Source organism: Podarcis melisellensis (assembly GCF_964234715.1).
Source record: "Podarcis melisellensis genome assembly, chromosome: Z".
NCBI classification, from domain to species: Eukaryota; Metazoa; Chordata; class Lepidosauria; order Squamata; family Lacertidae; genus Podarcis; species Podarcis melisellensis.
Window position 1 is genome coordinate 28331122 of NC_138547.1, and position 66468 is coordinate 28397589.

Here is a 66468-nt window from a genome sequence, read left to right on the forward strand (position 1 = left end):
CTACACCCTTACCTGGGAGTAGAGTCCACTGAACTCAGTGTGTCTTTCTTCTGATTAGACACTTAGTTGTTTGCTAGATGCAAGTCAGCAGCACCAGATGACCCCACTCGATTTCACCCCACGCCTTGCAGAGCCGGGGCCAGGCTGCCACCAGGTCCAGCACTGGTGGCAACAACAAGCAGCTCTGACTCGCCCAGCCGTACTCATTGCCACCCCACCTCCACACTTACCTGAGCTGGGGGCTCTCAATCATGGGCTTTACTGGTCAAAAAACAAACTAGGACAGCTTGAATAAAATGCATGTGGCAAAAAGGCGTGATAGGCCCTGGTGGTTCCCTTACCCGCTTGTGATTGGCCAAGCAGCTAGCGAGGCAATCAGGATTTTTTCTTTTTTAAAAATATGATTTTTCTTCTTCACTTCTCACTTTGTGGCCCCCTAGCCTTGTGCTGTGCCCCCCCCCATTTATGTGATTTTCACCCGTGGCCCCCTTGAAATATCCAGGGATCCCCATAGGGCCATGTGGCCCCCGGTTGGGAAACACTGTTCTAAACTACCTTTTTATTGCTTCTGCTTTGTGTTTAATTGTACTATAATTATAATTCCATAGAATTCAAATCTAACATGTTTTTTCATAGAAATATAAGATAAGAAGAAATAAAATTCAAATTAAAAATCAGTATAAATACTTAATGCAGTGGATGTGCTGTCTCCTGTCTTCAACCACAATTGCATGCACACACACACACACACACACACACACACTGCAGATCACCTGAATGAAGCTCAGGGACCTCATAGATCACAGTTGGGACACCCATTTTTCCTGATAGTCAACTATGCTGGCTGGGGTTGATGGGAGTTGGAATCTAGCAGGACCTAGAGGGCCAAAGATTCCCCACGCCTTGCCTACACTGGCTGATTTCAGGGTTTCAGATGGGAGGCGGACTATGTTTAAGGCACCTTTTCTAGCTCCTCCCCCTTTTCAGGGTGAGCAGAGTGGATCCTAATAGGGCTGCTCAGTCATGGATACAGCTGCCAAGATGCTCAACTGCCTCATTCCTTGACTCAGAGCGACTGAATCTGTATCCACTGTCCATGTGCCAGTTCATGACTAGGGGCTTCCAGATTTCACGGTCCTGCCCCAATTACAATTTGCTGATCGCCATGGGACTTTTTTGGGTTTGGGTTTTTGGAAGATGCCTGTGCGTGAATTTGTTTTATGTGTTTAGATCAGTGTACGCTGACCAATGCACAGTCTTCACAGTAAGGCTCTCTTCTGATGGCATGAGTATCATAGCCATTGTAACATGCCACTTGTTATCTTCTGCCTTGTCTGCCATTGAGGACTTCTTGGATCATTCTTTGTCTAGGTCCTCTCCTTTGACCTTACCTCCGGTGACCCTGCTGGGAGTACGAGACTCCTGATGGCTTCGCTCACAAGGCTCATAAGAATATGCAAGTCCACTCACTAAGACAAGGTGATAGTCCAGCTTTTCTAACCCACAGCAGGCCACTGGCATAGTGTTACTCTGTTTACTTTTACTGAACTTGCTAGGAAGACAAGTTCTTAAGATGGGAATGTGAAATTGGTTGTGAGGGGGATTCCACAAAACAACATAAAATACAGCAGCATAAAATACAATTCAAAGAATACAGCTAGAAAACAGCATTTACAAATTAATAACTGAGGACAGGGAAATTACTTTGCATATGTATGTAACAACACTTTCACCTAGGGATGGTGATTTAGCAACATTTATAACGTTACAGATTTTGGGTACCAGAGTTTGGGGGTGCAAAAGTGCCCATAATTCTACGAGTGAATGTTAGAAATTAGCAAATGTTAGGAACTACTAAATACTTGGAGTCTTCACTTTGGAGAGAGCTTTGCAGTAGGGGGCGGGAATGTAGGTTAAGCTGGTCTGCCAGACCAGGGCATCACCTGGGATGGAAGAAGTTAAACATGACAAAGGTGTTGGTGACCCACCAAAGGAAGATGCTTGAGTCTGTGAAATGAGGTTTGCCAGAGTAATGTGGACATAATGCCACACAGGAAAAAATGATGTCCTTTAAACACACACACACAGAGGGGGGGAGAGAGAGAGAGTGAGTGAGAGAGAGCACGCTGGAGAAGGGGGGTCGTGAGCAGACAGAAGAAGGAGTGTTGCATTTTGCAATGTGTTTTGGGAACAAGAAAAAGGAAGTGGGGAGAACTCAGGGGGCAAGGACAGATGCCATGCGGAGTGGCTGGAGACATGCTGTGGCAGAGGCACAGAGATGGAATTTAGGATGCCTCGGAAGCTGCTGAACTGCTGTGAAAGACAAGCCCCTCTTCAGAGACAAACGATGTAAACCGCACTTCCTCCATCTGCACCCATGTTGTAAATACACGTTAAACCATATTTCTCCACCATGCCTTGTTCCCCAAGGGGAATACAAGCCTGGGTGAGTGCTTGGAGCCCCCTGGAATCCTGCAGAGAGTGATAGTGGACCACAATATTTCCAACAATGTGTTATATTTTTAGGTGTACACCTAAAGGAATTGTGAATGAAATATTTGCAATTTTGTGGGAGAGAGGGGAACCCAGTTGGCTCCAGTCTGAATCTGTTGCTGCTGATAGTGATGCAGTCCTAAACACAATAATTAGGAATATGAATGACTGAATTAGATATTCCAGCTCTTTGACCTGTTGTAAGTCAGCTTTTTATATACGTCTCAGTAAGCAAGCATAGGACTGCACTGTTGGAAGCTGTTACTCATTCTCTAGCTGCCCTATGCATTTGAAAAGTGTTGTCAAGTCTTCTCTGTGCGAAAGAAGCCCAGATCTTTCAACATGTGTTAACATTCTCCAGACCTGAAATCTGGAGCTGAGGACACATGATGCTGACTAATAGGCCATAGCCTGTAGGTTTCGCTACATTATGTCCCCAGGCTGGGAAACAAACTCAGCTCTCTACACAAAATATCACATCCCTTCGTATGATTCAGTAAGATGACATTCCTGTTCTCTGAACATGGCAGATGTGCCCCAGGTAATTTTGTATCCATACAGCTCTGTTTCAATTGAGTCTCTTGACAATGGATGTCTAAACACATTGGGCTGTTTTAGTATGGCGTAATAAGAGCAAGCTTTGAAATGAAGGTATGTAAGGTGCCCTGTGTTGTTCCTTAGTGGCATGGGTATTACTGAGTCTGATAAAACTATTTCCTCTTCTAATGGGGGTTTAATGAATTGCACAGTTTGCAATAAAAAGCTACAGCACTCCACAGCTATAGTTGCTCTATGGTCCAAATGACTGCCCTTTCCTTTGGTTTAAGCCCCACCTGTATGCTGCTCAGCAACTAGCACTCTTTGATAGGCAGGAACACTGTGCTTTGACCCCCATTGAGTTTCAATGTGAAAGTAAAAGACTAATAGTATTACTCAGCATAAGTTACAGAGAAACATGGCTTTTGTTTAACATAATGACTTGTTGTAACCGTAGCTTATTCATCATTGCCCAGCTGGTCCAAGGTAGTTGATTCATTCATGAGTAATATTTTGGACACAAGGCATCCTGAATCAAAAGGCAAGCATCTCTGTTATCAGACTGCTTGCTTAAAGATGGCCTGTTTTGGAACACTGGTTCTGATGGCTTGTGCACATTTATGGTGGTGGGCTTCTACAATGGCCAATGTTTACTGAACATTCATTCTTACTGGTTTGCTGGAAGGCTATGTGAAAAAACCAGACACTAGTTATTCCACACTTTTCTCTGCATTTTCTCATCACTTACAGCAAAAGGGCTGGTTCTGCGAGGAGAATAATAATAGTTGTACAGGAGTGCCAACTCCATGGGGACAAACTGCCTTATGCCAAGCCAGACCATATACAGTGAGGGGGGAAAGTATTTGATTCTCTGCTAAATTTGCCCGTTTGCCCTCTGACAAAGAAATGACCAGTCCATAATTTTAATGGTAGGTTTATTGTAGCTGTGAGAGACAGGAAAACCTCCAGAAACCCAGAAGACAAAAGTCAGAGATTGATGTGCATTATAATGAATGAAATAAGTATTTGATCACCTATCAACCAGCCAGATGTCAGGCTACCTGGTATCTTCACTGTATGTAATGAGCTGAGATTCGAAGCACCTTCTGTAAAGGAGAGGTCTTACCTGCAATCCCAGCTCATTACAGTGCCTGTACAAGACACCTGTCAACAGAAGCAATCAATCCCGCAGATTCCTTACTAGCTACCATGACCAAGACCAAAGAGCTGTCCAAGGATGTCAGGGACAAGCTTGTAGACCTGCACAAGGCTGGACTGGGCTACAAGACTATTGACAAGCAGCTTGGTAAGAAGGTGACAACAGTTGGTGCAATAATTCACAAATGGAAGAAACACAAAATAACTGTCAACCTCCCTCGGTCTAGGGCTCCATGCAAGATCTCATCTCATGGAGTTGCAATGATCAGGAGAACAGTGATGAAACAGCCCAGAACTACACGGGGGGAACTTGTCAATGATCTCAGGGCAGCTGGGACCATAGTCACCATGAAAACAGTTGGTAACACACTACGCCGTGAAGGACTGAGATCTTGCAGAGCCCGCAAAGTCCCCTTGCTCAAGGCAGCACATGTACAGGCCCATCTGCAGTTTGCCAGTGCATGTCTGAATGATCCAGAGAAGTAGGTGAAAGTGTTGTGGTCAGATGAGACCAAAATCGAGCTCTTTGGCATCAACTCAACTTGCCGTGTTTGGAGGAGGAGGAATGCTGCCTACGACCCCAAGAACACCATCCCCACTGTCAAACATGGAGGAGGACATGTTATGCTTTGGGGGTGTTTTTTTGCTAAGGGGACAGGACACCTTCACTGCATCTAAGGGATGATGGACGAGACCATGTATCGTCAAATCTTGGGTGAGCACCTCCTTCCCTCAGCCAGGGCATTGAAAATGGGTCAAGGATGGGTATTCCAGCATGACAGTGACCCAAAACACACGGCCAAGGCAACAAAGAGTGGCTCAAGAAGAAGCACATTAAGGTCCTGGAATGGCCTAGCCATCAAAAATCTGTGGAGGGATCTGAAGGTTCAAGTAGCTACACATCAGCCTCGAAATCTTACTGACTTGGAGAGGTTCTGCAAAGAGGAGTGGGACAAAATACCTCCTGAGATGTCTGCAAACCTGGTGGCCACCTACAAGAAACATCTGACCTCTGTAATTGCCAACAAGGGTTTGGCCACCAAGTACTAAGTCATCTTTTGCAAAGGGATCAAATACTTATTTCACTCATTATAATGCACATCAATCTCTGACTTTTGTCTTCTGGGTTTCTGGTTTTTTTCCCCCCTGTTGTTATTCTGTCTCTCACAGCTGCAATAAACCTACCATTACAATTATGGACTGGTCATTTCTTCGTCAGAGGGAAAATGGGAAAATTTAGCAGGGGATCAAATACTCCCCCCCCCCCCACTGTATGTATGTAGGAGAGGGTATATTAATTTCAATTTATCTTACAGGCCTCCATGTGTATGGATTGTAGAGAGTTTTAAAATCCCATCCTTGGCAGCACACTTAAAAGCATAGGAATTAGGCTGTGAACCTGCAGGTATAGGGCGGTATATAAATTCAATAAATAATAAATAATAAAACCTTGTTTTGAGCAAGTCCAGCTATGAAGTAAGCTGGATCCCTTTTCTTACACTGCTAAATAAAGAATCAGGCAACACTTGTAAAGTAAGTTTAAAAATAAGATTCACTTACTTGCATTGGTTCACAGCAACTATGCAGGCAAAATACTTTTATTTACAGTATAACCAGCTTCAGGCAGCTGGAGCAAACATCTGCATCCAACAGTGGTCAAAGGAAAAGAGAGAACAGAAAGAACTATATGCTCCTTCCTCTCCAGGAAAGGAAGGGGAAATGACATCACACAGAGCCCTTGCTACCAGTTGTATTCCTGTGGTCTGAGTATCTGCCCATCAGCAATACAGCTCTGTAGCAGGAGCCTCTTCCTTGTTAACTATAACAAGAATACACATTTGTTAAGTTTGGCTGCTAATCTCCCACAGGTCCTTCTAGCTCAGTATTGTCTACACTGACTGGCAGTGACTACTCAGGGTTTCAGTTCTCCTAGCCCTACCTGGAGATTCTGATTACACCTGAGACCTTCTATAGTACATTCAAGGCAGTTCTACTACTGAGCTACAGCTCTTCCACTTTAATTACGGTCTGAACTTGCCAGTATGCAGTGGGTCCCACCTGGAAAGTAGCAACAGTCTGGAATCATTATATTTAGTGTACTGATTATATTTAGTATACTATGTTACATTATATCTTTCTTTCTTGTGGTTTTTCTTTGCACTTTTCTCTCTCTTTTTCTTTTCCCTCTTCTCTTCTGTAACCTTTGATGCCTCCCTTTCCATGGAGGCACAGATTGCAGCCACAGAAAAGGTGGCATCTTTCCATCTCTGCTGTATTAAGCAGTTGGTCCCTTACCTTTCTCGTCCTGATCTGGCCACAGTGATCCATGCAACGGTCACCTCCAGGCTTGATTATTGTAACTCGCTCTACGCGGGGCTGCCCTTGAAGCTGACCCAGAAACTCCAGTGGGTGCAGAATGCCACGGCAAGGCTCCTTACAGGGTCGTCGCCACGGGATTACATTAATCCAGTGCTTTACTAGCTGTACTGGCTCCCGGTGGAGTACAGGGTCAGGTTTAAGGTGTTGGTTTTTACCTTTAAAGCCCTATGTGGCCTAGGACCCATGTACCTATAGGACCACCTCTCCTGGTATGCCCTGCAGAGGACCTTAAGGTCCACAAAAGACAACACTTTGGAGGTCCCAAGTCGCAAAGTGGTTAGATTGGTCTCAACTAGGACCAGGGCCTTTTTAGTACTGGCCCCGATTTGGTGGAACGCTCTGGCACAAGAGACTAGGGCCATGCGGAACTTGATATCTTTCCACAGGGCCTGCAAGACAGAACTGTTCCGCCTGGCCTTCAGTTTGGACTCAATCTGACCCATATGTTTCCCTCCCCTTATGGTTTTGATCTATGGGCTACTATTAAAATGAGGCTGCATTTTAAATTGTATTTTTAACCTGTATTTTAAATTGGTTTCCCCCATTATGTTTTTATTGTAATTTTACTGGTGTTAGCTGCCCTGAGCCTGGCTCTGGCCAGGGAGGGCAGGGTAGAACTGTGTGTGTGTGTGTGTGTGTGTGTGTGTAATTATTTTATCACTTTATCTTATATAACTGAAATTCTCTTAATAAAATATTATTAATAATGAAGTCTGGAAGCTGCCTAAAGCAGTGAGGATCACAGATGAATTGTATGCTAAATGCATTACAGCATGGTGGCTGGCAGTTTCTGGTATGCAGTGCTCTGAGGATGACCACATGCCAGCAGTGTGTGTAGCTACAGCAAAAGCAGGTATTGCCAACCCACAGTCTTGCATGTACACAGCACACAAGTGTTCTTACCACACATGACGTAGACACATATGCAGATCACACATGCAGGCCACTTGCTGGCCCGTCTGTGGTGTCAAAGCTGGCTAGGATTGGAAAGAGTATTGGTCTAAAAACATCTGGGGACCCAAGGTTCAAGAGCATTAGTCTGTGACACCAACAATGCCCATCATCCCTGACCATTAACTAAGTTGGCTTGGGACTGGGGGAGTTGTAGTCCTATCACATTGGAGACCTGAGGTTCAAGAACACTAATCTGCTGTGATTCTCCAGGATCTCAGACCGATGCCTTTCCTATCCACTGCTACCTGATCTGTTCAAGTGGTGAAGCTAGGGTCTGGACCTGGGACCACCTGCATGCAGGGTGTGTTATCTCTCCCTTAGCCTAAGCCCCATCTCCCTGCCCAATGTCTATTGGCCTATTAGAAGTGTTTGATAACATTGCAATAGTACAGTAGTATTAACCTGAGATATGAGCCGTCATCCCTCTTGCATCACAGTTCCTTCATTATTTCCTGTCACCATATAAGCAGAGAGAGAAGGCAGGATGCATTCTGCACCCCCGCCCATCAATTCTCAATCCATAACAAAAGAAGAAGTGGGCATGATACCTGATGTGCTTGCCAATATTTACAGAGTTTTCAATCTCAAAAGTCAGTAAGGTGGAGTGCCCATTTTGGCTGCAAGAAGTTCCTGCTGAGGTGGTTTTAAGTTACCCAAAGAAAGGCCTGGAAAGTACAAACCTGGAACTTGAGTGTGTGGTAAGAATTTACTTCTACCTCACTTTTTTTGTTACCCAGGTGAGAAACAACCTTTTAAATAAAACACAGAACCAAGGAAATTAATTCAAATCCAGCGAGGGAACCAGCGTTTATTGTAACTCTTGCAATAGGTCAAGGCTCAACTTAACGTGGTTGTTATAGCTAAACTGCCAGTTAAGAAGTCTGCCACAAGGAGAATTAGAACAAGGATTCACAGGGAGAGAAACCAACAGAGTCATAAAACACCAAATATCTTTCTACATACGTAAAGAAAGGTTACAGATCAAAGAATATAAAGTTGCATGACTTCACACTGGTATCAACTTCCTTGGTGTGTTTCAAAACATGTGGTCTCAGCCTGCAACTTATCTGGCAGGTGTCTAGACAACCAGGCTTTCCCGTATCTGTTCCTGGAACCTCTTGAGGCGATGCTGGTGCTAACTCACAACATAGGAAAACATCCTATCATTTGCGCCGCTTTCAGGGTCAGATAGGAGAGATGGAATGCAGTGAAGGGGGGAGGAATGAGTGCCACAAAATGCAGGCACACATGAATAATTTATGGATGCATTCTGGTCAAAGTTTAAATGCAATTAATATTGGAACATTTTAAAAATAAATTTAGAAATCTGCACCCCTGGTCTCTAATTCTTATACAGTAGTACCTCGGGTTACAGACGCTTCAGGTCACAGATGCCTCAGGTTACAGACTCTGCTAACCCAGAAATAGTACCTTGGGTTAAGAACTTTGCTTCAGGATGAGAACAGAAATCGCATGGTGGCGGCGCAGCAGCAGCAGGAGGCCCCATTAGCTAAAGTGGTGCTTCAGGTTAAGAACAGTTTCAGGTTAAGAACGGACCTCCGGAATGAATTAAGTTCTTAACCCGAGGTACCACTGTGTCAGGAGGGAGTTTTCTTACTTATAAAAATGTTCGAATGAATAGCTCTGTATTTCTAGAAGTTGCCACAGTGACTACAGCTTAGCTGGCCTTGGGATCCATTAATGGCTACAGACTATTGCTGAGGAACCTCAGGCTTTCAGGACCACGGGTAGGCAAACTAAGGCCCGGCGGCCGGATCCGGCCCAATCGCCTTCTAAATCCAGCCTGCGGACGGTCCAGGAATCAGCATGTTTTTACATGAGTAGAATGTGTCCTTTTATTTAAAATGCAGCTGTGGGTTATTTGTGGGACATAGGAATACATTCTTTTCTTTTTTTCAAAATATAGCCTGGTCCCCCACAAGGTCTGAGGGACAGAGGATCGGCCTCCTGCTGAAAAAGTTTGCTGACCCCTGACTCAGGACAAATGCAGCCCCCCAGTCCTCTCTGCGTGGCCCTCAGAACTTTCCCCAGGTCATACTCAAGCCACACCCTCTATTCAGGTTACAGCAGGGGTCGGCAACGTGCGGCCCATGGGCTGGATGCGGTCCACGAAGACCATTTTACCGGCCCATGAGCTGAACAGAGCTGCCTGCTCAGTGAGTCCCCTGCACGCAGCGCTGAACCGGCATAGCACAGGAACTCGCCGAGCAGCACCGGAAATTGCATCTGCACACATGCAGATACAGTGGATGCTCGGGTTGTGAACGTGATCCGTGCGGGATGCACATTCACAACCACAGCATTCGCAACCCACAGTGGTGCATCTGTGCACACGCGGGTTGTGATTCGGCGCTTCTGTGCATGCGCAAAGTACGATTTAGCACTTCTGCGCATGCGCAACCACCGAAACCCAGAAGTAACCCGTTCCAGTACTTCCGGGTTTTGGCGGTCCGTAACCTGAAAAAATGCAACCTGAAGTGTTTGTAACCCAAGGTATGACTGTGCTGGAAATCACATCTGTGCACGTCCAGATGCTGAAAATTGCTTCTGCGCAGGTGCAATTTTTGGCATCTGGGCACGCACAGAAGCAATTTCCGGTGCCGCAGACATGCGCAGATGTGAATTCTGGCATTGCACTGTGCCTGTGATGGCCTGGGAATCTGATTCAGAAGCTGAATTGGAGGAATCCCAGCCTGCACAGGAGTCCCCGCCTCCAGGGCCAGCTGAGCCAGGGCAGGGGTTTGAATCTGAAGGGCCCTCACCTGTGCTGGATCCTAGGAGCAGACACCAGCTGAATCCGCTCTGGCTCAGGAGGTGATCGAGGACCCATTGCCTGCAGGTGCTCCTCTCCCAGCCCTGTCAGGGGAAGGTGAGGTTGCCTCTGGGTCCAGTAACCCTCCAGCCTCTCCTGAGCTGCAGAGGTTCAAGGCAGAGAGGTGGAGGGAACTAAGTTCTCTCAGGAGGAGTGCTTGCCTTAAGGCCAGGGAAGGCAAGTCACCTGTGGGCCGGGACCGCCCTAGGCCTTAGAGGAGATAAAGGCCAGTCAGCCCAGGCCCAGGTTGCAGGAGCAACATCGTTGGAAACCTGTTCCTGTCAGCACCCTGACCTGCTTGGCTCCTTACCTTGGACCCTGCATCAGCCTCGGACCACGCCACACGGTAACCCCCCGGGACCAGCACAGTGCCAGTCCTTTCCACGGACAATCTCCGTGGGAGTGATCCAGTCCATGGCCGGTAATGGGCTTCAGACACAAAGTGCATCGATGAGGCAGTCTTGAAGTACCAGCTCTCCTCAATTTCTAGTACAGTGGTACCTCGGGTTAAGTACTTAATTCGTTCCGGAGGTCTGTTCTTAACCTGAAACTGTTCTTAACCTGAAGCACCACTTTAGCTAATGGGGCCTCCTGCTGCTGCCGCACCGCCAGAGCCCGATTTCTGTTCTTATCCTGAAGCAAAGTTCTTAACCTGAAGCATTATTTCTGGGTTAGTGGAGTGTGTAACCTGAAGCGTATGTAACCTGAAGCGTATGTAACCCGAGGTACCACTGTAATAGATCATGGATGGGGAACCTTTTTTGGGTTGGGGGGGCACTTGCCAGTGGTGGGCAGGACCAGAGGTAAAATAGGATGGTCAACTAAAGCAAATTTTACCTTTGCTGAGTAGTCTTGTTTCTAAACACGCACGCACTGCATCTCCAAGGCGGCATGAGATGATAAGAAGACATTCCAGATAGGCAACTATACTGGTAAAGGTAAAGAGACCCCTGACCGTTAGGTCCAGTCATGGACAACTCTGGGGTTGTGGCGCTCATCTCACTTTATTGGCCGAGGGAGCCTGCGTACAGCTTCTGGGTCATGTGGCCAGCGTGGCTAAGCCGCTTCTGGCGAACCAGAGCAGTGCACAGAAATACCATTTACCTTCCCGCCGGAGCGGTACCTATTTATCTACTTGCACTTTGACGTGCTTTCAAACTACTAGGTTGGCAGGAGCAGGGACCGAGCAACGGGAGCTCACCCCTTCGTGGGGATTCCACCTTTTGATCTGCAAGCCCTAGGCTCTGTAGTTTAACCCACAGCGCCACCCACAAATATATTGGAGGAGGATGCAAAATAAGGCTAGTCAGAGGCTGTGGCCCAGGGTTCGGCAAGGTTTCTCAGAATCTCAGTTTCGACGGGTTAGCTGGGTTTCCCATTGGTGAAAACATACACCACATATGACCTGAATCTCTCTCTCTCTCCTTTATTGTAACCCACAATAATTATGGCTTGAAAAGGTGCAGGTGCGTCAGGGTGTCCTGCTTCAAGCTGAGCCCTTTCTCGTAGAACTGGGAATCCTTTGAAAGAAAGAAAAACCACTGTCCCCCCCCCCGCTTTTTTTAAATGCCGGCAATTTTTTAAAAAAGAAGAAGAGAAGTGGGGTTCCTGTGAGATGGGAAACCTTAGACGGGAGTGAAATTAACCAGGCAGAAACTGACAGGCTAACTAACCAGGCGGATCGCTGGGCTTCCCCCTTCCCTGCGGTGGGGGGTCGGGTGTCCTAACGCCCACGGACTCTGTCTGCCGCCTCCCACGGGCACACAGCAAGGAGGAAGACCCATTAGGCAGCCCCACCTCAAACTGTGTGACGCGGAGTTGCCATGACCACTCTTTTACGCTACAACGGCTGAGCCAGGGGAGAGGCACGGGGCGCATTTCAGCACCGCCGTGGCCGCGGACAGCAGCCTCGGCGCCGAGTCTCCGCTCTTCTTTCCCCCCTCCCTCCCCTCCCGTTCCCTGATTTCGGGCTTCCCTCCCCCCCTTGGCTCCGAGGGGGACTGGCGGGAGGCGGAGCCCTTGTGGACTTATCTCTCCCCCTGGCGCCCTCACAAGCTCCAGCTGATCCATCCCCGAAGGGAAACGGAGGGAGGACAAGGGCTGTGAGGGGTGCGCCTTGCCATTCTCTCGCCTGCAGGCTTGAGGGACGCTGAGGGGGAGAGGGGGACCAGGATCTACCGCTTCCACGAGGCCAACTCGGTAAGTGTTTGACCGAGGCAAGGAAGCCGAGGCAAGGCAAAGGTCTACACGAAGGGGTTTCTTTTAAGGTAGCTCAGAGGCATATATTTCTGGAGTTGCCTCTGGCGCTCCAGGTTGTTCGTTGTGGTCGTTCGTTGTTGTCACCCGCATAAATGTGCGTGGCATTCAGAATAACACTAGAGCGTAAGGAACCTAGAAACTATACCATCACATAGGGTCTGTCTTTTGGACGTAGTTCTGCATAGTTCTATAGAGACGGAGGACAGCGCGTCCGTGCATTCGGTTGTTTTCGGGGCTTGGATGAACCTCCTTGAGGTTTAGCAGCCCAGCAATTGTTTGACTGAGCATATCTAACTTTTGCCGACTGCTGTAAGACCTTTGGCCGCAGCCCATCAAAGTGTCGGGAGATGCTCAAGTTCCAGTGAGTCGCATTGTTTTCTAGCCGAGTTCCATTGGTTTTCTGTTGGTTGCAAGGAAGCGTGTGTTGGAAGTGTCTAACTTCTGTTGCTTTGTCCTCATCCCCCGAAAATGGAAAACGGAGGGATGCTGTCTTTGAACATGGGAATTCCATCCGTAGCATATAACATGGAAAATGGAAGAGGAAAGGAGTTGAAGCCGTAGCTTGTGCAATTCTTTACTATGTGTAAAGAATCCCTGGGTTCTGTGTAGTGTCTGAGACCCCCGGTATCTTTCGGACTTTCTAGAGCGTCCTTAGAAACTACCCGGGGTTGACTTTTTGGATTAAAAAATAGGCGCTGGTATATACTAACTGGATGTTCTATGAAGTCTGCTTTTTTAAAAATGTTTTTATTGAAGTTTTTCTTGGGTAACGAAAGTACATACAGCGTCTCTGCTTTCAGTTGATAGAGTCCTTTCTGTGGATCGTTTACATTCAGTGTTAGACACTAATGTTATAGACAGTATGAGGTTCGGGGAGAAGAGAGGTTGGGGGGATAGAACGGGGAAGAGAAAAGGGGGTTAGTAAACTTTCGTTATTTTACATAATCTATGTGCAAGGTTTTTGTGTCAGCGTCATGTGGGTCGGTCCCCCCCCCCCATTCATTTAAAGTCTGCTTTTGAGTAAAAATGTTCATAACGATAGAAGGTCTCCAGACAGCAGGACTTCCTAAATACTATTATAGATCCTTTGCAAGATGTGCATGTGGGCTAAAGAATCCTTGAGTCATGTATAAGTGCTATAAAAGATCATCTGAGCTCCAGAGGTGTGAAAGACTAGGCATGCTGTATAATCTTTAAGTGGTATATATAAGCACTCTTTCTCCCTCTTGCTCGCGTGCTTTGGATACTATAGGAGTTTTACATTTTCTGTGGGAACTCTCGATGCTACAGAAGATCTGCCCTTTGCATATTGATTTCATGAATTATGTTCTGAGGTTTTCTACAAGGTTTTGGGAAAGCTATATTGTGTAGGTAAATGTCATTCCCTGGACATGGCTTTGCATAAAAGGTTTCTGTCCATGTAGAGTCCCTGAGCTTTATTTAAGACCCCAAATTAGGGTTGTCATGTGTCCTCTTTTTCCAGGACATGTCCTCTTTTTCAGGGGTACAATTTGAGACAAATTGCATTTATTTGCTTTGAATAGCTGTCATAGCATCCTCTTTTTTGATCTTCAAAATATGGCAACCCTACCAAACTAACAACCATTATATTCTCCAGTCTTTCTGGATGCTGTACACTTCTTGAGCCTCATATATAGTCCCTTGGCAAATATATGTTCCCTTTTGCTAAATGGCTTCTAAAGCACTATACGTTCTAAAAGCCCACCGACTACCTTTAGTTTAAAAGAAATCTGCATATTTGTAAGTATATAAAATGGTGAGTGCTATGACGCAGGTGGCGCTGTGGGTTAAAGCCTCAGCGCCTAGGACTTGCCGATCGAAAGGTCGGCGGTTCGAATCCCTGCGGCGGGGTGTGCTCCCGCTGCTCGGTCCCAGCGCCTGCCAACCTAGCAGTTCGAAAGCACCTCCGGGTGCAAGTAGATAAATAGGGACCGCTTACCAGCGGGAAGGTAAACGGCGTTTCCGTGTGCGGCTCTGGCTCGCCAGAGCAGCGATGTCACGCTGGCCATGTGACCCGGAAGTGTCTCCGGACAGCGCTGGCCCCTGGCCTCTTGAGTGAGATGGGCGCACAACCCCAGAGTCTGTCAAGACTGGCCCGTACGGGCAGGGGTACCTTTACCTTTACCTTATGACATTATTTGTCCCTGGGACTAACTAGGAACCTGTTGAGTTTTGGATTATGAGACTTCTCAAGATACATTTGGATTCATCAATGGACTGTAGACTCATTTTATTGAACCTGCAAAACCCCTTTATATATGCAAAGTCAGATCATTAGTCCATTTAGTCCATGGTCATTTACTATTAGAGTGTCAGTATGGTGTAGTGGTTAGACTGTTGGATAAAGCACTGGGAAATGGAGGTACAAATTCCTATTCAGCCACAAAGCTCACTGGGTGATGTTGAGCCTGTCACTGCCTCTCAGCCTAGCCCAACTCACAGGGTTCTTGTGTGGATGAAATGAGGAGGGGGAGAACCAGGTATGCCACCTTTAGCTCCTTGGACAAAAAGATAGGATGTAAATGCAATCAATCAATATACTCGGCAGAAGTTCTTCAATGTCTCTCAGGAAGATGTCTTTCCCAGCCCCTCTACTTCACTGAAATTGAGACTAGTAGCTTACAGATATTAAGCATGTGCATTTAGCACTGGTGCTTTTGGCCAAGTTAGGGTTTTAGAACCCCAAAATCTGCTAAGATCCCTGGGTCTCTTTAGAAAGGTATTTCCAAGCTCTGAATAGTTTCGGATGCTAGAGAGATCTGACCAACCCCTTTTCTGCCCTAGAATTTCACTTGTGTTACGTGATACTAGGAAGGCTACTGAATTCTTATATCACGGGGGTGGGGTGCATGGGTGCATGCAAGTGAAAAACAGGGGCATTTGCTTCTAGAGTTGACATAATTATTCAACCTTAGGTCTTCAGATGCTGTTGGACTTCAAGTCCCATCACCCCTGACCATCAATTAAGCTTGCTGGGGATGATAGGAGTTTTAGACCTCTGGGAATCCAAGGTTCAAGAGCACTTTCTATAACATCCATTGCCACTATTGTCCTTTAAAGTAGGTGGCCCACCCTTACATTTATTTTCTCTGTAGTGGATGTCTGTGGGGGTGTGGGGGTGTGAAATAAATGGTTTTATGAGCAGAAGTCAAGGCAGTACATTTGCCTTTCACTTATTCAACTTGCACTGTAAACTCAGATTTCTAGCACTAATTCTTCAATAACTTCCTATCCACAGGGTCAACTTTCTCCTGCCACCCTCTCCCCCATTTTTCTTATTTTAGCCATCCCAATGTGCTTCATTCAGTCCTTTCAAGTTTGTCATGCCAATTCTCCCCATGGTGCTTTGATGGCAATAAATTTTCATAAATGAATCATTGGTCAAAATGATTTGGTTCTCTGAGAAGCTGTTAGAAGCTGGAGAGAGATGTTGGAATAATTTCCCCTTACAGCCACAGGTGGGTTGAGGCTGTATAAACATTTGGCACTGAGGGGCAAACAAGCTAGAGTTTCCGCCTCTAAAATTATTCCATGTTCTTTATTTTTCCCTTCTTTTTATATGACTTGAATTGTCTTTATCTTGTCTCTGTGCCCCCAAAGCCTACGATGAATCAGCAAGCTGAAAAGAGCAGTCACTTTGATGAATTAATCTGCACTTCTGTTTCTTAACTGTTTATTATTTTACCAGGAGCTATGGTTCAAAACAGCAACATTGACTCTAAACAGCAGTATTTATTTTTGTTGCGTTTCCCAGCCATTTAGAAAGCAAACACAGTTTAAACTGAACTCAGATGCAGAATTTGCTCTGAAGCTTCAGAAGGGGGCTCTGCTTTATAACTTGTGTCATAATGCAAAAGCTAGAAAGTACTTCTGAGCACACAAACAGTGAGTGAATTGCCACATCCTAGCCAATGCAGACTGCAATTGCTTTTCCACCTGAAGCAACGATATTAAAATGAAGTCCACTAATTTTCACCTCCATCTGACTCCACGCTAGACCAGGGTAGAGAAATTCAGACCCAGGCCTCTCTGTATGACCCTTGATATATTTCTAGGTCCTATCTGCTTTCCACCCTCCCACCCAACCTCCTAACCTTGACTGAGTGTTTTCGTCTGGCTAGAATACGTCCTAAAACTCTGATAACGACTTCTGCTTGCCCTGACAGAGGAGACTAGTCTATTGTACAAAGCAAAGATGGACATTCATCCCACTGACCACTTTTGTCTTTCACCCTGCCAGTCACTGCAAGTGGACCCCAGAAGGTTGCCTTAGAAGGAATTGGAGTTCTTTAGTTGAAAAAGATTCCCCACTCTTGTTTTAGACTCTGAAATTCATGTTCTTGAACTTGAAGGTGGGCTATAAGTGAAAGTGGTGGGATTTGCAACAAAATGTTGTAATATGCCTGTGTTCCTGTTAGGGCTTCAGAGGTCCAGCAGCCATGCCTTTCCACCAAATACTGCCCACTCCACCAGTCAGCCAGCATCCCATGACCATGGTCACTGAGCTTTACTTCCTCCGCTTTGTCCCTGCTTCTGCACACTTTGGAGTTCACTGGCGTCTGCTGGTACCTCTCTGTTGTCTGTGGATGGTGCCTTTTTGACTATGTAAAAATATCCATATTCATTGAATGAGCTGGCTATTCATACATAGCAGGGGTAGGAAACCAAGTGTGGCTGGCTGGTGGGCTGGATCTTGACCTCCCTCAAACCCTGCAGGGCATTCTGGCAGGGAGATAAGGCCACCCACCTGTCAATCTGCTGAAATCACCAAGACATGAAGAGAATTATTTTCTTAGCCTGTGCAGAAAGCTTAGCCTCTATGAAAGCTATTTTTTAAAAATTTGAAGGGCTGTGCATAGGCCCCCAGCCCACCCTGTGGCCCAAAAATCTGCAGCCCCTAGATTTACCTTGTTCCTGCCCCAGGAGATACCCACCACAGATTCATACCTGAAGCAATGCAGAACTTTTAAGGGAGTCCACCAAAGCAGTTTGTCTCCCAGGTAGGGATGTTAAATAAAAGACAAGACCAGGGAGTATAAAATAAGGCACCCAGTAGTTCCCTAGTTTATTCTACTGCAGTAAGTCAGCACCCATAGAACAAGTTTGAATGGAACTGCCCCAAACAAGGAGACTTCATACATTGGCACAATATACATTTTCTATCACAGGGTTAAGTAAAGTTGCCATAAAGTTGTTGAGCTATTTTAAAGGAAATTCGGGGGGGGGGGGAGCCCATTTACAACACATGGGTTGACATATGTCCAGATTTAAGCGATTCTCACCCAGACACTGTTTCTGATGGCAAAATTTTGGCAATTTCCAGGAAATTCTGGATTTATGGCTTTCTTAGAAACTCATGCAAGGATCCTTCTCTTTGTACAGGCACTTGGTTTTCTGGAACATATATATTGGGGTGATTCTGCTTTGTGAAACAAATTTAACAGGTGTTGGGGGTGTCTTTTGATATCTTCTACCTAAGGGCGTGCAAATCCTGCCAGAGGAATTCTGCTTTGTAGTTTGATTACTGAATCTTAAGCCAGCTGCTTCTGCAGAAAGCCCTGATTCCATTGATTTCACATCCTTCGCCCAACATGATCAGCTTCTTCTTGCTGACAGTTAATGACCCTGGATAGATTGACACAAGAAAGTTTTACACCTGTTTGCACTGCTTTGTGTTTTCTGGTCTTATTACAGCCACATAAAGTTAGTTGTGCAAGCAATGTTGCCATCAGGGTAGGACTTCAGAACAGAATGAGCAGGGCAGCCCTTAAACACAGCAGGACCAGCTTTCTACATTTTCAAGTAACTGAAATAGAGCATATTGCCACCTAAAGGATACATCTCAATACAATTAAGTCTACAGTCCAAAGTCACCTAACTGCACCACTGTCTGCTGGTGTTGCTTCAAAGTCTGTTTCAGTTGCATTAGGAAAGAGGATAACTGCTAGAACCGAAAAATCACAATGCTGCTACTTTTTCCTATGGCTAGAATGGATTGAAATGTCACTGCTGACGTTATTACCATGCTGCTGAAAGACGAGGAGAGAATGATGGATGGGGCCAAAGTGAGGAGCTTTGCTTCAATATGCATTGCAAGCCTTTCCCACCTGTAGCATAAATAAGATTTGCTGAATGCCATTGCCAGTTGCTTCTGCGTGAAGGTGTGGCTCAGCTTTCTTAATGACCATGCTATATCACTACAAAGCTTAAATGTGAAACTCCCATATGCCAAGCAACAGTTAGGACTTATTCACAAGACCACGCCAGTAACAATGTGGCTGTTAATAATCACCATACACAGACATCCCCTTCAAGTGTTCCGATTGTTCCAGGACATCCCCAGAATTACAGAAGCCATCCCAGCTTCTGATTTGATCCCGGAATGTCCCATTTTGCTCCTCTAGTGTTGCCGCCACCAAGCTCAGGGAGGAGGATGAGCCGGCGCTAGCAGTTGACGCTGGCACTTGCAGTGCTGCTGCTCACTCACGCAGGTCAGCTGATTCATGTGAGAGCATGGCACCAAAAGACACGTGCTCTGATCTTCATCAGAGGAATGTTGGAAGGTGTGCCTGGAGGTTACAACAGAGGAAGCCATGACTGTTAGGATGGTATGATATGGCTTTAGATGTATAGTGCAGATGGGGCCAAGCTTAAGTCATTTCCCCACCATAACATTTAACACACATTTCAAGCGCATGGCTTCCCCCAAAGAATCCTGGGGACTGTAGTTTACCCCCAAACACTTGTGTTTGACAAATCACTGATCTCACCTATGTCTTTGAAGGGCAATGTCATGAATGCAAGGTTAGAAACTTGTCCATAACTTAGTACAGCAGGTTGACTACTCAGGTTTCAAAAAGCCATGTTACTGTTTGTTCTTATCCCACAGCATTTCATTGGGAGGTTCACGCTTTCATCGGTGACAAGATGTGCATTTCATATTTTTGCCAAAGGATCCAGTGATTCATCACATTGACTCTTCGGCAGTGCATACTTGGCAAAAATCCAGCTATCGTAAGTTTGAATCTGTTTATTTCTCAGTGGAGACTCTGCTAAGAAAGTTAACCTCTTGCAATAGGAGGTAGAAAATATATACGGAAGCCCAATTGTAAGTTAGATAATAGTGTGCAAGCTTTCTGGGTTTCATCAGGAAGAAATGTTCAGGTATATTATTTCTACCCCAAGCTAATCCCACCTTCTTTCTGTCTTTTGGGGCAGAGGACACATCTGAACAAAGCCCATCAACCAACAGGTGTCTCAATAGGAGCTTGATAAATTTGATTCCCCCCCACCAGCTAGCAAAACTGGAGGGGGCGTGTATGTCAGGCTGGAAATACTACCTCTTACTTTTCAGAGCATGATATGTGCATAGTTAAAGGCCACCACAGATTTGGAGTGGGGAGAGCTGGAAATGGTGTGTGTTTATGGGTGTGTGCATATGCATGTGTACATGTGTGTGAGAGGGGGGCATATGTAGTGGGTGTATGTGGTCTGAAAATATAGTATGTGTATGCATATGCTGGTTACTCCCACTGCTAGAATATGGCCCTCAGAGAGGTGGGTGCCTAGCAATATGCTCCCTGGGCTTAGAAACAATAGCCAGTCCTGTTCTACACAATGCACTCAAGCACAATAGGACTTTGTATTATATGAATGTCATTATTGGGTACTAGGAAGGTAGGTTGGGGAGAACATGGCCTCTGTTGTAGAGATCATTGAATGCTAAAAAATTGGCCTATTTTTATTTATTTAAAAAGAGCAGTTACCTAGTCCTCAAGAGCCCTTTTCTGATTATTGAAATATGGGAATACTCAACATAGAATCATAGAATCATAGAATTGAAGAGTTGGAAGGTACTCAAAGGATCACCTAGTACAACACCCCCACCCCCACTGTAATGCAGGAATCACAGCTGACATACGGCCGTCCAACTTCTGCTTAAAAATCTCCAAGGAAGGAGAGTCCATCACCTTCTGAAGAGGTCTGTTCCACTGTTGAACAGCTCTTACCACCAGAAAGTTCTTCCTCACATTTACCTGGAATTGCCTTTCTTGTATTTTGAATCCATTGGTTTGGGTCCTACCCTCTGGAACATCAGAATGCAGACTAATAACATAAAGAAAAACACATAGAACAGGAGTGAGGGCACACCTTTTGTCTCTACTCCTGATCTCTACGCATTGACCATTCCATTGTGCATAGAGCCTGAGGAAGTGGTAGGTGCAATTTGATGCTCTATAAGGTTCCCCATCATGGGGTGAACAGCTGCACTTATTTAATTTGCACATGTGTAGACTCCATTCAGAAATAAACAATATGTGGAAGTCAGGACAGGAGTCAGAATAGCAAGGGCATTTCTGCTCTCCCTCCATGTCTACTATGTATTTTGGAAAGTTGTTTGCATTTGGACACTTCTTAAAATATTATAGCCTGCCAACCTAGCAGTTCGAAAGCACCTCCGGGTGCAAGTAGATAAATAGGGACCGCTTACTAGCGGGAAGGTAAACGGCGTTTCCGTGTGCTGCGCTGGCTCACCAGATGCAGCTTTGTCACGCTGGCCACGTGACCCGGAAGTGTCTCCAGACAGCGCTGGCCCCTGGCCTCTTAAGTGAGATGGGCGCACAACCCCAGAGTCTGTCAAGACTGGCCCGTACGGGCAGGGGTACCTTTACCTTTACCTTTACCTAAAATATTATAGCTAAATTTTTCATGGTGGTTCCTGAGCTAAAGGAGTAAATTTATATTTGGATAGAACTGGATGCCATTTTAAATCAAGATGGTGGGCTGAGCCTATCAAAGCACTAGTGATTTGAATCACTGATTCTGAAACTGAAGTGCGCTTTTTATGTTGTTGTTCCTTATACTTCCCAAACAACAACAGATATGAGGCTGTTAGGAATAAATATTCCCAGATTTCAACTGTGTGAAAAAGGGTTCAGAATCAGATGGGAGGGGCCTCAGAAACAGTATGGACAGATTCTGTCCAGTGCTTAGCTATGTTTTTATGAGCAGTCACATTTTGTAGATATTGATGTTTTAGTTTGGTTGGGTCTGGCCATCACCATGTAACTTGATGGCTTGGTGCTATTTGCTTCACATTTCTTCTGAAGTGGGTGGGAAGTGCTAGTTTACCCAGAAGTAAGTACTGCTGAGTTCAATGCAACTCTTAAATAAGGCTGCTTAATATACTAAACAAAGCTTAGTATTAATGTTCCCCATTAGTATTGCTCAAAACCAGTTTGTGTGGAAGATGCTGCAATATTTAAGGCAACTTAAATGCATTTTTAAAGGCTACAAAAATACAGTTAAATAAAAAAAATGCACTGACTGGAGAAGTTATCTCATACCAGATCCATCCCACCAAGTACTGTCTATCCCGAGTAGCAGTGGCGATGCAAGTTCTCCAAGGACAGAAGTCTTTTCCATCACTCGCTGCATCATCAACTACCAAATCTACTAACCTGGAGAAGCCTGGGAACTCCTGCAGGTAAAATATGTGCTCTATCTAACACACAGGTATGGCCCTGGTTACAAATAGAATAGTATATAGTACAAATAGAATAGTATATAAAAGTCCAGAAGACAGGAGAGTTAAATACCATCAAAATATTTGCCAATGTAAACCAGCTTTAACCTGGTACCTAAACAATGCTAATGGCGGCGCCTGGTGAATGTATTTTGGGAGCAGCATTCCATAATCAAGGAACTGCAAGAGAGGGCCTTGCTCCTGGTAAATGTCCGTGTGATTCTAGCCACAGCTCAGGGGTACAGAATATATTTCAGCCAGAGGGCCACAGTCCCTTCTGGGCAACCTTCTGAGGGCCACATGCCAGTGGTGGGTGGGGAAAAGCAATTAATGTAATATTTTTCCCCTTATATGGTAGGCTAGCTTCTATACTTACTATCACACAACTCTCTCTATCTGCCACCAAGGAGCATTATCAGGGTTCAGGGACACATTCAAGCCAGGCAACAAACACTCAAGGAGGGCAGGGTGTGTGAAGGGTGTAGCCTGTGGAGAGGACCAGACAGAGAGCCCTAGAAGGCTGCATTTGGCTCTTGGGGCCCAAGGTTCTCCACCCCTGCCATAGATGAAGTTATAACCAGGACTTGGATAGCTACCTAGTGGCCTTCTGTTCAGGCTAACAACCTGGCTAATGCTTGTTTCAGATGGTAGAAAATCAATATTGCGTATTTCCCCAAGACCATTGGCTTCCAAGCAGCTGACTCTTTTTCTCTCTTCTTCCTGCCCCCCATCAGGTAGGTTAGGGGCATATGGTTTTTGGTTACCATGAGTCTTGTAAGAGATATAGGACGATAATGGCATGGAAAGCTTGCAGCAGCAGTCCATGTACTACCATGAGATAAGAGAGTAAACAAACAACCGCAGTACGTATGTTGAAATTAGCTTAATGGAGCATGTCTTCAAAGCCCATGATTAAAAGAGATTGGCTCTAGCCTGCTTCCATTTCTTACACCCTGGCTCATGTGATGTAGTGAGGGCCAAGGGTCTTTTTGTGTGAAGTTTGGCGCATGGCAATGTGTTCACATGCCCCACTTCTACAAGGTAAACTGCCAGGGAGCATTTGAGGCACCACATTAAGAGTGATGCAGGTAGAACCGATGGATGGTATCCCTGTGGCATTGTCAATACTTAAATTTGTTAGGTCCATTATAGGATCATGTGTCCTGGCATGAATTAGATGCAGTAAACTCTGGTCCATGGACAAATGTGGCCCTGCATCATGCAGAAAGTAGATTTGAATTCACCTCTCAACAGCTGATGGGTGGTGAGTTGAAATGTGCTAGATCAGCTGTGCATCTGAGTTCCCCAGGCAGAACTTGATTGCGCAACTGTATCCCTGCAGAAAGCAGTACTGCTCAGTACTTTGCATGGGATTGGCAAAGCCCTTGCACTGTCATTTCCAAGTGCTTGAAAACTGCTGCACAAAGTACTTTGGCAGGCGGGAAGGGCAACGCACCTGCCAGTCACTGCCCACCATCAAAGCTGGCCTATTGAGGTAGGATTGGAGATTCCCTGGCAAATCCTGAAATGTGTTTAATCATTTAGGAGCATTTGTATGCTACTTCAAGGCAGCTCACAATGCCCACTCTTCAGAAGCATCTCTTGATGCGATGCTTGAAGCTGCCTAGAATGACTCATACGAATCATAATGAGCCCAAATCTTTCTTGCAATCATAGACACAATTGCCTAAGAGTATTTGAGCACATCATGATTCATATGGTGCATTCCAGGTATCTTCAGTCACTACATCAAGAGGCATTTAACATATTCCAGAGGACTCTTCCAAATAGCAAAGTGGATGATTTTCTTAAATTTGTATTTATTTTATTTTTAATTGTTCAGACATATTGGAGATATTTTAGCTGGAGGATTCTGGAATTGTAATATTCTTAAATGACTAGGAAAGCTAGGGACAATGTGGTCCTAAATGTTCTTAAAAGGTAAAGGGACCCCTGACCATTAGGTCCAGTCATGGCCGACTCTGGGGTTGCGGCGCTCATCTCGCTTTATTGGCCAAGAGAGCCGGTGTACAGCTTCCGGGTAATGTGGCCAGCATGACTAAGCCGCTTCTGGCAAACCAGAGCAGCACACAGAACACCGTTTACCTTCCTGCCAGAGTGGTACCTATTTATCTACTTGCACTTTGACATGCTTTCGAACTGCCAGGTTGGCAGGAGCAGGGACCGAGCAACAGGAGCTCACCCCGTCATGGGGATCCGAACCACCGACCTTCTGACTGGCAAGTCCTAGGCTCTGTGGTTTAACCCGCAGCTTACTCAGCTGTAAATCTTATTGAGCATAGGAACTTTATTTCTCAAATACACTTCAGAGTGCAAGCTGATTTTTGTCTCTTGCATTGAACCTAGTGGAGGCTGGTTCATATAGACTGAATGAGGGATTACCCCACTAGCTCCAAAACACCCTCAGCCTACTGCATCTGCCTGCCTTCTTGCCCACTGGTTATCAGCCTATAGTCTAAGTGCTGCTGTTATAGAACACGGTAGAGAGGAGACTAGGCTATGTCATTGGCTCTGGCTCCTCCTACTGTTGAGCCCCCCTGCCTGAAGCCTACCACCAGCCCCAATGGCCATTAGTCACCACTGATTAGACTAGATGTTTCAAATTCACCTGAGCATCTCTACATCTCTCCAAATTTAGGCTACACCCATAACATTAGAATTATAAATATTAGTTTGTTAAAGAAAGTGTTAGTGTGGGTTTCAGTAGGCAGGGAGAGAGAATACCCTTAATTTTTGTTGGCACGAAACCAATGTTTGCTAGAGCTAGCCAGCTAGTTTCCAGGTGCTTCTGCACTGTCTAACTTGCAAGGCAACATGAAGATTGCATCTCTGTAGGCCTAACACTTCATGCCATGCACCCATTATATTGGGTTTCCATGGCAGCAAAACACCTTTTCCAGGTGTCTCTCTCTATATGTCATCTCCACTCTTCCTCATCTGTTTTCTTGCTAGAGACGAGCCATTCTAAGGCACAACTTAATTTCAGAAACAAAATCTTGAACTAGGTGCCTAAATTATTTAATTTAGAAAAAGAATATAAAGATGAAAATGTGGGGCAGGGAGAAATAATTTTTCATGTGCAAGGATACCTATTTGATACAATTAGGGATACGTCCTAGGGGAGAAAAGAACAGCCAAATAGAGTCAGTTGATGTCTTCTGAGCTCTTCTGATCTTCCACCCATGGAGATGCTCTGCGTTCCTTATACAGTGGTACTTCGGGTTACATACGCTTCAGGTTATATACGCTTCAGGTTACAGACTCCACTAGCCCAGAAATATTGCTTCAGGTTAAGAACTTTGCTTCAGGATGAGAACAGAAATCGTGCTCCGGCAGCAGGAGGCCCCATTAGCTAAAATGGTGCTTCAGGTTAAGAACAGTTTCAGGTTAAGTATGGACCTCCAGACAAATTAAGTACTTAACCCGAGATACCACTGTAGTAGCAAGCACCTTTGAATCCACTTCACTCCACCTCCAAAGAGTAATTGCTGATTCACATCACCCTGAAACAAGGCTACTATGCAAGCTGCAAGGTATCTGAGCTTGGGTGTGCTATGAAATAACTGTAGGTTGTGTCCAATGCTAGTCCTACTCAGGATAGACACATTGAAATCAATGTTCATGGCTAATTTCAGTTCATTAATTTCAGCAAGTCTATTGAAAATGAGAAGTTCAGTGGGTCTACCCTGAGCAGAACTTAGTTGGTTATAACCCAATATCATTGTATCTTTGTGCAAGTTTGTCTCTTTCCCCCCACCACACAGGGTATTGCTTCACTGCTCCACTACAAAGACATCTGAGTCAGACACAGTTCTGCAAGGCTTTAGAGTGTATTGAGATGCCTCACCATAAACTCCTATTCCAAAAACACCACAAAAATAAATATAATTTTTATATATAAATATAAAAATAATTTTAAATTACTTGATAAATATGTGCAGTGAGGGAAGAAGGCTACCGCTCATTGGACGCTGGTCTTTTGGGGCAAATAGGGTACTGCTATATCAATCTTAGTATGTCCTCTGCCTACCCCCACCTGCCTGCCTTCTTTCTTTCAACAACAGAGGTGATAATCCCTTCGTGTCAGCTTGATCCTTCTGCAGCTCAGTGTTGCCCTTTGTAAAACTAAGCAGGGGAGAGGATGATAACAAAACTAGAATTAGTGGGCTCCACCTGTCATTGGCTCTGGCTCTTGTCCATCTCTTGTTGGTCTCCCTTTCTTATGACCTACCAGTCCCAACAGGAATCAAACACCACTGCCCTTACTCAGTGGTCGATCACATGCTTTGCATGCAGAGAGACCCGTGTTGGGTCCCAGACAGTTCCAGTTAATCAGATCAGCAGATAGTGTCAGGAAATACTTACTTCTGCCTAAGGCACTAGAGAGTTGCTGCTCTTCAGAGTTGACACTACTGGACTGGATGGTCAAATAGTCTCACATAGTATTAGGCAACTTCCTACTCACCTAAAACTCCATTTTAGGTATCTACTGGTATGTACAAGATATTAGAAAAAGCCAAATTGTCATTACTGTTCATTGTAATCTCCCTCTCCACCCTGCTTCCCATTCCCCAATCAATAATCAGGTGTTCACAAAATATAAAGAAAGGCAAATTTATTTTCCACTTTGAGTAAGAGTGCTCTAAGCAACATTTATTTCTTATTCTTTGAGGAGGAAACCGGGCCAATCTTTTTTTAAGAAATGAAATGAAATAAAAATATAGTGCAGACAATTTATTGGACAAGAGCACAAAGATTACAGATCCACAATATCAAGATGATTCCTTGAATGTAAATAATCAATGCTATAGACATTACAGAACATTTGTTATTATTTTTAAATCTACTTGCATATTTGCCATATTTGGTTGTGTACTTAATTACTGTAATTTCCTCTAATTGCACAGTACTGCAATTTCCCTTAATTACATTCATAGTGTGCATACTTAAAATCACAACACTGGGGCACTTAATTTTACAACAACCCATAATAAACCTCCAGGAAAACAATGCCTTCCCAATGTTGTGTTGGAAGCATTAGAAACCTGACATTCTTTTGGATTTCCCCCCTTGAGACACACACTTTTTGATGGCTGAGATAGATAGATAGATCTACCTACCTACCTACCTATCTACTGTAGCAAAAAATAATAATACAAGCTCCTAATACTAGCCATGATGGTTATGATGTATCTCCACTATTGGTATGCCTGTCTATGCCCATTGCTGGGCATCACAAGTGGTCAGTGTGCTGCTGCATTAAGATCTTGCTTTTGAGCTTCCCATAGGTTTGATTGGCCACTGTGAGGATGGGTTGCTGTACTAGGTGAACCATTGGTCTATCCAGGAGGGCTCTTGTTATGGTTTTTCCCCACACAATCATTGTATTTATGAGTGAAGAGTAGGATTTTGTCCACTGTTGGTACCTCTGTGAACTGCACGTTCAGTGATAGCTTTAACAAGGACAGCCTTAACACACACATAGTGAGCAGTAATTTTGGGGTCAAGGTTTATGGCCATAAGGCATGATTCTATCGCCTCTCTTCCAATGTAACTACTGAATACATGAATGAAGGAACCCCTCTCTAGCCAATTAGATTGGGTGGGTAGGACTTCCTTCCAAACCCGAGGTGGGGCAATCAATCAATTCCTGTGCTATTTGTCATGTCATTGAAGTGCTTGATCTGTCACTGCTTTTTAAGATGTCTCTGACTTCTTCCTTTGTGTTTTCCTCTTAGTTTACCAGCTGATTTCATGATGACTGAGGATTTAGATCCAAGATTCAGTTTTCTCACTTGGGATCAGATTAAAATACTGGATCAAGTGTTAAGTGAGGTGATCCCCATTCATGGCCGAGGGAATTTCCCAACGTTGGAGGTGAAGCCAAAATACATCATTTGTGCCGTCAAGGAGCAGCTGATCAAAAATCAGATCGCTGTCCAAGACATACGCCTGAATGGCTCCACAGCAAGCCACATCCTTTTAAAACAAAATGGTCCTAGCTACAAGGACCTGGATATCATTTTTTCTGCTGAGCTTCGAAATGAGCATCAATTTCAGGTTGTGAAGGAGTCTGTCCTTAATTGCATCTTAGACTTCTTACCAAAAGGTGTCAACAAAGAAAAGATCACAGCAAAGACAATGAAGGATGCCTATGTGCAGAAGATGGTGAAAGTGTCTACAGATTATGATCGCTGGAGTCTTATCTCCTTGACAAACAACAGTGGAAAGAATGTTGAGCTTAAATTTGTCAACTCTCTCCGACGGCAGTTTGAGTTCAGTGTTGATTCCTTTCAGATAATCCTCAATCCTGTGTTAGATGCCTACAGCAATGCAGATGGTGAGCTGTCAGAAGATTCTAATTTGTCCATCATTGCTGAAAGCATGTATGGAGACTTCGATGAGGCCATGGAGCACCTGAAGCACAAACTGATTGCCACAAAAAAACCCGAAGAGATCCGTGGTGGAGGCCTTTTGAAATATAGCAACCTTCTCGTTCGGGATTTTAAGCCAGTAAATGAGGCAGAAATTAAATCACTGGAACGTTACATGTGTTCTAGATTCTTCATTGATTTCCCTGATGTAACAGAGCAGCAGCGGAAGATTGAGTCATACTTGCGCAATCACTTCATTGGGGAGGGGAAGAGCAAGTACGACTACCTGATGACTCTGCGTGGGGTTGTGGACGAGAGCACGGTCTGCCTTATGGGACACGAGCGAAGGCAGACACTGAACATGATTACCATCTTGGCTCTCAAAGTGCTTGGAGAGCAGAATATCATTCCCAATGCAGCCAATGTAACATGCTACTATCAACCTGCTCCCTACATCAGCGACAGGAACTTCAACAATTACTATATTGCTCCTAGACAGCCACCCATTATCTACCAGCCCTATTCCTTTCACATTCCCATGCAAAGTGGCATGGTGTAGCCAACGACAAAACCTCATTGCCTTACATCATTGACCAACCTTTCCCTAGCCCCCCATTCCCCTGAGGGCTCTTCAAAATAAAGCCCATGTTAAAGCAAATTTTCCTATCACTTTTGATTTTCAGGACATCTTTTTTTGGGGTGAGTCTGTGCATGTTGCCAAACATTGGCCTGCTACTGAAATATTGTCCTACGTATTGAATGAACTGTGTGCTGGAGTTCATGTGAGATTCTCAGCAAGTTTCCTAAAACAGTTTATGTGCACCCTCATGTTTCTCTCTGTTTTGCAGCAATTTGGCCAGACCACCAACGTTGCCAACCAAGCAATAGTATCTTACAAATGGCACAAGCACTGAGACTAATGTTGTGTGCCTGGACCGAAATGCAAAAGTTTGTGAGTTTGGCTACAGCATCAAGTCTACACTCCTGCCTTTTGTTCTTTTGTTACAGTGCTGTGTTGCTACTAAGAGACTAAGAGGCAAAACTCACACAAGGCATAGGGATGGAGACTGGAATATATTATCCACTTTTGTGACAGTGTGACGCTTCTGGAGAAAACTGGCAGTGTCTAGTCTAAACAAGCAGATATAGGAGATAGGCATGAAAACAAGACCTTGGGCAACTCCAGCGGAACACTGATGACATAAAGTATTCTCCATTTAACGGAGCTACAGAAGTTGTTGCCTCTGCAGGGAGCACAGCCAATTGAAGTCTTATGTAGGCTGAACAGACCTGAGTTATAATAGGCTCCATTGTCACGGAGGTGCAGGCTTGGTGTTTAAGGCTTGGTGTTTAAGTTTTTGGCTCCAGTACGACTGGAGAGATAGCAATACCGCAGGATGACAGAGCTGTGTCTTCTGGCTAGAAGATCACTAAATATGGCATGAGTGATTCTGTCCTCCATTCTCAATAGATTCATCTGTTGTACCTGTATATGCATTCTGGAGTGCAAAATTGAGCTTTTGTCCCTCAGCTGCAAGAAACGAAGAGAGTGAAGACTCTATGCCTCATTTCATAGTGAAAGTGTATAGAGCACGAGCCCACTGAAGTGGGGGAATATAATACCAGTGCAACTGAACTGGAAATCTTATCCAAGTGCCTCACTGAAGTGAATGTTGAATGGTTCGTGAGTGGATCCAATTTTAATGCCATGTTGCTGTGCTACCTAATGTGATAAGTATCTAATCAATTTCAGAAATTCTGTAGAAAACTGTGGAAAGTCAAACAGTTCAGTATGGCAAATTCTGATAGAGAACTTCACAAGTTTTGTAAAAGCTACTCACATGTTTCAGTAATTGACACTCTGATCCTTGAGATATGGATGATCACGAAGCTTCTTGTGTGAGCCTGGTCATCCTACGTATGTGTTTTCTGCAGTTACCGAAGCAACATGACATGGAACTGTGGAACAGCTGCCATCACAATGCTCCCATAACTTTAAAAATGGGCCTCAATCCTATCTTCCCCCAAAATGTAGTGTCTTTTTTACTGTCTGGACATACCTAGTGCTCAGCTGACTTGCTGAACTGTTAAGCTTTAGTAATTACTACAGGGAAGTAGAAGCATTTCAAGGAGGAGACAGGTTAAGTACAAAGGCTACACCTGGATGGCCAGGAAAGTTGCCTCAAATATCTTTTATGCTCATTCCTTGCCTTCCCATCTCCCTGCCCTGGGTCCTGGGGATGACAGTTGGTTGATAATGCTGATAATATTCTTTAATTCCACAGAACTATAGTTTCCTGGACTGAGTATTAAACCAGTTTGGTGTAGATGCATCATTACTAGCTGAAGCAAAATTTTGCAAAACATTTGGCCATGATTATAAAAGAAACAGCATTCAAACTTTTTGAATTTTGAACATGTTCAAATTTTGCTTTCAAAATTTGAATGTGAGAGATACTGTAGTCAGGAGAATCATTCACTTGGTGTGCCTTGTTGGACTTTGAAGATCAAGCTATGCCTATAAGTGTCATTTTTACCTTTGAAAACTGACACATACTATTATTGTGTTAGATGAAGCTTTCATTGTGAAAAGTACAAGCAACAATGAAGGAATCTACTGGTGTTCAGAAACCAGCCCATGTATTCTTCTACTTCTTGTACAATTTGTCTAATTTCATTTTATATCTTTAAGTTCTGGTTACTTTTAAGCCCATACAACCTTTACCAGCTGGTCTGGAACTGAACCACAGAAGTCAATTGATATGCTCCAGTTGACATTTTTGGTCTTTTGCTAAGATGTATCATGATATATAGATCTTCAATGTTATACATTATGAAAGACTTCAATATGCAAAAAAAAAAAGTCTCAGGTATAAATTGAAGCTTTCAATAGATTTTAAAAGGTCTCATATTTCCTACATAGAGGTTGCAGTTGAATGTCATCAGATGGTAACCACTTGGGATATCTATATATTTTGTGTGAGTGTGGATTTGCTGTGAAACAAGTTTCTGCTGTTGCAATTGTTGCACTAGGTTCTTTTGTTTCGCAACATTAAGGCTTGCCTTTGCGCTTCCAGACAGAAAATGTTCTGGATTCAGCCCTCCACTTTTCATAAGTTTCATAATTTCTTAAAAGTTCAATTAGAGATGTATAAATATTCTAAAGTAGCATTGATTCTGTTGATTGGTTTGTTTGCTTGTTTGTTTTAATCACAGGGGATTTTCATGTCCAAACAGCAGCTTGAGAATGTTGGGTTTCTAAGATGCGTTGCAGAAACCTCTTATCTCGGTCTTGAGCACAGTACTCAGGGAGCATCCCTGATGAAAGTCCTGTTGAAATGAATGAGAGTTGCACAACTGCACAGGTGTGTTTTTGCGTAACTCTGAGTGAATTCACAGTATATTTACTACCTAGTAAATATTACCTACTACCTGGCTGGTTTTAAAAAAAAGAAAAGTCTGTGGTGGCTCTCAGGTTGCTCTAAGTATTCACTGCATGTGGTAGACTATGTGTTACCAACCCTTACGTCCCACTTTCCGGAATATCTAAGTAGTGATAGGGGCTTGGCAGTGCACAGCAGTTAATAAATAGCTGGCTCTTTTGAGGGGGTACCACAGCTCAGCGTTAGATCACATGTTTTGCATGCAAACAATCCCAAGTAAACCCCTTGGAAGCTACCTCATAAGAAATCAGTTTTGATTAGTATTGCCTACATTGACTGACAGAAGCTCTCCAGGGTTTCAGAAAGGAGTCTTCTCCAGACCAACCTCTAAATCCTGGGTACTGAATTCATACCCGCCAACATTTCTCGGACGAAAATAGGGGCTTCCCATTCAATAATGATATTTTTACTGTTTATACACCACACATCTTATTGGGTTGCCCCAGCAACTCTGAGCAGCTTCCAACATATATAAAAACATTAAAAAATTAACCATTAAAAAAACCCTTCCCTATTCCTTCAGACAGCTCGGGAGTTGGATAACTCCACACCCTCCAACATTTCTCCCACAAAAATAGGGACACCATAGGGAAAATCGGAACATTCTGGGATCAGATCAGAAACTGGGGCAGCTACTCTAAATCAGGGACATCGCTGGACAATAGGGACACTTGGAGGGCCTGTGAACTTCAGACCTTCTGCATGCAAAACACCATCTCTCTGTTAGGGCCTCTCCATATGTGATCTATCACTGAGCAATGTACTTTACTGCTATGACCAGTTCAGTCCCTGGCTTCTCCAGTGAAAAGGATCAGGTAGCAAGTTTTGGGGAAATACCTCTGCTTATAACTTGGAGAGCTGCTTCCTGTCAGAGTAGACAATACTGGATGAGATGGACAAACTGTCCAACTATCTTATGACCTTCAGGTATACATCTATATCAGGGGTGGCTAACTGTGGCCTACCAGATATTGTCAGATCCCAATTCCCACCAGCTGCACTGCCAGCATGGACACTGCTCAAGGACAACAGCAACTGCATTAAGCAACATCTGGAGGGCCACAGGTTAGGTATTCCAGATCTATAGCAAGAATTCACTCTGGTGTTGTTGTTTTTTCATTTTTCATATCTATAAATTTTACTCTTATGTTTATGTAATATCCTACTGTGTAATTGTTATTTTAAAAACGGTGCGAGTGCCTGATTTCAACACATTGCTTTCAAACTTATCGAAGGTTTACAGCGTTGAGTAATCTAATATTGTCAGGCTGTGTGTGTTAAGGTCTAAGTTCTTTCCTAAAAGATATAAAGATATAGATATATAAAACTATAAATCCTTGAAGACATTTTTCATTATAATTGTAGAAGATTGAAAGCAGATATTTTATAGTATTTTGTTTAGAATGTAAGCTGTCACGTTTATATCACTTAAACACACTGCTTTGTTTTTCACAATGAGTAAAAGGGAGGGGGGATTGTATAGTTATTCTCTGTCATAATAATATTTTTCCTGTGGTCTAGTGATCCTGCAAAGTGTTGTTTGTTTTTAAGAATGAAAAGTAATGGGCTAGATTCATCCAGTATTCTGCCACTGTATACCTGCCAAAGTTGTCATAGCCCTAAATGTATTGCCCTGATCTAAAGCTCTGCAGGTCTGTAAGGCAGTCTTGTGCAAGTAATACAACCTCTGATGTGCAGAAATCAGAGGTAGAGTCCCAGGTTCAATCCCTGGCAAGTTCAGTTATTAAAAAAGAAATAAAGAGTGAAAGAGCAGGTGATGGGAATGTCCTCTCCCTGAGACCCTGGATTGCTGCTTCAGGGAGAGAAGACAATGTACTGGGATAAATCAACCCATGGTTTTATTCAGTATTAAGAAGCACTATGTAAGCCAAAGAGCTTTACCAATCATTGCAATGATGGAAATGCCTATACAGGGGTGCCAACTTGAATAAAATATTGGGGGGGGGCAGGTAAGCCCCTCCTCACATAACTGATCACAAGACGCAGCACACACACATTATTTGAATGCCAATGCCCATCAACTTGGGGGGGGTGCCCCCCTCAAATATTTCATTAGCATGGTCAATTTACTGCAAATTCTGTTGAGATTCTGGTATTTGTTTCATGAGTTTTTACCATTGCTCAGTATAAAATGGTCCTGCTTCAGCGCATTGGACCCCAATGTGGTAGTTTTCAATCTCCACTGCCAGACAAGCACAATGTAATATTTGGCACAAATTCAAAACCTAGCAATATTTCTGAATACACACACGCACAACCCAATGTTCATTCCTGATTTTAAAAAAAAAATACTTTGAAAAATGCATGGAAGAATCCTGCTTGCCCATTTGAAAAAAACTTTGTTTTCTAAACTCATTGATTAATTTAGGATTGGCTGATTTGATTCGTGTATAGCAGTAGTCCTGCCAACACACTCAGATCTAACCATGTCTGTAACTGGACATGCTAGGTGGAAGATATATCTAAATAGAAGACTATAAATGTTCAGTTTCTCTAGTAGATTTGCAAGAACATTCTTTTCCCCTTCCATATTAATTTAATGTCTATACAGCTGCATCTCTGCTTTCAAAGAGGTAGGGTGGGGCATATTTTGTAAGGATGCTAGTTTTTCACTTCCTGGGATCTTAGTTGTGTGCTATAATTATGAAATGGAAGCTTGAGGAAGTGGCCATGTACATGTGACATCGTGGATGTATTGCACCTGTGCATACCTGGAGGTGTGTGAGTCCTGGTCAACATCACAGATTTAACAAATCAGTTCTTGTTTCGATCTGCATGGGTTTTTTGTACTAATATCAGACAATGATCTGCTGTTCTGAGAATGAAATTGTACTGTGAGGACGTAATTCACTTGATGTCCCATCTAAAGTTGTGCAAAAGAAAAAATGTAATGCTAAAAAAATGTACTGGCCACATCTATTTGTAGGTCATTAGTCCATGTGTTGACTAGTGCCTTTGGGTATTTGGGAAAAGATCATTTTAAAATAAACATTTGTTTTTAACCTAAGTGTCTTGTCTCTTTGTGAATACAGATTCATTTCATTGTTTTGCAACATTGGAGTGGTGTAAACACCAGTCATGCAACAACTACTGATGGAAATAGGATAGTCACATCTGGAGACAAAAGTGGGTGGGTTTTTGTTTTTTTTTGCAGGGATGGTGATGTTTCCTAACCCCATCCCTGAGAATATTTTCCATTTTTCATGCCCGTTGGAAGACATTTTCCCCTTGGTATCCTGCTACTGCTTTGCTTTTTTCTTTTTTAAAAACTTCATTCTTCTTCATAGATTGATAATCTTCATAACACCCATCATCCTTGAACACTGGCTTTGATGGTTGATGAGCATTGTAGTTCACAGTGACTGGTAGATGCCACATTGATTATCTTGATGTCATGAATGTGGTGACATCACAATAGCAGGTATAAACAGGTGCTGGTATTGTTGCGGGGCAATGGAGCTAATTGAAAGAAAAGGTAGCCCTTATTCAACTGGTCAGATGGGTGACCCTAGCCAATAAGAAAGCATAAGCAAAGCCCAGGTCAGAGCAGTGCTTCCTAAATGGATGAACCCTTTTATTCCTCTTAAAGAACTCTGACAAAAGCCAATGTATGGATAAATAGATAAGTAAAGCAATCCATACAAACAGCTGCAGTGTGGGAGGGGTTTTACTAGATAGATAAACTACAGGTGTGTAGGTGTGTGGGTGTGACTATAAAAGGGTTGGATTTGCCTGGACACGTCCTCTTTTTTGGTGGTAAAAGCTGAGTATGGGTGTGTGTTGTTTTTTTTTAAAAAAACTTGGCAAAATGTCTGGGGTTTTTTTTTGCTTGGCAGCAGGCAAGTAATAACAGCATTGGGGCTTCTTTAAGATCACCAGCTGAGCCAGCCATGTGTATATGTGTGTGTGTGTGTGTGTGTTTGTGTCTTCTTTTTGCCCTTCCAAATATGGCAACCCTTCTATGTTATGTATTGTTGTGTTTTTATCTTGTAAAACACCCTGTGGACCTCAGATGAAGGGAGGTTTCGAAACTTAATAAATAATAAATAATAAACATGCTGGGGAAAACTTGTTGCAGCCCAAACAGAATGCTAGAAAATATTAGGAAAGATAAATAGGACACACACAGGGTGGTAATTAGATCCCATTCCCAAACTAATAGTTCACTTTTATTTTATTTCATCAATTTACATATCTTTAACACCGGGTTTTCTAAGTGGCGGTGTATCATGTGATTACAAAATATATAACTAAGACGAATCAGTTAAAATCAAGGAGCTTACTCAAAGGCCTGCTGGAAGTAGTTTTCACCAAGCACCATAATGTTGAAAAATAAAACATGGAATACACACACACACACTTTTCTCTCCCTCTCTTTATCATATCATATGATACATGAAATATATGCATGCATTTTATATGGCTGACTGTTATTATTTGATTAACAACTTCAGAAGGTCAGAAGGGAATCAGAATTGGGGCCATGCCACACAGACATGGGCTTATCCCTTTCCAACTGCACCGGGCAATTGCACCAGGTGTTCTCAGAAGAAAATCCCCTCCCCCACAAAAACACTACTAGCTTCCACTGATGCCAAGGCTTCAACTATCCATGATGTAGCCTCTCCATAAGAAATTGTGTGTGGCTGTTCAGTTCTATTGACATAGTGGATATATGGGGACCATACGTTATCAAAATGATCACGTTTTGTTTTACCTCTAGCAACCCTTCTGTGTTGCATTAAGTGCTCAGAAAGAGACAAATCCCAAACTTTCCCTTGCAATCACACCAGAGATGATCCTTGGAGTCCTCCTTTTTCAAATACATCTGCTTACTTTCTCCTACGGCACTTCAGTTCACATTATTTGCTGCTAGACATCTTCTCACTTTCAAGAACATCATGCCATCCATATGTTCGTTTATTTGCAGAAGAAAGAAGAGGCCAACTACTTCAGATCCCATCACAGCTGTCACTGTTGCTGTTTTCCCCACCAATTACTTTACACATTATGTTTAATAGCAACACAGAGAGAGTAAACAATCACAGATATTTCTGTGTCTCGCTGACATGCTCTTGTTAGAGGATCAGGCAGAACCATAATGGGCCCTTCAGTCCCTCTTAACTTAAACCACTAATTATCTTCCCATAATGATTCTGAACTTCTGGTGGCTGCTGTCCCCTCCCCAAATTGGAGATGCATGCAAGGTGATCTCCTTTGAAGCAATCCCAAACAACTCCCTCAACAATGTCTTTTTTTAATGTTTTCATTTGTATATCACCCTTCAACAAGAATTTATATTGCACTTCACATTTCAAAGAAGATTTTAAACAATGAATGAGTAATAATAATCAGCACCGGCAGCAGAATAATAATAATAATGAAACACCAGCAGCATAAAATGCCTCACTTAAAAGATTTAGGCTATAGACAAATTGGAAGGGGTTCAGAGGAGGGCAGCTTTATGGCAGGGCCCATCCAGACTTCTTTTTTATTGTGCATTCCTGATGATTTGTATGATCGTATGCAGATGGCTATAAGCAATCCTGCTTCGATACATTTTGTGCCTGCAAACATTCTGGGGCATTCATACTTCTTCATTCCCAGTTGGTACATGGCCCATAGCTTCCTGTTGAATGGTATAAACTATATATGAACTAACTCCAGCAATACAGCACTTCAGGGCAGTGGCATGGGGGGGGAGCCACAGGGTGGTTGCCCTGAGTGCAAAATTGTTGAGGTGCAACTTTTCAGCACCCAATGGTGCCTTAATACAGCTGTGCACTTCAAATGCTGGGCTCTGCAAACCAGGAAGTGACCTCTCCAGACAATTATTATTATTATTATTAATAATAATAATAATAATAATAATAATAATAATAATTATATTATTATTATTATTATTATTATTATTATTATTATTATTATTATTATTATTTTATACCCTGCCCATCTGGCTGGGTTTCCCCAGCCACTCTGGGCAGCTTCCAACAAAACACTAAAATACAGTAACCTATTAAACATTAAAAGCTTCCCTAAACAGGGCTGCCTTCAGATGTCTTCTAAAACTTTGGTAGTTATTTTTCTCTTTGACATCTGGTGGGGGGGGGGATGACTCTTCTTTTCTTACCTCTGTGGCTGCAATCTCCTGGGTGATGCAGACGTCATTACGCAGTTGAATGCACATGCGTACTCTGTCCATTTGTCTCCCACTCAGCCACCCCTCCGCACAGCCCTGGGTGCTGGCAACCTGTGCTATGCCCCTGCTCAAAGGTAGAGAAACTACCAGCTGTGCCAATTAGAAAATTCTCTTTTTTGGTCATTTATGGGTTGGAAGAAAAACAAAATCATCCCAAAAGATCCTAAAAGATCACATCCCTCCTAAGATGTTCCTGGATGCTAATTGCATGAGAATGCTTCTCTTCCAAGACCTTCCAGGATATTACATTACATCTCACAGTATCACTCCCAAGCAATTCTTAGATGCTATATTACATCAAAACACACCACTTTGAAGGAATTCCAAGAAGTGTGGCCTCTCAAGGCTCGCTCCACAACTTGCTACCCACCACACTTTCTGGCTAGATACGGTAAGATAAGTTTCAATCACATCTGGAAATGTTATAGCAATTTCTCTCTCTGCTGTCCAGGAAAGCAGCAGAAAATCAGAGGAAGAATATTTTTTGAAAACATGGGGTGGGCAATAGGACGAAAGGTTTGTCCTAGTCTTAAAACAATACAGTCTGATCTTGCATCACATAAATGAGGTTGCCTTAAGGGTAACATACAGCTTGCATCTGAATCAGTTTGCTTGCTCATCTTCCACTCAGCAGTGAAGATAAATTGCACAGGTTGAATGAGAAATTCACAATGTCCTTCATAAAAAATGGTTCGCTTCCCTAAGAGCCTATTCCCATTATATTTTATTAACTCACATGAAGGAATTGACAGCAACTGCAACAAAGCCCTTCCTTTGACCAACATAATCCTGTTGTTCACAACTTTCATGTCATATCTCGAAACAGGCTAAATGAAGACATTGATTTTAATTCAATAAACTGCCTAAGGGTTTACAGATTTCCCAGCTGATTGGCAGGTTGTAAATAATGTGTGTGTGTCACTGTGACCAGAGGAATACAGGCTGAAACATTGAGTTAAATATATTACAGCTTCTTGTGGCTGGCAAAGTAGGGGACATAAAGATTTCCATAAAGCACTGAGGGAGGATGGAGAGCTAGACTCTAAGCTTTAATTGACACCACAAACCAATTAGACATGAATGAATCGTTGTCAAAGATTAATAATGTAATTTGGCACAAAGCATTTGAGGAAATGAATCTTATACATTTATTTCTCCTAAAGCAGAGACAGGGAACCCTTTTTCAGCCCAAGAATCATATTGCCTCAGGAACAACTGACCTCAGGCTGCATGGGACCAGAGACAACAGTGGGTGGAGCCACACAGATGACTCTTACCTTTGGATAGTAGGCTATATTCCAGCCATGAAGAAGGCAGAGATTTCTATCTACCCTTCTCAACATACAGCCAATCAAGAGGCATTGTCACAATTCATTCCAGCCATGCAGAATCACTCAAGAAGGAGTGAAAGCATGTCTTGTGAAGGGTGGAGCCTGGTAAGCAGGAATATGGTCTGAGAAGGGGCACTGCCTACAGGGAATCCCTCAGAACAGATAGAAAGCTTCATTTAGACCTCAGTTCTGAGTTCTCCAGCCCTGTTCTAATGGATCTTGAACTACAGATATGTTGACTTGGTGGATATGGTGATGACCTTTGGTATAGGCACACAGAATGGTGCCTTATTCTGTGAGATAACCAGCCTCATATAACCAACATGCTTAAGTCTAATTCATGCATGAAGTGGTTAAGATCACAGAGTAAGTTGTCCTACTAGGCTTAGCTGACCTTGGGATGGGCTAGGTAATCAAATCTTTGTCCCACCCCACACACCCCAGTCTACCTGAGAAGCTGAGAGTATGAAGAGGTCTGAGCTGGTTGCTCCAAGTTCCAACTGCATGACTCTGACAAGCCACTTTTGAGTTCCTATACCAATGGAAATTGCACTCCTGTAACTAAGCCAGGTTTTACTGCCTATGCAACTTTCCGAAGCACATGAATCTGGCGTTTGAAGAGCTTGTAGGTAAACCATTCTTAACTTACAAAATATGTGGTCTTTTTCTATGCTATGGGAAGAGAGAAGTTTTGGAACTTACAAGGGCATATTTTTAAGATCCAACAGCCCATATTTCCACACTTTACCCTGCTGCTTATTTTGTTATTTTTATATCTTTGTTGGGGTTCTCTCACCAAAGAGTTCTTACCCCAAACTTGGATCTTGGCACCCAGGAATTCTTGAACCAACATATTCAAGGTTGGACCACTAGTACTCTGGCAGAGCAAGCCTGGTGCTATCACATAACACACTTAATCTCTGTCTGTCTGTCATTCCACCCCCCTTTCCAAACACCAACAGGAATGCTGCATGGATGGACTCACCCATGCCACAATTTTAATTCCCCCAGAATAAAGGTCTTGAAGTGGTGCTGGTGGTGGATGCAGTCACAAAGGCCACAAGCCATCTGTCTCCCTGCTGCTGTTGCTGCTGACAGGCTACCCAAAATGATATATATTGGAGAGTAGCCTGCCAAGCTCACAGAAGGACTATCTAAGAATATAATAAGAACCCGGCTTGAGTAGACCAGACACCTGTCTAATTCAGCATTCTGTTCTCACAATTGTCCATATAACTCAGTAGTTTCAGCCTTGAGTGTCAGCAGCTCACCAGAGTTTCAGGCGGGGGACATTCCCAGAACTACCTGGAGATGCTGGGGACCAGTGGCGTAGCGTGGGTTGTCAGCACCCGGGGCAAGGCAAGTAATTTGCGCCCCCTAACCCGTGGATTTGCGCCCCCTAACCCCCAGATGTTGCGCCCGGTGCAGCCGGGCCCCCCTGCACCCCCCACGCTACGCCACTGCTGGGGACTGAACCTAGGACTTTCTCCCACTGAACCACAAGCCTTTTTTCAGAGATGCCTATTGGGAAGCCCAAAAGCAAAACCTGAGTTCAATGGCCTTTTCCTGCTTGTGGTCCTCAGCTCTCCACTGTTTCAGACAGAATTCTCTCCCAGGCCTATCTGGGGCCTGAACCTGGGACATTCTGCATGCATAGTGGATGCTCATGTCACTCAGCTATGTTAATTCCTCCAACTATGGTCCTTTCGCTAAAGAAACAACTACACAGAACACATGCATTGCATTCTCCCTCAGAAAGAGAAGGCAGATGATAACTGTTTTGGTGATTGTTGCTTTAGGGTTCATCAGTATAATTGGCCTGTTTTTCAGGCTTATTTTATCATTAGCGGTGAATGCATTTATGGTCATAAGGGTTGCACTGGAAATGATTTTATTTGATGTTTGCAATAGGGCAGCTAGCATTTTAAAATCTCGGTGTGTGTCACAGCTGAAGATAAATAATGTAAACAATTTACAGGCTGTTCATTAGCAGCATTCATAATGTGATCGGCAGCCCTTGCTGGAGCAATGGGCTGGGTGATTTCAAGGTAATTGTCACATCGGCCGAGTCCTAGCTAAGCTGGCCACGGAGATTGCACACCTTTCTAAAGGCCAAGCCAGATGTGGCCAGGCCATTATTCATATGTGCTTCCTGTTCACACACAAAAAGGTGGGCAGTTACTTTCACAGTTTAAGGAAAGCATAGCAAAGGAATTTTGAACCCTCCCTTCCCCCTCTGTGCTTCAGCTGGTTGCTTTAGATAGCTTTCATTCATTCTGCAAATGTGACATGAGGGCTGGCAACATCAACTCTGCTGTGTGGCAACTTCTTGCAGACGACTGCAGTGCACAGAGACAAACAGTCAGGTCATGCATCCTTAGTGGTGACCGGAGGAGGAATGACTGCTGAGGACTAAAAATTACTTTACATGGTGTAGAAATGACTTCAAAGCAACCCATTACAATGGCACATGGGGTTTTCAGTGGCTGATTCAATGGGGGAAAAAATGGCTAAAGCACTGTGATATTTCCAACTGTTAAGGGGGAAAAATCCTCTCTTAGTCTTTAAGTCCCTGTCTTCAACCCACCCACCTTTGCCCATGCAAAAAGTCTCTCTCCCCATCCCCTGCTCTCGACCAGGGCCATACAAGCCCCCTCTCTCACTCTGATTCTGATACACCCCACCCTCTCTGCCTGTGCAAAAACTTGCTCTTACTCTCAGTTCTCCTCCTCATGGGCTCACCCTCTGCCCACACAAATGCCAGCTCAGGCTCTTGCTCTCTTCCACCCACTGGATCCACCCTCTGCCCACACAGTTTTGAACATGAGGAGGTGGATGAGCTTGAATATGTGGGGGGGGGGGAGGCATTGCGGTTGAAGTATGAACAAGACAGGGGATGCTTTTCTCCAAAGAAACAACAATCATATTTTTCTCAGGACAGGTAGCAACCCTGGAACTTACTCCCACTGAAGGGCTGTGGATCAGTGATAGAGCACCTGCTTGCAGAAGGCCTCAGGTTCAGTTCCTAGCATCTCCAGGTAGGGAGCCCCTGCCCAGGAGTGTAGGAAATGCTGAGCTAAATGGACCAATGTTCTGACTCAGTATAAGACGACGTCCAATGTTCCATGTAAATACGCATATATAACAACCACTAAAAGCTCTTCAGAATTTAAGAGGGCCTTCCATTTTATGACAGAGAAAAGGGCTATGAACCATTGCTTTAAATATACCAAAACATTTAACAATCATTTTAAAAAAATAAAATACAACAGACATACTAATACTATTAATGAGCTGAACAGAAGCTGGCCAGCCACATGCTGCTGTCACGGTGCTCTTGATTTACATCCCAATCTATTAGTTAATCTGTACCCATTTGTGTTCATCTGGAGAAGTAATCGTATTTTGTTAAGGGGAAAAAGTAAGTTTGATTCATAATTCATCATTTTTGCAGTTGGGCCTCATTAGTGTGTTATTAAGGGAGACCGTTCCTCTTGGAGCCACGCTCCAGCTTTTAGTCAAATTGACACGCAGCACTGAATCTAAATACAGTCATTGCTGATGTCAAGATATAATGAATTTTAACTCATTTGTTTATTATTGTACAGCATGTGTTAGAAGCTTTTATGAATTAGTAGATATGCTGATTCAGAAAAGGGATCTCTTGTGGCTACACAAAAGACTAGATGTGGGACTGGGGAAATGGATGTCTTAATTTACTGGTAGGAAAGAAACAGCTCTTTAAAAGGATCATTTTTCATCCCATGGAAAAGCCAAGAACTGTGGTGTGCAGTGAAATTTTTCATAGGGGAACAGTTAGGAATAGCTGCTTTATGAAACTACGCTGGTAGATAGTACCCAGTGTTTTTGAAAATAGTTGCAGGTTCCACCCAACTGTCAGTGTACAGCGGAGCTGCTTTAACACCACTGAATGTATCTGATATTATGTCTTGTTCTTCTTGAAGATGCAAGGCTCCGAACGATGTGTTGTGGAAGCAGGCACGTTTTACCAAGTTGAGTTGGCCTTGGCACAGCCATGCAGCTCAGTTGTGCAGATGCATTCTCTAAGGAGGCAAGCATTTCTTCAAGTTCCTCTCCATGCTTTCTATCTGAAGTACAGATGTATGGTCTTTCTGGTCACCTCACACTACACTTGAACACTTGAAACTGTATGCTTTTAATTGCCACGGGGGGGGGGGGGGAGAACTGTGTGATGTTGTCTTCAGAACACAAGGAGACACATTAAAGGTAAAGCACTGGATGACAGCATTCCACATATAGTTACTGTATTTTTCTGTGTATAAGACTAGGGTTTTTTCCTAAAAAATAATGTCAAAAATTAGGGGGTGTCTATAAAAATGGGAGATCATCAGAGGTGCTGATGGAAGTCCAAAAGACTGTATAAGAGGTGAAATTTTGTGGAATGTATGACAATTAATATGTTTTTAAATGAATAAAAATGATTATTAAAAAATTGGGGGGGTGTTATACACAGAGCCATCTCTTCCCGTTTTCTTAAATCTCAGTCCCTCAAAATAGGGGGTGACTTATACATGGGGGACATCTTATAGACGGAAAAATAAGGTACTTCACCCTATAGACTAGCTATTGCTTTCTTGTTCCTTAGTTGCAGCCACTCCCACCGATGACTCATTAGCCACAAGCGGATATGGATGCAGGACTGCACAAAATGCATTCACATGCAGCAATGGGTTTAGCAGGAAATGAACCAAGGGAACAGCTCTTGAACAAATGATTTGTCACTTTTATATCACAGTTTAAAAGTGAATGTATACAAGCAAGTTGAAGTAAACGGTGCACACCTTTAATTCACCAGGAACATTTAGGGACTAGCCTAGTCCCCCTCATCCACTGACCTCACACCACTGGCCAAGAAGTAACTTTTGAGGTGTAGTGACCTACAATGCTTACCTGCTTTATTATGCTTATATTATGAGGCAGGGGGAGCCACCAACATAGATGGCTCTAAAAGAGGATTAGACGAATTCATGGAAGAGAAGTAGCTCAGTGGCTACTAGCTACAATGGCTAAGCTCTGCCTCCACAGTCAGAGGCAGGTTATCTCTGAATACCAGTTGCTGGAAACTGCAGGAGGAAAGAGAGCTCTTGTGCTTTGATCCCACTTTTACTGACAAGGAAGGAGAGAGAGGGAGAGGGAGAGAGAGAGAGAGACTTGTGGTATTTTCTGCCTTGACTTCTTGTCTTGACTCTTGACGCTTGACTGCCTTGTTTGATGGGAGGGGTGTCTTAAACAGCAAGATGTCTAGGTCTTTTCTTGGGGCCCAGGACAACAAGGGACACCATTATCAAGGCTCAACACCACCTCGAAGGCTTCCAGTTCTGAGGAAGAGGTTCTGGTGAGGATCAGGGCTTTAGAGCAGGGATAGGGAACCCCAGAAAGTTTCCCAGGAGGGATGATGACCCTGCAGATGAAAATGTTCCTCACTGCTGCTTTAGAAGGGGCAAGAGAGTTGTAGCCTGGCTCATCTGAAGAAAGAGAGAAAGGGGTTCCAAATATGCTGTTGAAAGGGGTTCAAGGTGCCTCAGCATTAATCTAATTCTAATTCTAGAAATGAGTTGTCACAGGAATCCTGGATATCAAGCATCCTTGGTGTAGGTTTCTATTATATGCCACCACATATAGAAAACCCCTGAATTCTCAATTGCTATAGATATGGAGTTGACATGGTTAAGTCATCACTCACTCAGCTATGTGGCACTGCTTTCATCTTCATTAAGAGATTGTGCCTTTGAGAGATGATGCGGGAGTATAGACCAACTCATCCCTCACTGTTGGTCAAACTGGCTGGGGTTCCTAGCTCAGTAGGAGAGAAGGCATGCAAAAAGTCCAGGCTTCATTTTTGACATCTCCTGCAGCAAGGATGAGAAAGACCCAGATACAGTGGTACCTCAGGTTAAGTACTTAATTCGTTCTAGAGGTCTGTTCTTAACCTGAAACTGTTCTTAACCTGAAGCACCACTTTAGCTAATGGGGCCTCCTGCTGCCGCTGTGCCGCCGGAGCACAATTTCTGTTCTTATCCTGAAGCAAAGTTCTTAACCCGAGATACTATTTCTGGGTTAGCGGAGTCTGTAACTTGAAGCGTACATAACCTGAAGTGTATGTAACCCGAGGTATCACTGTACTGCAGATCTGCTTCCAACATGAGTAGAACAGCTCTTAAAATATTTTAGATTACATATCCCATCAATCTCAGCCAGCATGTCCAATAGTTGGGGATTCTGGGAGCTGTAGCCCAACACCATCTAGAGGGCGCCAGGTTGGGAAAAGCTGTAGAAAAAAATTACTAGGCTAGATGAACTTGAGGTGTGATTCAAAAGAATGCAGCTTGATGTCTTCATTAGTGATGGGAAGTAAACATAAGAATGAGGGATTTAGACCCCATATTCCTCACACACATCCTCCTAGTCCAGGTCCATCTGGAGCCAAGGAGTGTTCATAATTGGATCTGTTTCTAATATGCATCACAGCATCCAACTCAAGGGCTCTTACAGACCTCTTTCCCCTAACTTCTCAGGGCCCTCTTGGTTGTAGCATCCCATTTCTAGAATATTCTCCCCAGGATGGTTCACCTGGCACTAACATTTTTCTGGTACCAGGCACAAGTCTTTTTCTTTACCCAGGTATGGAGATCAATAGGGGACTGCTTTGGACAGAATGGCCTCTATGAAGACTGACTGCCCCTTTAAGAAGGCCCAAAACTCATGGTTCCCAGCAACCTTGGATATCTCTGCAGTGCCCAGGACCTCATGAAGGTTCTGCTGAAGTGTCCATTGCTGATCTTTCCCTGTTACCCTATTATCTTGTTAAATTATGGCAAAAAGCAACTAATGGGGTTAGGAAAAGGAGGGTAGTAGAGTATATTATTTTAACTAACATCTCAATTGGGTTTACGAAGGAGAGTACACCATTTGAAAGGTTTCCTGAGGAACATCTTCTATTTGAAGGACGAACTGGTCCAAGTCCAGCTAAAAGAGAGAGAATCCAAGGAAAGGAGAGCAGGAGGAGCAGGCAATAAAAATCATAGCTGTCAACTTACAGATTTGAAAATAAGGGACCAGCAGCCTTGAAAATAAGGGACCAGCAGTCAAAATAAGGGACCTGCAGCCTCACCTGTTCCAGGCACTCCAGTCTTCCTGTCCTCCTGCAGTCTGGTCAAACTCATGCTGGTAGCTTCGAGAACACTGTCCAACAAACTTTGTAAACAGAGGTTAAACTGAATAGAATCTGAATCACATGCACCACAAGGCCTATGCAGCCTCAACTTAAAATGGCTCACCGGCCTGGCTTTGCACTGCAAAGTTCGCAGCAGCACGTGCAACAAAATGGCGTCCAGCATTCAAAAAACCCCTCAGCTTGCATTAACTAGCCACACACAAGGCATGCAAGCTCCAACCCCCAGTCGTTCTTAGACTTCTTATTGGGTGAGCACCACAGCCAAGCAACACAGTTGGAGCCTCCCTCCAACTGTTCGACAAGTGGAATTTGCTGCCAAGGAGTGTGGTGGAGTCTCCTTCTTTGGAGGTCTTTAAGCAGAGGCCTGACAACCATATGTCAGGAGTGTTCTGATGGTGTTTCCTGCTTGGCAGAGGGTTGGACTCGATGGCCCTTGTGGTCTCTTCCAACTCTATGATTCTATGATTCTATGATCCTCCCTAGCTGGCAGGGAGGGAGGGAGAGGAGCTGCTTCCTTTGAAATTTAAGGGACATTTAAGGGACATCCATCAATAAGGGACAGCAGCAGGACATGGCGCTGGAATAAGGGACTGTCCCTTCATATAAGGGACACCTGACAGCTATGATAAAAATGCACATTGACAGTTAGCAGGACCTGAACAGCAGACTGAGCAGGCACTCAGGTCACAAGTGAGACAAACTAATCAGGGTTCCTCCAATTATTTCCAGTGTGGGTTGGCTGGGGATCCACCTGATCACTAATGTCCATGTTCCAAAAAGACTACTGTGTTCTACCTTCCTCTTGTTAATCTGCCTCCCCCTGTGCAAGTGTCCCAGCTATGGAAGTGGGTTCTTATTAGCTGCATAGCAACTAGCCTGTGTAAAAGTAACACACACAGAGGAAATCATATAAGCTGGCTACCTGTCTGCATTGCACTAGAGCATTTTTGTGTCAGCTTAAAATAAGGCCAGTTGCCACGGTCATTTCCATAGGAACAGTTCCATAGTTCGGCCAGCAAAGGTTGATGCAAGCTGTCAAGGACTGCTGACTCTAATGACATAATTAACTGTGTTAAAAGTCGTGTCTGGTAGCATCTACTCTGTTTCCAGGGTGACTAAAAAGCTGTAAATAAAACAAATAAAAAGATCCAGGACTGCTGCTTCCTCAGATCTATTGTCCATCACAAAAGCTAGTTATAGAAACGCTTCATTCCCCCCAACTCCACTCCTCCCTGCTGCCCAGCAGTTATATTGTGTTGCAAATGAATGGCAGAGCTGTTTTTCATTGTGCTCCTCAATGAGACCCAGTGAGCACAGTAAGAGGGATTCATTTGTATCTGCATATGGATCATAGCAATTATGTCTTCTTATGCTCATCTTGAATTGTCTTCCTCCTGGAGGCTGAGTAGCAGAGAAGCATAGACACCAGGTTTCTACACACACACACACACACACACACACACACCGCCTTCCATCAGAAGATGATAGAACCAGGAACTCACTGTTGCATTGCATTATTGCTTCCTATGCTCACCCACCAGAGCAGCAGTTTGGAGCATCCCTCTAGGTTCAGGATGCGGAACATTTTTGCTGCTGAGAGCCAAAGTGCCTCAAGAGCAAAATGTCAAGGTGGACATGAAGAGAGTAAAAATTATCTTCAGTCCAACAGACACATTCCTTTGCATGCCCAGATGGAGACCCCCACCCCAAGAGACCACCAGGAGGAATAATAACTAGTGATAGAATGTTATAGAATAAACATTGGCCACAACTTTATTAAACCTTTCAGATGTAGGAAGACCTTGGCTTAGGCATTAGGCGTGTATCCCTCCCAGTCCCCAGCCAGGCATTAGGCGTGTATCCCTCCCAGTCCCCAGCCAGGGGAACTGGGGCTCCTCAGGGTGAATGGGATATGGAAGGATGCACAGCAAGACCCCGCAACACAGGGGAGTTCACTGACAAGCTTTTAGTGTATGGCCAGTGACTCCCATATACAAACCCTTGGAATTGCCGCCGCGCTTAGGGGGCGGGGAGTGAGTCACCGCTTTTAAGCAACTGGCCTCACCTCCCTGTGGTGCTGATTGGCTGAGATTTGGCAGGAACCTCCAATTACCAGCACAGGGAGGCAGGCCAGCCCAAACAGCCGGTGGGTCCCAAGTGACCAAGGTGCTGTGCATGGCCCCACAAAGGGCACCCACAAAGGAAGGTGTGAGCGCTCATTCTAGGGAACCTTCCAGGAGCCATATGCCAGTGGATGGCAAGGCTAGAAGCAAACAGGAGCAAAGCAACAAATGTTCAAATTGCAGGAGGCCAGTTTCTCCACACATTCACACAACCCTCTCTATACACCATCCAGGTGAGCAAAAAGCATTATCAGAGCTGAAGGACTCCAGATAGGCAAAAACACCCAAGCAGGGCTGGTGAGATATGTGGCTTGTGGGAAAGGGGTGTGATTGGGGAGTGGGTGTGGCCTGAGGAGAATCGCAAGGGCCAGACGTTCCTCTCCAGAACCTAAGGCTATTCATTCCATATGTAGATGCTGAATTGATTTAGAAGTATGTAGGTCTGAATTAATTAACCTATATTTATAATTATATATTGTTGGTTTGAATGAATATGACTTGGATATTTTATTTATTAATGTATATATCACATATGTGCCAAGACCTTAAGATGCTGTGATGTTTTACCTACCCTAGAGTATCTGAACATAAATATGAAAAGACTCCACTGACATCATGAGAAGTAGGGAGTGTGTGTATGGCTCCTCACACACACACCTTTCTTATAGCCACATATTGTTTCTTTTTCACCTAAAATGCTCATTTTCCCCCAAAGCATTTCCCCCATAAAGTAATGCATTTTCATGTTCTGTTTCATGAATACATGCATTTTTTATGTACACTTTTCCTAGTAAGGACATTTTTGTATATATTGCTAATTCAGAGAAGGGTGAATATTGAAGGGTTCCTGTGTTCTTGTTCACATGTTACAGAAAGTGCAAATCAGGTAGCCTTGCCTGAATATTCAAGCTGAATCCATACACCTCCAGTCCCCAGGTGAATACATTCCATGTTTAATCAACATCTCCTGAAGATTGTCTGAAGGAAAAGTGTGTCCATTTCTTATTAGCCTATAGAATACTCTACCACAATTCACCAGTGAAAATAAGTTACACCTTCTCCTTCATATTAAGGATCATTGACTGATTCCACATGTGCCTGTAGTTTGTTATTGCGTGCCCAGGCAGAAACCCCCCCTCCAACACCAGGTGACACCGGGGGGGCGGGGCGGAAATAATGACTTGTGACAATGTGCTATGGGATAAAAATTGGCCACAACTTTATTAAACTTTCAGGTGTAGGAAGACCTTGGTTTAGGCATTGGGCATTTATCCCTCCCAGTCCCTAGCTGGGTATTTGGGGCACATCAGGGTTAATCAATCTGTCTGGGGTTTGGGCTGGCTCTGGAAGACGTATGTTTGAGCAGAAAGCCCGCCCCCCATTTCACTACAACACAGGGGAGAGCACTGACAACCTTTCAGTGTATGGCCAGTGACTCCCCTCAACACAATCCCTTTAATGGCGAACCACAGGGGGGGGTGTGTGTCACCGCTTCACCCCCCCTCCCCATTTAGGGAAGATAGACTAAAGGACTCCACCCAAGCCCTGAACCACCACCCAAGACTGCAAAAATCGGGGTCTCACCGCCAAGACTATCTACACCTGAAAGAACCCTAGCTTTCCAACAACCATTCCAGAAGGCTGTATCTAATGTTGTCCAACCAGTGTTCATTTCCTTTGGTGGTAAGGTGCACTACGTCAGGCCTGAAAAGCTCCCTTCTGTAGGTTTTAATGTCTGGATGCTTCACAATTCGGGCCCCCAGACGCAAGATTGCCGAGCGGATAGCCAGAATAAGTTCTGACCAAAGGATGGTAATATTAGGGTGCATGGCATGTATATGTTCCAAGTCCGTGATTGCTGTTTTTACCAGTATGATGCCCTTGTGCACTACCAGATTATTTTCGCCCAGGTGAAACACAATCACATCTGGCGGGACACAAGACAAAAGTTCAGGTGGGAACCTCAGGTTTGCAACTTGGGGACGCAGTCCAGGAATGTTTACCTGGGAGTCACATAGGATCAGGGGTACTGCACGCCGCCACGCAAATCATGCCCTCCTTCTGATGTGAAGAGCATTATTATTTATTTATTACATTTAAATGCCAACCTTAGTTCTCTCATGAAACTCAAGGCAGCATGCATGTGGTTACAGGGGGTGTTGGAAAAAAACCCAGCGGCAAGCATCCTTGGTAGAAATAGAGGGAAACTGCTTTATTCCCTAGTCAGATCATTGGTCTGTCCAGTTCAGTATTCCCTATGCTGGAGAGCTCCAGCTCTCCAGATTTCAGTGGGGGGTCTCTCCCAGTCATACCTGAAGATGCCAGGGATTGAACATGGGACCTCCTGCAGGTAGACCACATGCTGTGACCCTTCTACAGCTAGTCCTCATGAATAGGATATGTGTCAAACAGGGCCCTGGCTGTAGCCTACTCACAAGCAGGCTGTGAGCAGAATCTGCTCAGTTTCAAAGACAAGTGCCCAATTCTTCCATCTGAGCTGCCCCCTTCCCCGGAGATTCATCATCTTACAGAGGGAAAAGACCCTCTGATGCTCAATGAATGGATTTTGTCCTCAGTGGAAATAGACAGTGTTTATGGTGTTAAACTACTGAGCACCCAGTTCTAGGAAAAGGATGTGTTTTTGTGTCTCTCGGAGGTTCAGGTATTCATGTATTGATTAAAGTGCCATTGGTACCAGCAGAAAATGATTGCTGTTGGGCAGAAGGAAGGAAGGAAGGAAGGAAGGAAGGAAGGAAGGAAGGAAGGAAGGAAGGAAGGAAGGTAGTGGTACTCAGTACAGTGGTACCTCAGGTTACACCCGCTTCAGGTTACAGACTCCACTAACCCAGAAATATTACCTCGGGTTAAGAACTTTGCTTCAGGATGAGAACAGAAATTATGCCACCGCGGTGCGGCGGCGGCAGGAGGCCCCATTAGTTAAAGTGGTGCTTCAGGTTAAGAACAGTTTCAGGTTAAGAACGGACCTCCAGAACGAATTAAGCTCTTAACCTGAGGTACCACTGTACTGCCAAAAAAGTACTGCAACAAAAACATTATTATTATTTATTATATTTTCTGGACAGGGTTGAACAAAAAGTACAATGAAATGTAACAGCACTGCTGGTGTTGACAAAGTCAGCTTCTGTTTGTGTGTGACAGAGACATGCAGTGTAGCATCCTAGGCGAAGGAGTTAGGAGCAAAAGGCAGCCTGTGCATTAGTCTTTTGAAGTTGCACAAAACTTCACTACACTCCAGACAGTTAAGAATATTATAAAAAGTAACTCAACGTGAAATAAGAGAAACATATTAAAATCCCATTAAATGAGCTTGAATTCTAAGAAATCCAGATAATTGCTACTCCCTTCTGCTGCCCATCTCCCAATAGTTCCATTGAGCACCCGGCAGAACATGGAAAAAGCATTCCAGCAAGTGCACATTTTGAAAGAACAAGTACACTTATAGAAGTAAAATAATGAATGAAGTATCACTTAGGAGATGAAGCTTGAGGAGACAGTAATATAAAATAGCACGCTGTCCAATTGTTTACCACTGTTTTTGTTTACCAGAGTCAGCCTCAATTGTTTGATAAGTCACTGATTTTGCCCTTGTTTGCCTCTCTTGGATACCTTATGAAAATTTGTGTGACTGAGACCACATCCATACCATACATTTAAAGCAATATCATACTACTTTGTCAATAATGGCTTCCCCCAAGGAATCCCGAGAACTGTAGTTTGTTAGGAGATTTGTTGGGAGACTCCCTATTCCCTTCCCAGAGCTACAATTCCCAGAGTTCCCTGGGGAAAGAGACTGAATGTTAAACCACACTGGGAATTTTAGCTCCACGAGGGGAATAAGCATCTCCTAACAACTCTCAGAACATATTGCAAACTACAGTTCCCAGGATATTTTGGTAGAAGCCATGATGGCTAGAGTACTTTGAAAATGTGGTGCAGGTGGGGCCTGAGTTCTCATTCCTATACATTTCATTTCCCTTCCGTGGGTCTTTAGAAATTCAGTCTCTCAGCAAGTGAGGGATGGGATCATCTGGTATGATGCACTGTGGGTGCATGTGGGTGCATGAACACTAAAGGTGGGAACTAGAGGGGGTACAATTGATGCAATTGTGGTCCCGGGGCACAGGGCCCCAGATCTCAGCTCTATCTGAAGAGAAGGGGTTCTAATCCTTTGCCTTCTTTTGTAGTCATCCCAGATGGGTTTCCAAGAAGCAAATTGGTTGGTTACTGTGGGGAGCAGGCTGTTGGAATTAGATGGACCTTTGATCTGATCCAAAAGGTAACCATTTATATTCTTATGTTTCAGGGTGTGTGTGTGTTTATATATACAATACAGTATATATAATACCAACAGTTAGCATAGGTAGCCGTTTTGTGGGTGTGGAGTGCGTAAGAGGCATGCAATTAGTTCTTTTGGAATATTTGAGAACTGACAGCTATTAGGGGAAGGGTCATAGCTTCAGTAGTGGAGTATCTGCTTTGCATGCAGAAGGTCCTAGGATCAATACCTGACATCAAGCAGGGCTGGGAAATGCTCCTGTCTGTGAACTTGGAGATCTACTGAGCTAGATGGAACAGTGGTTGGGCTTGCTCAAGGGCAGCAGTGTTCCAGTGACTACAACCACCACTTTTCCTACCCATGTTGGCTGAAGCGGATGGGAGTTGTGGTCCAAACCATCTAGAGGACAGAAAGTTGGGGAATGCCAATGTAGACCATGGTGAGCTAGATGGGCTAATGGCTTGACTTGTTATAATGCAGCTTCCTACATTGGAGTAAGAAAATTTGCACTCCAAGGAGACTGCCCACTATGTTCCTGTGTGAGTCTCTGTTCCAAACTGACTGGAAGCAAGTGAGGGCCAGAGGGCAGCAACATTGCAGAGAGGGAATGTGAATCCTTCTCAATCACACCCACACAAACAAAATTCTCACCCCACCAGCTGAAGGTGAAGCAGTGATTTGACTTGTTAGAAGACTATATTCTGAATGTTGCTCGATATCAGCTTTTTCCTTAAACAATTATGAAGAAAGAACATTAGGAAAAACAACTCCAAATGAAACATAGAAAACACTTTTTTATCTTCATTAAAATGCAATGAAATTCAGAATAATATTAGCATAGAATATTCTGCCTTCCCAATAGATCTATTAAATAGCAGCCATCATATAAAATGCATGAAACAAGGACCCTCAACAAACTGGCCAACACTTTGAAATAATGGTGCATCTGTTTAGAGGATAAATCTGTGATTAGGTGGTTATGCTGGGTTATTAAAACCACTATGTTGGCTTAAGTGGCTAATGAATCCTCTCTAAGCCTCATACAATATGGTGAGCATTAAGCAATAGTTTCAAAATGACCACTTACAAAAACTGCATTTAGTTGGTTCAGCCAACAGTAATCATTAATCTGTTGCCCATGTACGGGTTCATGACTAGGGGCTTCCAGATTTCATGATCATGCCGTTACCATTTGCCGATCGCCATTGGACTTTGGGGGTTTGTGATGGGTTTTTGGAAGATGCCTGTGTGTGAATTTGTTTTATGTGTGTAGATCAGTGCACGCTGATCATCACACTGTCTTTACAGTAAGGCTCTGTTCCGATGGCATGAGTAGTCATGAAGAACTGGAAGGCTGCAGAATGCTGCAGCCTTCATCCGCCTTCACAGCCGTTGTAACAAAACGCTTGTTATTATCTGCCTGTTCTGCTGTTGAGGACTTCTTGGATCATTCTTTGTCTAGCTGATTAAAGACTCCTGCCAAAATGAAATCCCATTATAATCATTGAGGATCGTCAGCCATATCTTTAAGTCCTCTTTTATACTGCATGTCACCCTAATATGATGCTGAGGGGCAACTCCCTGGCTGTGAGACGTCCAAAGAGGGCACAAAATCTCTACCAGGTGCAATGACCCTGCATGCAAAATTCAGGTGCCCCAGCAAGGACTGCACCTGATGTAAGGTGGTCTTTTTGAGAGATATCACAGAGTTCAGCAAAAACCTAAGGGTATCTAACTTGGCTTGAGGTAAACACAATGTTTGCTTGTGAGTGTCCAGCTCACTCCCCAAGTATGACAAGGCGCTGGTCAGGCCCCCCATTTTTTCAGCTGCCAAGGGTATAGCAAAACCAGAAGTGGTTTGAATAAATGAAGCTTATGCTCAGGAGCAAGTGTCAGAATCCACTGGCCCCATTATCAAGTAGTCACCCAGGTAATGCATGACATAATGGTGACCTGACCATACCTTCATAAACCACTCAACAAATGTACTAAAGGTTTCAAAGGTGGCACACGCTATGGAGCAACCCATCGGCATGGACTTGTCAAAATACCACTGATCCTTAAATCTGAAACCCAGCAACCAGAAGTCATCCGAGTGAACTGGGAGTAGGCAGAATGCTTTAAAAAATAGATATATATTCAAAATTAAAACAAAACATATTATCCAAAAACATATCATCCTTATTTTTTTTCCCATTTTTCCTCCCCCCCCCCCACCTTCCCACACAAAACCCACCCACTCCCACCCCCCGGCTTCCCTCAGTTCCAGTCTTTGGATCCTCTGAGAATGCTGTTTTCTGCATATTACAAAGTTGTATAGATCCTCAAACTATTTAGCTGATTATTATCAATAAAAAGTTTGTGAATGTTCATTCAAAGCCAGCCAAGGAGTCCAGTTCACTTTGTTGCGTCTTCAAATACTTTGTAAAGGGTTCCCATTCATCTTTAAAGTCACAGTTATCCTTGTCCCGTAGCTTATATGTCAGTTTTGCCAGTTCTGCATAGTCCGTCAATTTTTCTTGCCTTGATTCAGTCTTCCATCCTTGTGCTATTAAAACTCTCGCAGCCATTGTCAAATACATGGTGTTTTTCAGCTTTTGGGGCAGATCTTTCCCTACAATCCCTAACAAAAATGCTTCAGGTTTTTTAACAAATGTTAAATGGAACATTTTCTTCAATTCATTGTATATCATTTCCCAAATTTTTTAAAATTACAATACAATCCCACCACATATGATAAAATGTCCCCTCCTTTTCCTTACACTTCCAAAATATATTGGTAGTAGGCGGAATGCTGATTCAATGTCACATTTTGCCAAGAGGGTGCCAGGGCCACACTCCTTGATGAGTTTGATTGCATGATCCAGAGATACATACTTAACAGAACACTTTTCTTGTGGGATGGCTCTGAAGATTTATTGCTCAGAGAGATAAAGTCCAGCATGCTTCCCTGCACGCAGCACACATTTCCAGACCTCCAAGCAAAGCAGAGTAAACACACAGCGTTCAGGATCTTGGCTTTCTGTCTTCTGTGCAGTGGTGTGCATGAATCAAGAACTCACACAGCTTTACTAAGCTAAAAGCAATTTATTTACAGCAGCATAGATCAGCCATTGTCTAACAACACACAAAGCATGTCTGTATCAGACAAAAGCGAAAACAGACTGAACAAAGAACTCAGACCCTCGGAAATGACGCAGGGTCTCTCCGCCCCATAGTAGGGCAGGACGCACACTCTGAGCGGTGTAACCCTGTAAGCTCTGCTAGTCCTCACAATGGCATCATTTACCAAGCCACCTTTTGGGTAAGATAAGTTATGAATCTGGCGGACAATCCCAAGGAGTGAGACAATGATTTTTTTTAAATGGCGTCCGCCATGTGTGGCCCATGCTGGTATCAGCAGAGGCAACTCCAGCAATCACTCCCCTCACCCAGCGCCCTTCTGTGATGTGGGGAGGGGGGGAGGGTACTGGCACGGCTCTGGAAAGCCCAGGAGTGGTTAAAGCCAGAGCAAGGCTCCAGGAAGCTGAGTCCTGCTGTAAGTCCTGCTCTCCAATAAGCAGGGGCCCGAAGTGCACTGATGCCAGAGCTCAGGAGCTCTGTTCTGCTTATTGTGCCTCAAAGCACCTCTTTCTAAGTCTTCTTGAAGGACTGCCTCCGTTGACTCTCTGGGGCCAACTGTGCTTCCAGTGTCAACACAGGGCCCCTTTTATCCATTGGGGTGGACCGGCATGAAGACTACTCACTCCCGGTCCACTCCCTTTGCCCTGCCCCCCAGGCTGATGCAGATAGGCCAGTTTAAAATTGGGTTCTGGCAGGAACCCAGACAAAGATGCCATGGCGACCATTGGGGGTGGGGCAGCAACGGCCAACTTTGCCTACCATTGAACCTAGTGATCGGTTATTTTACAGTTTTGTTTTTCATCTTTTAATTTTCATTGGTTATAATTGTTTTCTCTGTTTTATAAAATGAAATAAGAGTGAAAACGTTTACCAAAGGGGGGAGGGGGGACCCAGCTGTCTCAGGATATGCATAAGTGGAGCTAGGGTAGGTGGAACCAGTTAAAAACCTGGTGGATGCTGACAGAATATTGAGTTTTCTGGGTTTTTAGATCTCAGTAGTAGTTATCTGTTGGAAGATAGCTTTATTGATCAGACAATAAATTTAAATTCAATAATTCTGAATGAGCTTTTGCAAGCCCGAGCATATCTGATCTGACACCATTATTCTTACAAGCCCTTATGAGGAAAAAGAGTGCACTTTCCCATCACTTTCATTATTGCATTTTTGGGGAGGAAGTGGATTTTTTATTTTTTTGCACAAGACCTCCAAATCAACTTTAATTGTGCAACCTGAATTTACCTGTACATGACTGAATCCTACCCCTAAATAGCAGCAGTCCAGAAGTCTCTTTGGAACAAGATGTATAAGAATGCCTTGCACGCTGCCACATCAGATACACCTCTTTTTCTTGAAGAGTCCCAACATAAATGCTCATAATTGTAGGATGTTGCATGGGAAAATATCACTGTATGAGTCATAGCCATCTATGTGTGAATTACACTTTTGACAAAATAGGATGTCAAACTACTTAAGCACCTGGGGAAATTGTATCATGACAGTTTCAGGTTAGCAGGCTACTACTCTGGAGAAGAACGGAATTCTCATCTCTTTCATGTGTTGTTCTGTTTCTTTTGCATTTCAACCAGGCGGCAGAGAAAAACAATTGGGAGTCAGCACCTGGGTCTCCTTGTGCATGATGTATATTGGGCAGAATCCACCAAATGGTAATGGTAATTTCTCCAAGCTTCTGTGAACCGCCTTGAGACCTCCGGGTATAGGGCAGTATATAAATTCAACAAATAAATAAAAATAAAGGAGGGACGTAAGTTATGGAGAACTTACATTTGTTTTTATTTTAATGGGATAGGCTACAGCCTTTATTTGGGAGTTAAGTGGGACCTGTTGGTAATCAAATTGGGCACTTAGCTAATTAAAACTGGGAAAGCTGCTTTTTTTTCTTTTCCTCAGTCTAGTTTGGATCTTGTCACACTTCCAGCGATAACACAGGAATGCAACATAGTCCAGCCACCTCCTCCCATAGAACCCACAAAACTCCCATGCATGAGCTCGCATAACCTGCATTGCTGCCATTCCAGCTATCTATCCCAGAGGTGGTACTGGCAGCAGAGGCAAGGGCTATAAAGCAAATTCCAATGTTCTTATGCATTCATCAGATCCCACTGTAAGATGTGTGAAATTTGCTTTACACTGAGTCAGATCACTGGCCCATCAAGCTATTGTCTCCACTGTTTCAGGCAGGTGACATGTTGGGTATGAAACCTGGGTCCTATGTGGCAAACATGTGTTCTACCACTGAAGGCCTCTGCTACCACTGAAGGCCTCTGCTGCCAGTACAATAACCCATCACATGGTTTAAAAAACCAGAATGCCTCATTTATTTGTATCAGTGTTCCCAATCAGACCAATGTGTTTACTACTCAGGCTTTGCTTAAAAAATGAAATGCTTTTTCTTTTTCTTTGTACTGCTAGAGCAAGTCCTGGCCACCTTAATCAAGAGATAATAGGGAGTTGAAACCTAAGTATTAAACTGTCAGATAGGGCTTGACTGTCAGTGAGTGTTAGGGATTGATAAGCACTAAGATAGCTATTCGTTTAGTTAGGACTGAATTAGGAGCTAGCTAGGCAGGGAAATCCAGATTGTTTTCCTAAGGGAAATTTAAAGATCCTAGAAGGGGACTGTAGCTCAGTGGTAGAGTATCCATTTGACATACAGAAGGTCCCATACCTGCATGCAGGTTCAGTCCTCGGGCATAGCTAGGTATGGCAAGGTGTCTATCTTAAACCTTGCAAAAGTCACTGCCAGCCATTGTGGAGCTAGATGGACCAATGGCCTGACTTACACAAGGCAGAATCCTATGTTCCCAAAGTAAAAATACAGCTTTGCGGTCGTGTGCATGGGGTGAAACGTCACCCTGGATTATGACCCTCTTCACTTTCCTGCATTTCCCCCCTTCTTCATTCCAAATGCTCTATTAGCATGCGAAGCAAAGGCTCCTTTTAAAAAGCTGTTAATACTCATTAGCACTTTTGACCTTAAATGTAGAGTGAGAAGTCTTTGTCTTCTGCTGCTTGACACTAATGGCATTAAGGAAGGTACCTGAATAATGTGTCGCTAGCAACACTGACGTAGAATTCCTACTGCAGATGTGCTGTGCTTCTACAGTTTGACGTCACTGCTCACATCACCAGTGGCCTTTGACAGTCATCCATGGAGATGGGGGGAAGGGGGTGTAATGATTTAGATCCCTGGCAGTAACAGCTGCTCAACAGTGGAATTGACTACTTTGGAAGTTGGTGGTCTCTCCTTTTAAACAGGGGTTGGATGGCCATCTCTCATGGGTTATTTAGTTGTGGTTCCTGCACTGCAGTGTTTGGATTAGGTGACCCTTGGGGTCCCTTCAACCTCAACAATTCTATAATCCTATATTCAAAGGAGAGTACCAGTTAAGTTTTCATTTGAATCAACAGGCCTGTAGATGCTAATCTTCAACAAATTGCCCTGTTGTGAGAGGCAAAACCTAAAACTTCAGGACCCTTGAAAACAGTGCTTGACTACACACACGCAGAGAGAGAGCTTTTTTTCTTTAAAAAATATGTGTTCAGGAGTACTCTCATTTTCCTACTCATATTGAAATACTGCCCCTCAATGAGGCCAAACTTAGATTCACAAAATGTTTAGAGGGATGCGTATACCTGCATCCCCCCAGAAAAAAGCAGTGTGTCTGTGTGCATGCACACACGCGCACACCATTTTGTCAGCAATGCACAAGGAAGGTGATATTTAACTGAAGTCATGCATAGGGTAGACTCGCTTGAATCAAGTTTCCATAAGTTCTCTGATTTCAATGGGTTTAATGTTCTAACATTAGCTATAACCTGAGTAATTTTATTTGACATGTGGCTCAGATCATGAACAACAGAATTCACCACTAAATAATTTTACTGGAGAGAGAGAGAGAGAGCTATTTGTATGCCTCCGCTGGAAGGTAGCTACCGCATTGTAATGTACTATTATGTGAACACATTCTATGTGCATATTTTCATTCCTGTGAAATTATACTAAATGATGCAAAAGATGGCTTGTCCAGAGCAAATTACAGATTCTATATAAGCATTTCCAGAAATCTCAGCTACAGCTGAAGAGAAAACATTCTGTTTTCTGGGTGGGTCAGGCTTCACCACATAAACCTACCACTGTCCAGAAATTTCTATAGCCTTCTGACTATAGCTTAGCCTCTTCCTTTGGCCAAAACTACGTAGTGCCATAAAGACTGAATTTATAAATTGCCAATCTCCAGATTCAGAAACTACTGTGAGCTAGAATCCTGGCAGTCTCCCCTGAGAGAGATTTGGAAGAGATTACTACTCTCTAATAGCAGTTAAGCACAATGGTGATAGTTCCAAGTACATGAAAGATTGATTAGATTTGAATCTGTCACCATCTACCTTTAAACAAACATTCCCCACTAAAATACTTCAACTAGAATAAGTCACAGACACTTAGCTTCACATGAAGGTGAATATTTACTCACAGTTTCCAGAAGTTACAGCAAACAAGTCTCTGTCCATTAGCAGTAATAATAATAATAATAATAATAATAATAATAATAATAATAATAATAATAATAATTTATTTATATCCCGCCCTCCCCAGCCGAAGCCGGGCTCAGGGTGGCTAACAACAATAAAACAGTACAACAGTACAACACAACACAACACTCTAAAATCATTCATTATAAAATTAATTCAAATCAAACCAATGGCCACCATTGGGCCAGAGCTCCACGAAGATTGCCGAAGGAGGGAGTCAGGCTGTGCCCTGGCCAAAGGCCTGATGGAAGAGCTCTGTCTTGCAGGCCCTGGAGAAAGATGTCAGGTCCCGCAGGGCCCTAGTCTCTTGTGACAGAGTGTTCCACCAGATCGGAGCCACAGCCGAAAAAGCCCTGGCTCTAGTTGAGGCCAGCCTAACCTCTCTGTGGCCCGGGACCTTCAAGAAGTTTTTATTTGAAGAAAAGGTTCCAAATGACTTAAGTAGAAAAGTACTTGGTTTTCTTACAAAAAGGATCATGCAATATTTGGGCTAGCAAAGATGCAAGCTATAAAATCTCCCTATTGGAGAGATTCAGTTCATTTGCAGCATTTGCCAAGTTTTGAGCCAAACTGCATGGCTCCTTCTTCACTTGTTCCAGGAAGCACAAAGATACAAATACTGAGAAGGTGAGGGAGCAGAGGTTATTGAGAACCTGGGAACACACATCCACTCTGGAAACTTGAGCTCAAGGCTCAGGTTAACCCATTCATTCATGCGAGTTTAAGGCATTAGCTGCATTTTACAACACTCCCACTCCCTAATCCCAGACCTTACAACCTAAAGTTTGATCAGCCATGGCTAGTCCATTAGAGTGAATGGGGCTCTGCCCCAACAACAACCTCTGCCTGCCATCAGTCAACCCTTACCTCTACTCAACTTCTTTCTTAAAACCAGTTCAGGGGGTGACTGGCACTGGCTGTCAGCCTTCCCCACTTTTAAATCTATTTTGCCCTTGTTGAACTCAACAGGGCACACAATGTTTTTTTGTTGGTGTGCAAGTAAGCACTCTGCTTGTGACATGGGATTCTGCTAGAAAACGCTGCCCTGCATTCCTATTCTGATCATCATCGTTTATTTGTATTTGCCCCTTCCATAGTAAACCATGCTTAAGGCAGCTTACAATGTGAGCAAAATTATGTAATTCACTAAGGGCTTACCCCCATTTGTGTTTTCCCCGTGATTTCTAGGCAAGTCCAGGAGTTGTTGTCTTTTTCTCCTGCCACCTTTCCCAGGAAAACCCACATCAATCCTCAGAAAACACCATGGATGTTTGTTCCAATTCAGCAGTAAATAGTGGGTTTTCCTGGGGAAAGCGGCAGGAGGGGGGGACCTCTAGGACCTGTGCCTAGAAATCAGGGGGGAAACATAAGTGTGGATGAGCCCTTAGTTAACAAGTTAAAGTAAAATTTAAACAAACGACAGGCTGATGAATAGACATCATGAATAAATATAGTCATACCTTGGTTATTGAACTTAATCCATTCCAGGAGTCTGTTCAACTCCCAAAACCGTTCAAAAACCAAGGCGCAACTTCTGATTGGCTGCAGGAGCTTCCTCCACTCAAGCGGAAGCCATGTCAGATGTTCAGCTTCCGAAAAATGTTCGCAAACTGGAACACTTACTTTCGGGTTTGTGGCGTTCGGGAGCTGATTGGTTCGGCAACTAAGCCATTCAATAACCAAGGTATGACTGTGCAGTATAGTAAAAGTAAGCAGGCCCTTAACAATTCGTAACATCTAACTATAAAATACAAAAAGACAATAGTAAAAATGCACCTCCAAAATCAAATTTGACCCTTAACAAAAGTCCCTCACCCTGATAGTCTCTAAGCATCCCAAGCCACATGCCCACCCCTAATTCACAGTGAGATGATGCTTGCCACCTTCGATGGTAACAGTTTTTGAAGCTGGATTTTTGAGGCTGGCATGTTCCCCACCTAGCCCCCCCCCCCAGCTAGGTGGGGAACATGCCAGTGAAGCAAGGAAGCTTGCAACACTCACCTCACTAAAGAGCACATCTATGTGTGGGTCTGGAACATCAGCCTTCTTGTGCTTGTTCAGACCTGTTTGAGGACACGAGGGTGACACTCAGGAATTGGGAAGAGAATGAACATAGTTGTTATTTCCACCTAAGGTCTCCCCTTGATATGCTATAGAGTGCTAGAGGGCTCAGGGCTGTGGTGGTTGAGGGGAGAGAGAGAGGGTTCCTGGAAAGTGGAAAAGGGAAACGAAATAGATGGCTTTACTCCTTCCTTTCTCCTGAAACATCCCTGAATGGAGCACAAATTGTGAGGTTCCTTTTTCATCTTCCGCCTAACACAGAGGTCCCAACTTGAATAAAATATTGCGGGCAGCATGGACAGGTAAGCCCTGCTCTGGATAATCAACCACAAGATAAACACATCATTTGAATGACAATATCCATCAACTTGGGGGGCGGGAACTGGGCCCCTCAAATGTTTTATTGAGCGGGCCAAAAGGACTCCTTTTATTGGGTGGGCCCAGTTGACACCTATAAGAGTCCCCAAATCCTAATTCTCCCATTCAAGATACTTGTCAAAAGCTTGGGAGGCAGGTGAAGAGGCCAGCTACTTTCCTCTCCACCCTCCACCTCCTGTCTGCTTTCCCAATGCAGTTTGCAGCTCAGTGTCCCATATACAATGGAAGCTCCCACCTCCTTGGCAGGCTAAATTGTTTTTTTAAAAAAATATTTTACTTATCAACTTCTACCTACCCGGCACGTTGCTCACATATGCAGCCCTTTTATTTTGGTTCTAAATGGATATACACTCAACCACTCAAGTTTGATATTAGAAGGGAACACTGATTTATACTGCTGAGATGCTTCACCAGAAGTAGAGCACAGAAAATTAAAAAAGCCACAGGCTATTGAGAGAATGGGAACATTTTTTCCCAAAAAACAACCACCAGCAACACAAAGTGCTTTCCACATTCCAGTGAGTAAAGCAGTCACAAACCATTTGCATAGTAAAATAGATTCAGAGAGACAATGGTGTAGATTTGCCACAGCATGGGAGCAATGACTAAGTCACCTAACCTGGATAAAATTGGGGTTCTGCTGTGCATCATGAATCAGAGGTTTTGTGTGTGTGTGTTTAGGTTTGTTCAAAAGTCACACTCACCACATTTTTATGAACTGATATGTTGTGCCAGATTTCAAGTAAAGTAATCTTGACCGTGGATGCCAGGTGGAGATGGGATCCTTTTTCTGTCAAACGGTAGCATTCCCTTGTAGGCAAACCTTCCAAGCTTCTGATGGGCAGTACCTTTAAGAAAAACACTAGGGCCTATTTTGAATAGTAGAGTGCTTGATATCTGGTGGGTGGGGCTTGTGTGTTCTGCTCTGGAATCAGCCCCTCCCTTCAGTGTGTTCCATTAAGAATGTCAGTTAAGAGGGACCAATGGTCTCTTCCTGTTTCTTGCCTCAGTCTTGACTTATGTTGTTGTATTTACTGTATTTTTTGCCCCATAGGGCGCACCGGCCCATAGTGTACACCTAGTTTTTTGGGGGGAAATAAAGAAAAAAAAATCCCCCCCCCCCTCAGACATGGGGCTGGGGCGGGGGAAGCCCGAGCAGGCTGATATCCACAATCCTAGGGAGCCCGGCGGGAAGTCACGCCGATCTCCCCAGACTTGTGGATATCTGCTCGAAGCCTGGGGCATGCTGAGCTCAGCGCACCCCAGGCTTCAGGATGCAGGCAGCTTTCCACAAGCCGTGGGAGAGCTGCGCGACTTCACGCCGGGCTCCCATGGCCGGGCCCCCTGCACACACACCCCCCCACGCTACGCCACTGGGACTATCTATTTGTAACCAAAAACAGTTCCTACCAATTTCAAGGTGTACTGTGAATGAAATTATTTTCCTCTAGACATCATGTATTAATGACACTTCAGCAGATTCCTCAGGGGATATTTAATGAAGTGGTAGATTGAGCTGCTAAAAATTCAGAATCTGAGACTTTGAAAAATATGGTTGTTCTTTTAAAAAAGTATTCAAAATGTTTACTCTGAAATTTGCCCCTCCCTTTTAATGTCTAATCAATTTTTGCCCTTTCTAGTTCACAGCTGTTTAGTGAGACAGTCATACATGATAAAAGCACCAACAAAGGATTCTGCTGCTATTATTCTCCCTGTTACATTTGCCTGCTATTTCCAGAGCCTTGTTTCAGGAGCTCGCATTGATCTTCTCATGGGCAATTAGTGTGTTTATACACACACACCCATTCACTCTTCTGTGCAATCGCTTCTTCACATTGTCCACACATTCAAAACAATGAAGAATCCATTCCTCCATGTTCGCTGCAAAGCAATACACCACCCACATTCTCTCCTGCTGATCTTTGGCTGATCAAACCGAGCATTCATTTTACTCTTGGGGTTACCCCAGGAACAGTGACATTTGTGGCAACATTCAAAAGGAACCAGTATTCGGTGTGAAACCTGCTTGCAGTGACAGTGCTCCATTCTGGAGCATGTGACAATGGAGCACTTCTGAGCTCAAGGCAGGGCGTGCCTTTGAGCATCCTTGACACTGTGCAAAATAGGAGCATGGGAAGCTACCTTATACTGAGTCAGACCATTGATCCATTTATCCCAGTGTCCACACTCAATGGCAGTGGCTCGCCAAGCTTTCTGACAGTGGTCTCTCCAGTGTCTCTTCCAGGCAGTGGAGCCTGGTCCTGATAGGGCAAATGGGGCACTGCATTACCAACTTCACCATCTACCTTCAGCCAGCCCAAACCTATCTGCCATAATGGTCATGTTCTACTGTCAGAGGCAACATGCCCAAATAAAAGTTGCTGGAAACTGCAGGATGGAAGAGTGCTGTTGTGCTCATGTTCTGCTTACAGGCTTTCCATAGGCATCTGGTTGGCCACTGTGAGAAAAGGATGCTGGGGCAGGTGGGTCATTGATCTGATCCAGCACGGCTCTTCTTTTCTTTTGCAGGAGCTGTTAAGTGGTCCCTTGTTTTGTTTAATTGCTTTAGTAGCTAGATTTTGCTTTTGTCATCGGAGTTGGCCACAGAACTGCTTGCCTATCAAGCTGAAAAGCCTGTGCTCCTGAAATTGTAGGTGTGCCTGTTTCTGAGACCTTTGCTCCAATGCCGCTTCCTGAAAGAGCATGGATGAAAGAGTTCAAGCCCATGGCCCAAAGACACAAATTAGAGCATCACAGAACAACTCATTATCAGAAGAAGGTACAGGAGGGCATACACTCAATGTGATGGCTTCAACACATTTCCCCTTCCATCCGTTTAATTAGTTTACTTCTTTTGGAACAATTGAATTTATGTATTTATTCATGCATTTAACTCATGCCTCGCAGAGCTAGCTCAAGCATTTTGGTACATGATATCAAAAATCCAGATGCTATATTTTTAGGAACCCAACCCAAATCGTTTTAACTGTTTTTAATGTTGTGCTTTAATGTTGTAGCCCGCTCTGGAACCTTAGGGTGGAAGGCAGGGAATAAAATAATAATAATAATAATAATAATAATAATAATAATAATAATAATAATAATAATAATACATATATAAACCCACTGCCAGGGCATGTACCTAGTCCTCCTCAAAAGGTATGGCACA

The 66468-nt window shown here is 43.9% G+C and overlaps 1 protein-coding gene and 1 long non-coding RNA gene across 5 annotated transcripts; one reads left to right on the top strand and one right to left on the bottom strand.

Annotated features, from left to right (window-relative positions):
* Positions 1-11760: 11760 nt before the first annotated feature.
* On the bottom strand, positions 11761-12151 carry LOC309361846. Its single transcript, XR_014164664.1, has 2 exons — positions 12028-12151; positions 11761-11874 (listed from the first exon to the last, which is right to left on the bottom strand). It is a non-coding gene; the product is annotated as an uncharacterized lncRNA (long non-coding RNA).
* A 77-nt stretch (positions 12152-12228) lies between these two features.
* TENT5D (terminal nucleotidyltransferase 5D) lies at positions 12229-29213 on the top strand. 4 transcript variants are annotated; one of them, XM_081896728.1, is made up of 5 exons: positions 12229-12553; positions 15550-15693; positions 19524-19648; positions 21985-22121; positions 27920-29213. In XM_081896728.1, exons 4-5 carry the CDS (start codon positions 22027-22029, stop codon positions 29112-29114), a joined length of 1290 nt encoding a protein of 429 aa, XP_081752854.1. In that variant the 5' UTR covers positions 12229-12553; positions 15550-15693; positions 19524-19648; positions 21985-22026; the 3' UTR covers positions 29115-29213. The 4 variants fall into 4 exon arrangements, with proteins under 4 accessions (XP_081752854.1, XP_081752856.1, XP_081752853.1 ...); XM_081896730.1 differs by lacking the exon at positions 15550-15693 and adding an exon at positions 22805-22894; XM_081896727.1 differs by lacking the exon at positions 15550-15693.
* The last annotated feature ends 37255 nt before the right edge of the window (positions 29214-66468 follow it).

Excerpts from the sequence above, each read along its gene's own strand:
- TENT5D (XM_081896728.1), top strand. The coding sequence starts at position 22,027 with ATGCAAGTTCTCCAAGGACAGAAGTCTTTTCCATCACTCGCTGCATCA. Across the intron at positions 22,122-27,919 it reads AAGCCTGGGAACTCCTGCAG|TTTACCAGCTGATTTCATGA; the intron begins GTAAAATATGTG and ends TTTTCCTCTTAG.